The 62,545-nt window shown below is 48.9% G+C and overlaps 3 protein-coding genes across 5 annotated transcripts in view; all 3 read left to right on the top strand.

The window, feature by feature from the left end:
* Positions 1–14,820: 14,820 nt before the first annotated feature.
* On the top strand, positions 14,821–22,442 carry TUBA1C (tubulin alpha 1c). Its single transcript, XM_045829764.1, has 4 exons — positions 14,821–14,974; positions 18,245–18,467; positions 18,611–18,759; positions 21,353–22,442. The coding sequence occupies exons 1-4, from the start codon at positions 14,972–14,974 to the stop codon at positions 22,325–22,327; spliced, it is 1,350 nt and encodes a 449-aa protein (XP_045685720.1). The 5' UTR covers positions 14,821–14,971; the 3' UTR covers positions 22,328–22,442.
* Positions 22,443–36,959: 14,517 nt separating this feature from the next.
* PRPH (peripherin) lies at positions 36,960–40,391 on the top strand. The gene is made up of 9 exons (XM_045829552.1): positions 36,960–37,530; positions 37,877–37,937; positions 38,123–38,218; positions 38,614–38,781; positions 38,870–38,995; positions 39,082–39,302; positions 39,396–39,445; positions 39,686–39,765; positions 40,022–40,391. Exons 1-9 carry the CDS (start codon positions 36,989–36,991, stop codon positions 40,085–40,087), a joined length of 1,410 nt encoding a protein of 469 aa, XP_045685508.1. The 5' UTR covers positions 36,960–36,988; the 3' UTR covers positions 40,088–40,391.
* Positions 40,392–57,484: 17,093 nt separating this feature from the next.
* The window catches only part of LOC123812803 (trophinin associated protein), a 6,538-nt gene continuing 1,477 nt past the window's right edge, over positions 57,485–62,545 (top strand). Inside the window, exons 1-11 of one of the 3 annotated variants that reach the window (XM_045829679.1) lie at positions 57,485–57,577; positions 57,829–57,977; positions 58,075–58,261; positions 58,793–58,950; positions 59,035–59,172; positions 59,364–59,446; positions 59,937–59,989; positions 60,670–60,788; positions 61,693–61,809; positions 61,911–62,138; positions 62,399–62,533. In XM_045829679.1, the coding sequence (XP_045685635.1) occupies positions 57,834–57,977; positions 58,075–58,261; positions 58,793–58,950; positions 59,035–59,172; positions 59,364–59,446; positions 59,937–59,989; positions 60,670–60,788; positions 61,693–61,809; positions 61,911–62,138; positions 62,399–62,533 (1,362 nt within the window). In that variant the 5' untranslated portion in view covers positions 57,485–57,577; positions 57,829–57,833. Of the gene's footprint in view, positions 57,578–57,810; positions 57,978–58,074; positions 58,262–58,792; positions 58,951–59,034; positions 59,173–59,363; positions 59,447–59,936; positions 59,990–60,669; positions 60,789–61,692; positions 61,810–61,910; positions 62,139–62,398; positions 62,534–62,545 lie in introns of those variants that run through there. The other 2 variants (XM_045829678.1, XM_045829677.1) reach the window with 2 other exon arrangements.

Below are 62,545 nucleotides of genomic sequence, written 5' to 3'. Positions count from 1 at the left end.
ACGCAATTGATCAATGTTTCTCTCCCTCTCTTCCTCCCTCTCTTCCCCTCTCTCTGAAGAAATAAATAAATAACATCTTTTTTAAAAAGGAAGAAATACTACCAATACTCAAAAACCATTTCAGAAAATGGAAGAGGGGATATTTCCCAATTCATTCTGTAACAGCAGCATAATTACACTGATACGAAAGCCAGAGAAAGACACTACAAGAAGAGAAAACTACAGATCTTCACGAATATCGATGCAAGTATCCTCAACAAAACACTAGCAAGCTAAATCCAGCAACATATAAAAAGGATTACACACCATTACCAGGTAGGACTTATCCCAGGAATTCACAGTTGATTTAACATCCTAAAATCAATTAATGCAATATACCATATTACTAGGATGAAGAACAAAACCTGCATGATCATCTCAATACATGTAGAAAAAACATTTGACAAAATCTCAACAAACTGGGAATAGAAGAGAACTTCCTTATCCTGATAAAGGATATCTATGAAAAACCCACAGCTAATATCTTATGCCCATCAACTGATGAATGGATAAACAAAACATGCAATGTCCATAGTAATGGGATACCATTCAGCAATAAGAAGGAATAAAATACCAATATATGCCACACCATGAGTTAATCTAAAAAAACATGCTAAGTGAAAGAGGTCAAATGAAAGACTATATATTACATGGTTGACATGATAGGAACACTTACAGAGACTTAAAGCGGATCAGTGGTAGCATAGGGCAGAGAGCAGACTTAATTGGGTTCCATGTCCACAATGGAATCGATGACAGCCCTCTTGGAGACAAGCCACCACGGACAGTAAGCCACTGGGGGCTCTAAGTACAAAAGTGATAAGATCTGACATTTTAACAGGATCAGTCTGGCTGCTGTGCCAGGAGTAGATGTAGGTAGGAACAGGAGTAGAAAAAGCAGGGACAGTGGCACTGGTGCAACAGGGCTGCAGTGAAACTAATGAAAAGTGCTCAAACTACAGGCAGGATTTGCTGATGGATTGATAGGAGTGACAGAAACAGAAGAGCCAATGATGACTCCAAAGTTTTGGGCTCAAGATGCCAGAAGAATGGAATCGTCATCATCAACTAAGACAGGAAGGGGGAGGAACATGTTAAGGCAGAACATTAGGAGCTTAGGTTTAGGAACCTACTAGATATCCAAGCAGAGAAGTCCCACAGGCACTGGGTATATGAGTCTGGAATTCTGGAAAGCATTCCAAATTGGAGACATGTGTACATGTATATATTAGTGTATGGAGACTATATAGAGCAAGAGACTGGACGAAATCACCAAAGGAATTGGTGTAGATAGGAATGAGAGGAGACCTTTTTTTTTTTTTAACATTTTTGCTTATTGTAGACAGAGGGGAAAGGAGGGAGAAAGAGTGAGAAAGTTTAATGTGTTGTTGCCTCTCTCAACCCAGGCACGTGCCCTGACTGGAAATTGAACTAATGACCCTTTGGTTCGCACACCAGTGCTCAATCCACTGAGCCACACCAACCAGGGTTAGAATGAGACGAGACAATGAGCCCTTGACAGTAACCGTTTAGGAGACCAAGGAAGAAACAACAGTGAAGACTGAGAAAGAGCAGCCAGGAAGAAAACCAAGAGTCCCATGTGCGTTAAAATCAGTAGTCTTGTCAACAAAACAAACAAGCAAGCAAAATATAACCAGAGACATTGAAATTAAGAACAATCTAACAGTAACCAGAGGGGAGGTGGGAGGGGATAATGGGGGGAAGGGTTTTCAGGAACAACTATAAAGGACACATGGACAAAACCAAGAAGGGGTGGAAGCAGGGGAGGGAGATGGGAATGGCTGGGGTGGAGGGGGAAAGGTGGGGGGGTAAATGCAGACAACTGTACTTGAACAACAATAAATTAAAAAAAAAGAAATTATATATGTCAAAAAAATAACATTAAGTCAGTAGTCTTATTGCTGTACCGGCCTAGATGAATTCCAGCTCTCAGGCTTCTACAATCTCTGTTGCATATGTAGAAAAATAACAATGGAAAGCATAATTAGGAGGCTGAGGGTGGAGCTAGGGGTGCAGAGGAGTCACTGAGGCGTGATCAGAAGAATCTGGAATCGGGTTCTGTCTGCCTCCTGGAAGCTAAGTTAGGATAAGGCATTTAAGCCTACCAGCTTTTAGTTTCTTCCTCTGCACAAGGGTTAGGCTGTTAATTTTTTTTTAAGTCTCATTAGACTGTGAACACCTTAAGGATAGAAACTCTGTTATTTATCTTCATACCTCTAGTATTAAAACAATGTCTGCCAGAATATTCATGAATAAAAGTTTCTTGAAGAAAAATAAAGAAAAGGGTTAATTTATAAAACAAGATTCCAGAGATTGAACAGGAAGAAAAATGAGGGAGCAAGTGTATTAATCGGATTGGAGGGGACCCTAATAAGACAAGAGGGAGGATATTAGGAACGTGAAAGAGGGAAATTTCGTTGAGGATAGAATGGAAGCTGTTAGAGTCCAGGTTAGATCTTTAATTTAGGTTATCTGCTGACAGTGAACAGGTAAGTGTAGATTAGGAGCAAGAAAGATATCAGAGAGTTGGGAGAAGCTGTTATGAAGAGTAAGCAATAGATAGAGGCATCCTCAGTAGTGTGGGTGGAGAGGGATGAGAGCAGTTGAAGTCTCTGAGGAAAGTGAGAGGTTATCTTAACTTCCTGTGTCTCTGAAAATGTGGAAAACTCAATGAGCTACTTATATGGCTTAGTTTTTATCATTTACATAGGTCTCAAGATTGATCCCGTAGATGTTTACTAGTGTTCCCACGATCCACCCTACAACAGCCGCCGTGTCTTTCAGTTTCTCCTGGGCTCCAGATCCAGATCCCCGCACCTGCTTACAGCTACCTCTGTGCTCTGAAGGATTCCGAAACTCTCTACTGGATGGCCCCAAGATATCTCACTTCAGCCTCACATCAAAAACAAACAAACAAACAAACAAACAAACAAACAAACAGAAGTGACCTCACATACACATGCCCCAACACACGCACACCTCCCCTGGTATTTCCTATTGTGATTAGCAGCCCAGGCTCCAGAGATAGAAAATTCAGAGCCTTTTCATGTCCCTTATTCTCCAATCCAATTAGACACTGATTTCTACACTGTGAACACTTCTCAAAGCTTGCCCCTCCTCCTAGTAGGAAAACTCACAAACTGGCCAACATTTTGGGAGGTTTACACATTCCAAAATGGGGCAGGGGGAGTTGGTGGTATTCCAGCTCAGGCAGAGAGGAACTAGCTCTCCCAGGTCAAATTTACACACACACACTCAGAAGCTAGGCTCTAAAGGGCTTGTGGCCTGTGGTTGTTTGTGCAGACAGACAAATTGTGCTCCCACATCAGTACCTGCAGGTCTCAAACCTAACAGCATCACTAGCCTAGACCTCCCCTTTCCTTGGGGTGATTCTACTGTGGGTCTCGGCGTCCTTTTCTGCCACTGGGCTGTTGTCAGGCACTCATAGCCCACCCAGACGGGATTGCCTCATTTAGAAACTTGAGGCTCTGGGTGGAAGTTCTGGTCCCTTCCCACCCTGGGATCCATATGCATATTGATTCACTTCCCACTTCAGTTCTCCACTTGGAGGCCTAATCGGCATCTCATACATCGGCATCTTAATATGCCCAGAGCAAATTCCGTCCAGCTCGCTCTGCACCACCCTACACCTGTTTCTCCCAAAGTGCTCCTCATCTTAACATCAACTCCGTTTGCCCACTTGTTCAGGCCGAAACTCTCGGAGTCATTCTTAATTCTTTTTCTCACAATTTACATCCAATCCACCAAAAACTCCTTTCTAGAATCTGGCCACGTCTCAGTGTCTCCTCTGCTACCGTCCCAGGCTCCTGCCCGGATTATTATACTAGCGGCTTAACTGAGTTGTCTGCTTTCATTCTTGCCTCCCTATAGTCTATTCAAATCACAGAGGTCAGAGTGACCCTGTTAAAACAAAAGTCTAATCATGTCATGACTTTGCTTAGAGCCCTCTAACAACTTCCAATCTCACTCAGAGAAAAAGCTAGGTTTCTTACCGAGGCCTCTGATGACCCACACAGACCGGGTCCCACTTCCTTTCTCTCTCTCTCTCTCTCTCTCTCTCTCTCTCTCTCTGACCTCATCTCCTATTGCTTTTCCCTCCCTCACCCTGCTCCAGCCATTCCGTCTGCCTGGCCTGCTCTTCCCCCAGACACCCACAGGGCTCAGTTCTTCCTTCAAATCAGAGAGGCCTTCTCTGCCATATTAGGTAAAATAGAGCTCCTTATTACTCACTAAAGCCTTCTCACTCGGCTTTATTTTTCTTCCTACATTGTGTCTCTTCCCCAAACACAATTTAAACTCCTGGAAGGGCTTCACCCTGTCCTCAGTTCCTAATACAGTGCTGAGTATACACTAGGAGTCAAGGAAACATTTACTGAATAATAGAAAGAAGAGTGTAATTTTGCATTTCTAGAAAATCTTTACATTTTCAGGGAGTTATATAAAATGACTGAATTATATAAGAAAACTTAGAGACTATATTTTATTTCACAAATGACAAAACTAAGACCCACTCAGTCAGTTATGCTATAACTAGAATCCAATCTCCTAAATCCCAACCCAGTGGTCTATTTGCAAAGCTGTTTTACAGCAGCTACTACCCTCACAGCAGATTGGGAAACTCAGACACAGCTCAGATGGGGGCTTTGCCAAAGGTTGTGCTATTTAATCAAGTCAGAAACGAGACTTCCCAGTTCCTGATAGTTATTATGGCTCTGAGAGTGTACATTCTTGTCCCTGAGGAGTCCTTACTTCAATGTTTTGTCATTCTGATCTTCACTTCCCCTACCCCCAGGATCTTTCCCTTTGCCTTTCATTCCGTCCTTTCTCCAGAGGTCAGAATGATTCTGTTGCTTACTAAGTATCCGCCACTTTCCCTTATCAGCACCTGGGCTTGTCTTCCTCTGCTGCCATAACAATGTGCTTGGAATCAGGCTGTCTTTCCTCAGGCTGCTTGACAAAATACTGTAAACTGGGTGGCTTATATACCACAGAAACTTCTTTCTCACAGTTCTGGAGGCCAGAAGTTTGAGTTTAGGGTGCCAGCATGGCAGAGTTCTGATCGCCATTTTATTGTATTTCATATGGCAAGAGTCCCTTTTTATAAGGACATTAATCCCACTCATGGGGGCTCCAGCTCCCAACATCCTCGCCTCCTAACATCACAGTGGAGGTTAGGATGTCAACATGAATGTGGGGGTGACAAGCTGTCTGGTCCTGACCAGAGGCCCTTAAACCCACCGATGTCCTCAAGCAAACCAGGGTCAGGGAAACAGGTTTCATAGCTTGTTAGGTGACCTATATTCCAGGCTAATTTTTCTTTCCTCCAAAACAACTCTGGTTTACTATCAGTCATTTCAGACAGAGCAAAAGAGTATAGCAGCCAAACATAAAATTTGTTTCTTTGTTTTGAACACAAAGAATTCTTTCCTTCTCTCTCCCTTTTTTCTCACAGTTTGTGAACCGAGCTTTGTCCCTTGGGTTGGGTACAAATAAACGGAGAGGGGTAAGCAAGTAGATTTTTGTCATCCCAGGCCTTTCCACAAACCCATTTATGAGGTCAGTGGGGAACACAACTTACCAAAACAAATAAGTATGTGATTGAAAATGAGGAACTCTTGATCTCTCAGAAACAAGCAAAGACATTTCAGGGTTTCTAAAACACTTATATTCCTGGCTCCATCAGAACAAAAAAAGCTGGAGGGTAAGGGCGCAAAGTACGTGGACGAGGGGATGAAAATAGCAGGCGCTATAAAAATAGAGGCCTGTGAGGACGGGCCCACATCTGCCAGAACTCCGCGCCAGCCTCCTTCCTGCACCGGGTCTTTTAACGGAAGAGTTTGGGGATCATTCCAGGTTTGGATGACTTGGAGAACCAAACATGTAATTAAAGTTGTTGATATAAAAGTGGCTTCATATTAGTGCTTTCAGAGAGAAGACAGTGGTTTGAAACTGAAAGCATTAAAGCAGAGCTCCCAAGGAAAGGGGTGGGGATCCCCTAGGAAAAGGCTGGACCTGACACAGCCTGGGCCAGTGTGTCTTTAGGGAAATTGCTTAACCCCATGAGCCTCAGTTTCCTTTTCAGTAAGATGGAGGTGACAGTAGTTTCTACCTCATAGGGTTATTGTGGAGAATAAATAACTTAGAGCATGTAAACTCCTCAGTCTGTGGATGAAAGCCCAGGGTCGGGACACTGGTGGAGGTGGAGGCAGGGAGGAATGGAGGGAGAGGCAGTAGAGGAGTTTGGGGGCTTTTAGGACCCAGGAGATAAAAGGGCTGGGAAAGAACCGTTAGTGAGTTGACTGGATTGGAGGGGCTAGGAGGTAACCTGTTCTTAGTCCTGAAACCCGGAACTGGGAGAAGCCCACTGGGCTTTTGGGCTTTGGTTGGCTCTGAGGAGAGGGTTAAGCCAGAAGCCAGGGAGTTAGCTAAGCTCTAGGACAAAAGAACAAAACAAACAAACAAACAAAAAACCTACTATTTCTGCCAGGACTGAAAGAACCAAGAGAGATGTCCTGACTTGGTTAGCGTGGAAGGAGGGGCAGTGGCGTGCTGGTAAATGTGTAACAAGCAGCGGGGAGTGGAGGTGAGAGCCTAATTCGTAACATTCACTAACTTCCATGGTGTAAATACATCCCCCATTACTGGTTTCAAGCTACCAACACGATGTCCAACTGGTTCACAAAACTCCTGAAAATCTAGCAATTGGCTCTAGCAGCTCTAGCACACCAGTGACAGGGAGTCAGCACAGGGCCTCAGCTAGGGAGACTCCCACCGACTTGAAGTGGGAAGAAACAGGCACTGGAAGAGGCCACATGCTTTCGTCCAAATTCAACGAACTGCCTGAGTAACACGAGACTGTTTCGCCTGCAAGTTTCCTAACTGTGTATAATTCGTGCGCTGATATTCCTTTGTCCTGAGGTACTATTGTACCCATAAGGTAGGAAAAAGCAAATACTTAGTGTACTTGACAATGGCTGGTTCTGTGTCCCGGGAGGAAGGAGGGGGACGGCAGGTAGAGAGAGAGCTGGGAAAGTGACAAGGGGACGATTATCCTGATAGTCAAAGGCTCTAAGTCAATCCCCCCCATGTCTCACCTGCTGACCGGAAGTTAGAGTTACAGGAAAGAAGAGCCTCAGGGTCTGCTGTGGACTGCCTGGGTGCTTTTTAGGTATATAAAAAAATAAAGCTATTTTTGCCATAAACAGAAAAGACTTTAAGACTCTAGGATACGGTCCACTTACTGGATAAACAATGTCAATAATGGAAAAATATGAATAGTTCCTTTTAATTTTCTGCAAGAGAATTTTATCTGTTTATCTTAAAGGGGTTGGGGAGGGGATTCCTCACAGAAGAGATCGGAAAGAGCTTGGGTGAGAAGGTTTGGCTGTCGTCTGCAGGGCGGAAGTATGAGAGAAACGCAACCTGCTCAGTATTTCGGTCAGACACTGTGAGGAAACGGTTCAAAGTATTATATTTTTAAGGAATATAAAGCAGATTAGAACAAGTCAAATGATATCTCAGTGGGAATAAAATGTGGAATTTCAGAGATGAAAGCCAATCTTTGGTAACCCCCCAAAATGGAGCTAGTGGCATTTCATGTCCAGAGTCCTGAGGAAAGGGAAGCAGTCCAGAACACCGCTCCTGCCACGGGGGCGGCGGGCTCGGAAAGAATGTGTGAGAAAGTCGTAAAGCCTGCAGATATTTGCAGGCTAAAGAGAGCAGTGAGTAGAAGTTAAAGGATCTAAGGGTTATTTTTCCCCAAGAAGAAAATAATGCATTATCTAGAAGATGATACCCCGCTGTTCTGTATTCACAAGGGGTAGAAAGAAGGAAAAACCAACTGCCTGAAAATACATAGATTTTTTAGATGCTTATCATAAAGAAGGTGGTTGAACTTAACTGCAAGGACTCCTAGCTGTCCTTTGGAGGTCTTAAAAGTTGGACAATTGTCTTTTTTCTTATTAAATTAGTAGCCTTGGCCCTGGCTGGTATAGCTCAGTGGATAGAGCACTGGCCTGTGAACTCAGAGGTTGCTGGTTTCACTCCCTGTCAGGGCATGTGCCTGGGTTGCTGGCCAGGTCCCGGGTTGAGCATGAACAAGAGGCAACCAATCAATGTTTCTCTTCCTCTCTTTCTCCCTCCCTTCTCCTCTCTGTAAAAATAAATAAAATATTGTAAATAAACAAACAAACAGATAAATAAATAAATAAAATTAGTAGCCTTGCCTTAAGACAACAAATTCAATAGATGACTTTTCTGGCACTTCCTTTCCCTGTGAACTAGTGCTGCATCTGAGGAAGGGACTAGAAGTAAAAGAGGCAACTGTCACTTTAGGGATTGATTCTGGGTTTTACCTCTTGTGGTTTAGGTTAATTATTTCAAATCTCAGGGCCTTATTTCCCACATTTCCATAATAAATACCTTTGTTAAAAACATTTTTGAAAACTCCAGGCACTATTGGAGTAGAGAATATTTTGTTATAAATTGCCATATGAGCACAGAATATCCCCATACCATTATTATCTGTAACATGTAATTAGTAACTGAACACAAATAAAATTTCCTGTATTACTGGTATTCTTGCATAGAAAATAGGAGTTAGACCGAAAAAACATAAGGTTCAGTTTTATGTGAATTATTTTCTCTTTACTAAGGTTTTGTGGACATGCTATAGGTCCAATTTAAAGGCCAAACTTCCTCAAGCCAGAGTAGGTATGCAACACTTCTTTCCCTAAAGCATTGTAAGACTCCAGCAAAAGCCCCATCTGTAAGTATTTATCTGATATACTTGTGATTCCTAGAAGACGCTGACTGAATGAAACATATTTTTAACTTTGCTCATTTTTGTACAGCTCTCATGTACAACAGAAGCCTCAAGTCACAGCATCACAAAAAATTAGGGCTGGACAAGGCCTTAGAGATAATCCTGTCCAATCCCCTCATATTAAGCATGCAAAACCTGGGCCGCAAGGAGGAGAAACGCCTGTTCAAAGTTGTATCGCCAAAAATGGCAGAGCACTGGCTCTGTTAATAACTGACATGTTTGTGGTGTCTTCTGGAAAATATCAGCTTCTGGAAAGTGAGATTAGTTTCTGCATCTCCCCATTCAGTGATTTTTAGACCCATAAATACCTGTTCATTTTAATAAAGGTTAAATTTTTAACTGTCTGCCCAGGAGATTCCCCACCTCCTCAAAAAAAAAAAAAAAAAAAAAAGTCCAGCAGAGGGCAGCAAACTTAAATATAGATCCCAATGCTTGAAATGATTTTAAATGCCAGAGGAAGCATCTTCACCTCTAATTTTGTCCACCACCAACCACCTCCAACAGTAGCAGCTACCTATTTTACATACTGCCTTACATGTGTATGTGCTGTGTTTTACCTCATTATTTATCTCATTTAATCCTCATAACAATGTATCCACCTACCAGTTACATACTACCCCATTTTATAGAGGAGATGTAAAGAGATTAGGAAAGGTACTCACCCTGGCCTGGTAGCTCAGTTGGTTGGAGTCTTGTCCCATACACCAAAAGGTTGTGTGTTTGATCCCTGGTCGGGGCACATACCTAGGTTTCAAGTTCGCTGCCCAGTCTGGCACATACAGGAAGCAGTTGATTGATGTTTCTCTCTCCCTCTTCTCTCTCTAAAATCAGTAAACATATCCTCAGATGAAGATTTAAAAAAGAAAGAAAGAAAAAAAGAAATATGCACAATGACCCACAGCTAGAAAACAAAACAGCCAGAATCCAAACCAAGGTGATCAGGAATGCAACCCTTAGACACATGATTGTTCAAGGGCATCTGTCTGAATGTGAGGTAGTAGGTAGAGAGAAGAAGAAAAAAAAGGTATTTTGTTAATGAATCATATGAAATCAGAATCTAAAAATAAAACGCCTATTATTTTAAAATTGCCACACCGAACTCTTCTTATCAAGGTTCCTAGTGACATCTACATGGCTAAACTCAGGGGTCATTTCTGAGTTCTCATCTTCCTTCACCTGTTGGCAGCCTTTCATCCTGTTGATCACTCCCCCCTTGGTTTCCAGGGCCTCACACTCTGATTTTCCAACACATTGGCTGTTCCCTCTTGCTGGCCTTTAGCCGGTTCTCCCAGAGCCAGTCCTTGGTCCTCTGCTGTTTCTACATCCACTCCCTCAGTGATCTCACCCAATGTCACAACTTTAGGGTGGCATCTAGATGTATATCTCCACCCAGATCCCTCTCCCTTGAAATTCATACTCTCATATCCTGCTGGGTATTGGGCATCACCACTTCCACATGAACATCAACATGTCGACCAAAAACAAACCCTTGATGTCATCCCCCTCTAAGCCTGCACCATTCATAGCCTTTTGCATCTGTTGATGGCAAATCCACCTCTCAATCATTCAGGCAAAAAACTCTGGAGTAATCCTTGCCTAGTCTTTCCCTCACATATGAGCCTCTGGGAAATCATTTTGGCCCCATCTTCAGAAAGTAGCCAACTCTAAACTTTTCACCACCTCCTCTGCTACTGCTCTAGTCTGAGTCCTCATGATCTCTCAGAAGGATTACTGCATGAGTTATCATCTCAAAATGGATTCCTACTTCTACCCGTGCCTTCCGATTATCTATTCTCACACAACCAGCGTGATCTTTAAAAAAAGGTAATCAGGTCAAGTCACTTCTATGTTTTGAGCCCTACATTGGCTCTCCATGTCAGAGTAAAAGCCACAGGACTCGCAGTGGCTTACAAGAAGCTACTAGATCTGGCTCTCTCATCTACTCTTCATCTTTTCCAGCCAAACTGGCCTCCCTGCTCTTCCTTCTAAGAACACTCTTGCCTTTGCTCCAGCTTCTGACTGTTCTGGGATCACTCCTCTCCCACACAGCCACCTGGCCAACCCCTCATGACCTTCAAGTCTTTGTTCAGATTTCACTTCCCATTAAGGCTCACCCTGACCATCTCGTTTATATCGCAACTGTTGGTGCTCCAAAATATCCCACAATGGTATATTGATTATTTTGGATTAAAGTCACTTTAGAAGCAGCAGGAGCAGGAGGAGCTCTCAGACTCTCTAAATGCAGGAAATAAGTCTCCCTGTGACAAGTACCTTCCCTGCTATAGACTGGGCTAAGGAGCAATCAGACTAACAAAGAAACAGCCTTATCGCCAGATGTGAGAATCCAGACTGAGTCTCTATAATCAAAGCCTCGTTAATTTTACTAGTTTACTGCCCTAGCTTACATTCTACTGAAATTCCTTACCAGCTCAGCTGCAAGAACTCATGAGGTGTAGAAGGTGGAAGGAATTCCCTCTCCAGGACAGAACCTTCCTCTCCACGCCTCCTCCCCTTCTCATTCCACTTTACTTTGCTCTATATGTTCCTGTAGCACTCTACACCTTCTAATAAATTACATAAGTTACTTAACATTTTTTGACAGGGCAGTTATAACTTTATTGAGGTTCTTTTTAATTAAAATCTTCCACAATAGAGGCTACAGCCTGCAGGAGAAGCAGCCTTCTAAATGCTTCCTGCTCAACAACCCATACATTGAAGTCAAATTTAGTTTATTCCCTATTCCTTCAGTCTCGGTGGCTAAGGGATAATGGATGGAAGTAGAGAGAAGAGGCGAGGATGAGGTCAGCTTTAAAAGAAAAATCCTGAAGGGCTTCAACTTAAACCAGCTGAAGCCTGTTTTCACAGCTGTTCTTCACCCAGTTCCAGCCAACCAGGAATAAGTTAAATACTGTATAGTTCTGCTACCTCAGCTGATGACAACAGTAGCAGCTTTCCAGACTTGGGCCTAGTTTGCTAGTTGCCAATGTTGCAGCTGCCAAAATTACCAAAGGAGACTTCAGGCCAGCTCCTACACCCTCTCACTCCTCTCAATGGGAGGGTTGGCTGGACCCTCGGAGACCAGTCCATCGGGCAGCCTCATTTACCCTTCTCCTGTGTACCCGTGACTGAGTCTAGGACCTTCTCGATATAGCATAACTTAATTTGTTTTATTATGCTCATTGTATTCCCCCCCCCCCCGAACATTAGCTTCATGAGGCAGAGATCTGTCAGTGTTGTTCCCATACCTATTCCTGTTACTGGAAAGGGACCAGGCCTGGAGACAGTGAAACAGGGCCGGCTTAGGGTAGAAGCAACAGGAGAGGACAGGCTGAGCTGCCTCGGTTCTACAGAAAAGTTATAGGATAGAAGTGAGCCCAGGCAGGACTGCTTTGGCTCACTGGGAAATCAGAGAAAAGGGGCCTCAGAGACAGGTTCATGGGGTGAGCCTAAGATGGGCTGCTGATGCCCATTGCTCCCCTGAGTGAAGTCTTGCTGGAGTTCCTTCGAGTTCAGGAGATGGGTGCCTGTGGGGGAGGGAGATGGGGAGGGAGAGAAAGGCCTGGACCTACGCTGGGCCCTTTGTTTTGAGTGTTTTAAAGGCTGGGGATTCAGGGGAGGTCTTAGGAAAGGATCTCAATAGAACATTCACCAGCTTTCCCAGGTGTGCCCTTTCAGGGTTGTGGTCTCTACCGAGTGGTCAGTGCCACAGGACAGGGTCATTAGTCCCTGCAGCTGGTGCTGGCGCTGCCCACCTGGGTATGCTGCTTTGCTGGGCCTGGGGCTGAAATGCAACAGGAGCCTCGATGTTACCTCCAGGGAGGACTGCATGAGCAGTGATGTGCCAGGGGAGGAAAGGCCATGAGGGGGGTGAGGCCCAGCGCCAGTTTTGCCCATTGCCAGGTACCCAGGGCTTTCCACCCTGGTGACCCTCTGCACCTGGCTATAAACTGCTCAGCCAGTTTATTCAGCTGCCTCAGTTTCCCCATTCTACTTACCAAGGAATTTCTTTAGCTTCTTATCTTACTATGCTGCCTCATTCCTAAGCACCTAGAAACTGTGCTAAATGTATTTATGGAATGAATCCAAAAAAGTGTAAAGCTCTACTAATTAAGACTAAAATTTTAACAACAGACTAAAATGCTAGTTACTCCAAATTGCAGAATACCTTGCCACGCACTAGGAATTCAGTCAACGCTGGATGAATGAACTACATGCTGTAACATGAAGAAAAGTAGCCTACATATTCTCACAGCATCTGTTCTGTGTGTACATGTTGGAGTGGACCTCAAGTTCTGCCTATTCAGTATCCAAAACCCATTTTTGCTTTCATTTAGCCTTTTCCTACTTCTGGAAAATGCCCTGTAACTTACACTCTGTATAGCAGTCACTATTGTTCTCTGGATATTTCCATAAACTCTGTCACCCAGAGCTGGTGCAGGAATTTAAGAGCTAACATAACGAAGTTGCAGAGAGAGAAAAACAACTAAAATAAAGGACGCTGAAGTCAGGGCAGGGGAAGCTTTCCGCTTACCTGTTAGTCCTTATGCCTGGTGGAATAATCCAAGTGGCATACAACAGAGTAACAGGAGAAAATCAGATATTAATATGAGTTCTCAAGGAATTCACAGAAGCATGAAAAGTCCAAAGACAGCGAGGCAAAGTTAGGTAAATATGCATCTTGGACTGAGGGGGAGGTGGGCAATCCACGGGCAGATGAGATGAGGAGGAGCACACATTTGTTAAAGATCCTTGCAGAAACAATGGGACACAAAGGGAAGCCAGGGAACAGGTTTTTGCTTTTTGATCCAGTTTGCCACACTGAATGTTTATGTGCTATGGTGAATATTCTAAGATTCACTTTCAAAGGTTTTTCTATCTGAATCTCTTTAGGCAGGTAAGGGGTAGGTAAAAAACTCCTGAGTTCAAAATAATCTGCATGCCAGGGTGCACAATATGGGTAAGACTCCCTCCCGACGCCACGCGTCTGAGAAATAAAGAGTACATTTGGAGCACCTAGTCAGGGGAGCGGCGGCCGGAGGAGCATAAGGCAGTGAGGACTGAGGGTGCTCCACTGCCAGACCAGCTGTGTGACCGTCGACTGGTTTAATTCCACTGAGTCTAGTTTTCTCATCTGTAAAATGGGGATAACTCACAGGGTTTGTTGCGGGTGTAATGTGATTAATACACTGTAAAAAACCAGCTCTTCTGCATAGTAAGCAGTCAATAAATGAACTAAAAAAAAAAAAAAGCTTTTGCACCAAGTGCAAAGAGATTGTTGTTAGTAACCAAAAGTTTCCTGTTTTAAAGGAAGCAGGAAAACTAGCAAGGAAAAGCACCCATCAAAGTGAGGCTTCAGAACGGATGGTAGTAATTGAGACCTGGAAAGACCAACAAGGGACCCGCGCGCCTGGGGAGAGACTGAAGCTGCAGCGGACGCGGCGGAGGCGGCTCGCGGGCGGGGCCTTTGTAGAAAGGAGAGCCTCTGCGACTGGTTGGAGGCCACGTGGGGCGTCCTCCCACGCCCGGGACAGGGTGTGGCGCGCGGCGGGAGGGTCCGCCCTTCGGGGCTCCGGCCGCCGCTCCCCTTGCTGGGCGCCAGGCCTAGGTTAGGCTTGGCGCACCGGTCGCCACCCACCCATTGAGGGCGCGGCGCAGGCTTCACCACCCGGCCCCTCTGAGACGCGGTCTCCATCCTCTTTCCCACTCCAGCAGCCCACTCATGGGCCTCCGGCCTGTCTCCTCCCCTTCTTGGTTCTTCTAGCTGCTTCCAAAGAGTTTGGTTTGAACTTTTGAACCCACCAATCAGCGCCACGTACTCATCCTCTCTTTCTCCCAGCTACGTAGAGGGGGCGACCGGCCAAGGGCCACGCAGCTGGAGGCGGGGCCGGGGGTGGGCCCGGGCGGGGTTCAGTGCCCGCCCTCCCTGCTAGGGGCGGGTATATAGGGTCCCGCGCGCTGGTAGCCAGACCATTTCTCCCCCGGATTCCTTGGAAATCTGTTAGTGGGAGGTTTTTCTCGCCTTCCCTTCGCCTTCTCCAGCCCCGCGGAGCCCTACAAGTCTCAGTTATGGTATGTTACGGGGAGGGGGTGGTTGGGATTGTCTCCCTGTCCCAGTCCCCGTCCCCGTCCTTGTCCCTGGGCGGGGAGAATGAGTAGTCTTCATGGGCGCGGGACCGGGGTTGCACGTGGGACAGCATCCGGGACGCCTCCAGTGACTTCTAGTGACCCGGTTGGGGAAGCTGAATTCACCCGGCACCTCCTTGAGTTAAGAGACTCAGCTCGAACACTGCCCTCAGTGGAAGTGGAAAACTTTCTAAAGATCCTGGTGAGAGAGTATCGTCCTAGGGCCAGCCACCGCCTTGGGAAGGCCAGGAAGTCTTCACAGTGACTTCCAAGGGCTGATGAGAACTAAAAATTTCCCCCATCCCATTTCCCCAAATGACCTCACCGTCCCTTACGAATTGGAAGTACCTGGAGCACTTGGTGCGCTTCCGCACGGAAAGCGCAAGCACTTACTGGCTCGCCCTCCCCACCGCCCTGTGACTCGCTGCTGACTCACCTGTGGCCAGGCTCTGGAGAGGTTTCCATTGTACCAATCCACCTGAAGGCGGATCCCATCACTAACAACCCCAGGCATGAGGAGTCTAGGCAGATTCCTCATGTTGTCTAATCCTGCATTTCTGGTGTTCATTTAGAGGGCTGTTTATAGCTGAAACTTTCTACTGCAGCCAGGTTAAAAAAACCACAGGGTAAACCAGTACTGACAATGTGTTCTTCGTTTCAAAGAAACGTGAAAGTACACACAACTTGAGTATTTTCTACGTAACTGCCAGAGGTATTGAAAACAACTAAGAGCCTCTGCCGGTTTACCTGAGTAAAATAAGCCATGTTTTAAAACCAGTATGTGTTCCAAAATAGTATTTCTTTTTTTAAAAAAAAAAAGGGATACAGTGAATAGTAGCAAGTTGCATTCTTCAGAGACAGACTGCCACAGTTACCGAAAGTGTGTCTAATGGTAACAACTTGCTTGCGTGCTTTTCACTAAGCAAAACCAAAAATACTGGTTTAAAAAAAAGGTTGAGAAAGTAGTGTGATGGTTTAAAGAAGCAATTTTCAACTGGTGAGCTGCAAGACTTTTTAAAGCATGAGATACCTGACTGTTGAGTCAGGGGCACTGACCTCTTTTCCCTTAGCTTGTCTAATAGAACTAGCTGTCTGGTGTGGATCAAATTTATACTGACTTTTTGTTGTTGTTCAGGTCAGCAAAAGTATGTATTTTTAGTATGCCACAGAATTTTAGTAATTTGTGTATGCCATGAGATGAAAAAGGTTGAAAGTCACTGGTTTAAATGCAGGGAGAGCAGCAGCAGCAGGCCTGTTCCACAGTCACAGGTTAGATGGAGAGACAGTGACTGCTCAGCCGCTTAAAGCTAAACTAATGGACTTCCGTCACCTGTTGTTTCTCCAGCTCCCCTGCAGCCAGGGGGCAGTGGAGGGCACAATCTGCACAGGAATTGGCTTAGACTGTTGGACAAGGGAAGGAAATCTTGGGGCTCAAAAGGCTTTATTATTATTATTATTATTATTATTATTATTATTATTATTATTTTAAAAATTTTATTTTTTGGAGGGAGAAAGAGGGAGAGAAACATCGATGAGTGAGAGAGACACTGATCACACGCCCTCCCAGCTGGGGACCTGGCCGGCAACCCAGGCGCCTGCCCTGACTGGGGATCCAGCCAGCGACCTTTTTACCAGCGCTCAGTCCCCTGAGCCACATCAGCCAGGGCTCAGAGGGCTTTGATGGGAGAAGCACCTTCTTAGATTGAGAGTATTTTATCAGATACTTTAGCTCCGTGGGTGTGGGTCTGGATCTGTCACAGACGAGTCCCTGGTTCTCTCCAACTTTCTTGAGCTGTGGAATTTCAAAGTCCAGTGAAAGGTAAACATGATGCAATGGCTAAATCGTCATGGGTCCATGGGAACAAACAGCCCTTTTCTCCCACAGCCCTAGAAGTTGGGCTAGTGGGTGCAGGTGATCCTGGACTTGTGATGTGGTCATGAGACCGTGAGTGTTTCATGGGCAGTGTAGGTGGGAAGGAGCGGGACCACAATCAAAGGTGAGTGATTAGAGTTTTATGATCTCAGGTTATGAAACCAGACTCTGAGACCTTAGCTGGTGTTGAATTTTCTTTAAAAGTCCTCTGCAAATCTCCAAAGTAGTTAATTTGACTTATGATGAAATACAATAAACACTTCTTTTGTTTCTGTCTTAAGTCTGTGGGTGTAGAGGTTCATTGCTATTTTTTAAATCCTTACTAGAGGATGTACTTGTTGTCGTTGTTGTCGTTTTAAGAGGGAGGGGAAGGGAGGGAAAGAAACATCAACGGTTGCCCCTCACAGGCGCCCCGACTTGGGACTGAGCCTACAGCCCGGGCATGTGCCCCGACCAGGAGTCAAACCCAGGACCTCTCCCTCCAACTCACTGAGCCGTACTGGCCAGGGCTTGCCTTCTCTTACGAAACAGGAATGAGTTTGGTAGCATTATTTTGTTCAGCAAATGAAGGAAAACAAACCTTTTCTCAATAGTATTGTTAAATTCTTAACTGCAGGCTTTCTCCACAGTACCAAAAATATCTACATTTTACTAGGAAACCACTGAAGTCTTGGTGACACTTGTAGCTTTTATTGTTCTGTGTCTCCACACCCAGCCCCATCACTCAGGCATGTTGGTAGTGAAGGAAAATGTTCTTCCTTAAGATTAAATTCTCCCACAATGTTAAAAAGCTGCCTCTGGCCAGTTTTTAAAATACAGCTAACTGCTGCTTATCTGGCGTTTTCTCCATGAGTCATATGGCTACAGTTTTCTGGTTTAAGCTGGTTTTAAAGGGAGAAGCTCTTGTCTTTTAAAGAATAGGATTAAAGAGGGACCAGAATGAGCTCAGTAGTTACAGGCACACAGAATGAATCACAGCTGAAAGGCAGAATCCTGCGAGCCTAAGAGGACTCAGGAGCTGGGGGGAAATGTATTGCTACAGAGCAGCCTGGTCTTTCTGAAGTGGTAGGAGCCTGACCTTGAATATCTAATGTGGCTACAAAGGAAAGGTCTTGTCTCTAGTCTGTCTAGTAGTTCATTAACATATCTTTGGTTTTCCCAAGCATTTTCTCTGAATTAGTCTTCAACAAAGACTAGGTGGTGGTGCAATAGTCTGGGCAGGAGTGGCCTTCAGGAAGGTGATTATCTATCCTGAAGATTAATTAGTCATTTAGGTGTGAATCATTCCTAAATGTCCCATCCAGTATGTTATATTCTGGCATTTTCCTTTCTTCCTCACACAGCGTGAGTGCATCTCCATCCACGTTGGGCAGGCTGGTGTCCAGATCGGCAATGCCTGCTGGGAGCTCTACTGCCTGGAACATGGCATCCAGCCCGATGGCCAGATGCCAAGTGACAAGACCATTGGTGGGGGAGATGACTCCTTCAACACCTTCTTCAGTGAGACAGGCGCTGGCAAGCATGTGCCCAGGGCAGTGTTTGTAGACCTGGAACCCACAGTCATTGGTGAGTTGCCCTCAGTGACCCAAGTGAGATCCCAGGGGTCTGGGGCAGGAGGTGTGTCCTGGGACCTCTGTGGATGCCCTGGGCTCGAGGGGGCTTGTGGGGGGTTGTTAGTGATGGGTGGCTGCTTTGTTTCCCTCCTCCAGATGAAGTTCGCACTGGTACCTACCGCCAGCTCTTCCACCCTGAGCAGCTGATCACAGGCAAGGAAGATGCTGCCAATAACTATGCCCGTGGGCACTACACCATTGGCAAGGAGATCATTGACCTCGTCCTGGACCGAATTCGGAAACTGGTAAATGCAGTACTTAGGGTGGGGTGAGAGTTTTCTGAGTTTTAAGAGACCAAACTATAGGAATCATTCTGTGCACAGGCTGTAACTGCTCACTAAATATAACTGGAATTTAAACCAGACAGTCCCAGTTGATGGGACAGCTATTTGGGGTAGGGATACGTGCTCTTTTGCCTATTTCTATGTCTTACAAGGCAGATTTGGGCCACTGGACAATTGCTCATTCAGTGAGCCCAAGTTTACCAAAAGTCAAGGACAGAACCAGGGGGCCTAACCAGTTTGCCTGACAGATCATTAAACATCCTTATTCATGTTGATGAGTCAGCTTCCCTGCTTCACGCTGAGACATCCCTTTGTAGGTTATCTTAGTCACAGTGAGTAGGTGGCTGGATTAGACATGTAACCAACTGATCAAATTGTTAAAAAGAAAAGCCTGGCCTGGTGCCTGGTTAGTACAAAAAGTTCAGAGCTCAGGAAGCCAGTATAACACCGATTAGAAAAGGCCAACACTGGAGATGCTCAATGTTGAAGTGGAGGCAGGGCAGCTCCCTTATTATAGAACTGAGTGTCGATCGCTGAAACTGGGAAGGCCTCGAGGTAGAGACACACAAAGCAGGTGGCTTGCTGTTCTGCTAGAGTTCGGGGCAGTGTGGGGCAGCCCTGTAGAGGACGAACCTCAGGCAACTGTGTCCACTTCGGTGAAGTTCGTAAGTGTTCTGTGTGGGTCACTCTTAATTAAGAGTCTGGCCGTCACCTGACTCTTTGCCCCTTAGACATGTGGGCAGCTTGTGAGTAATTAACCCAAAATTGAGACTGAGCACTTGGGCAGAGCAGCTTGTTAGGAAAGTCACATTGTATTGGCTGACCAGAAAGTCCATTTACTATTCTCTGTAAAATAAAAGATGCATTTTTCGTTTTCACCAATAACTTTATTGATTTGGATATTTTGAGTATGTCAGCTAGCTCCCACTATTGGCTTCTAGTGGGTAGAGAGGCCAGGGGTGCTGCTAAACATCTTCCAATGCACAAGGCAGCCCCACAGCAAAGAGTTATTTGGCCAAAATGTCAATAGTACCAAGAAATTTGCAAATCAATCACTTTTGACACGTTCAGTCAGTCACAGCACCTTCTCTGTACACTAAACAAATCATTTTTGCATTTTAGTTGCATTTTTTCTTTCTTGAAATAATGCATACTATGCCAAAAATGTTGCATATCTTCCATCTTCAATATTAAAATGGCTGCACAAAAATCTACCAATTTTGATAAGTTTTTTTAACACACGCTGATAGGACATCTGTCACTATACAATCTAACAATTGTTTTCAATGAGGTTAAAGACCACTAGGCACTACTAGAGCCATTGCACTGAAAAAACTGTAACGGACTTTTTGGCCACCCCAGTACTAAGCCCAGCCACAACTGGTCTATTCTGAAAAGAATGGCCTTTGCATCATTTATGGCTTCATACTTTTCCAGATGTTTATCAGTGTCCCAAGCAAAATTTGGGTTAATGGTTCCTACATTTGCAAGTCAAGTTTCAGCAATTAGCACTGACTTGGCAAATCATGACCTGTGTGTAGGAGCAAATAAGTCTAGTAAAAGCCATTGAGACTTTAGGAGTGAAGTTCATTGACTACCAAAACAATTGTATTTGCCCTTGGTGTTGTCATTGTGTCCATATGAGGTGTAGCGGATGTAATTGGTGGCCAGGGTCTGCCCTGTGCGTTGATCTCATTGTAGGCCCCATTGGAGAGGAGAACTGGAAGGGGTGGTTAGAGTATGTCCACAAATCTGTGTACACCTTTTGAGAAGTGAGGGTTAACGGAATACTTTGCTTACAAGGTCAAAATCATCTTTTCATAGAGTTGCAGTCTGCTAACCAGAATAGCCTAGTTGAGCAGCAGAAAGCCCCAAAGGTCTTAGGGAATTGTGACAGTAAGTCACCTTTCCCAGGATGACCGGGCTTTCAGATAGCTAGTACTTACTGTGCCAAGCACTGTTCCAAGTACTCATTTAATTCTCAGCCACCTGGAGTAGATTAGTGTTCTCATTTACTGAATGAGAAAACTGAGACTGAGAAATGAATTTGGCCACACAGCAAGGAACTGGTGGAGCCAGATGACCCAACCTGACTCCAATACCAGGGCATTCAACTTGGCTCTTCCGCTGTATTTCAGCTCAGAGTGCAGCTGCCAGATCTTTCTGTAAGACATCCATTGTATGGAGCTGGTGGTCCAGCCTGCCCTTGGTAGCTCTCCAGCTGATAAGAAGCTGCCCTTGGTCTGTGGTCACAGCAAGGGCACCAGAGTCGCTCTCCCAGTCGCTAATACTCGGGCCCTGCATCCACTTCTGGAGTCCTCCATCTTCAGAGACAAAAATGGTTTACTTTTAAATACACTTTTAGCAGGTCCCCCCACCCCAGGAATTGTGAAAAGTTTCTCTGAATCACTTAGCACTTTAGAAGCTTTTTATGATAGCTTTTTTAGCAAATATTCAAAAGACTTTTAAAAATCTTGATTAATGTAGTAATTATGGATTCAAAGAAGTCATTGTAGTTTTCATCAAGGCTTAAATTAAAACTTTTCTTTTCCAGGCTGACCAGTGCACAGGTCTTCAGGGCTTCTTGGTTTTCCACAGCTTTGGTGGGGGAACCGGCTCTGGGTTCACCTCCCTGCTGATGGAGCGTCTCTCTGTCGATTATGGCAAGAAGTCCAAGCTGGAGTTCTCCATTTACCCAGCCCCCCAGGTTTCCACAGCTGTAGTGGAGCCCTACAACTCCATTCTCACCACCCACACCACCCTGGAGCACTCTGATTGTGCCTTCATGGTTGACAACGAGGCCATCTATGACATCTGTCGTAGAAACCTCGATATTGAGCGCCCAACCTACACTAACCTGAATAGGTTGATAGGTCAGATTGTGTCCTCCATCACTGCTTCCCTCAGGTTTGATGGAGCCCTGAATGTGGATCTGACCGAATTCCAGACCAACCTGGTGCCCTATCCCCGCATCCACTTCCCTCTGGCCACATATGCCCCTGTCATCTCTGCTGAGAAAGCCTACCATGAACAGCTTACCGTAGCAGAGATCACCAATGCATGCTTTGAGCCAGCAAACCAGATGGTGAAATGTGACCCTCGCCATGGTAAATACATGGCTTGCTGCCTGTTGTACCGTGGTGACGTGGTTCCCAAAGATGTCAATGCTGCCATTGCCACCATCAAGACCAAGCGCAGCATCCAGTTTGTGGACTGGTGCCCCACTGGCTTCAAAGTCGGCATTAACTACCAGCCTCCCACTGTGGTGCCTGGTGGAGACCTGGCCAAAGTACAGCGAGCTGTGTGCATGCTGAGCAACACCACAGCTATTGCTGAGGCCTGGGCTCGCCTGGACCACAAATTTGACCTGATGTACGCCAAGCGTGCCTTTGTCCACTGGTACGTGGGTGAGGGCATGGAGGAAGGAGAGTTTTCTGAGGCCCGTGAGGACATGGCTGCCCTAGAGAAGGATTACGAGGAGGTTGGAGCGGATAGTGCTGAGGGAGAGGATGAGGGTGAAGAGTATTAACCTGTCTGCTGCAGTGTTACACTCCAGTGTCTTGATACTGTCTTATTTCTGTCCTGTGAAGTCCTTCGTATCCCAAATCTACCAATAAAGGTGATGTTTATATTTTAATGTGAAACTGGCTTCTGTATCACAGTAAATACCCCACATATTCAAGGCCAGTTAGGGGGTGGAGGCTGGCAGCTGATCCACATGGTCATTGGATCAACACTTCAGGTGGCCTCCGGGTGCCTTATGTGGTGCCGCGATTTGTTTCACTCAGACCTGAACTGGTGAATGGTGATAATCACTTATGTGAAGGCAACAGGCTCAGGCAGACAGGGCCTGTGTTCCTCAGACTACAGTGGGGGATGTGTCGTGTTAAAATGCAGGTCCAAATCTGTGGGCTGAGGTAAAGCTTCCCGCTGGGTTCTCGTGGCCCACTGTGACCACATGTGGGATAGCAAGGGGGTGGGTAGAACAGGTAGTGATGGGTGGAGCCAAAATTCAAGTAACCAGTTAGGCTGACATGAGTACTGTCAGGATTTAGTAAAACAAGTCACATTGAGGCAGGATAGTATGCTAGGAAAATTTCTTGGTGAGTGGAATGAGGAAACAGGCAGCCAAATAAACTGGCTGAGCAGTTTATAGCCAGGTGCAGGGGGTCACCAGGGTGGAAAGCTCTGGGTGCCTGGCAATGGGCAAAACTGGCCCTGGGCCTCACCCCCCTCATGGCCTTTCCTCCCCTGGCACATCACTGCTCATGCAGTCCTCCCTGGAGGTAACATCGAGGCTCCTGTTGCATTTCAGCCCCAGGCCCAGCAAAGCAGCATACCCAGGTGGGCAGCGCCAGCACCAGCTGCAGGGACTAATGACCCTGTGCTGTGGCACTGACCACTCGGTAGAGACCACAACCCTGAAAGGGCACACCTGGGAAAGCTGGTGAATATCCTACTATTGAGATCCTTTCCTAAGACCTCCCCTGAATCCCCAGCCTTTAAAACACTTGAAACAAAAGGGCCATGTAGTGAGCTTGTGCCTTTCCCTTCCCTTCTTCCTCCCCCACCACCATGCAGCTGCTAAACTTCAAGGGACCCCTGGGGACCTGCAACCAGGGAACAATAAGGGCCAGCAGCTTGTCCAGGGCTCACCCCCTGAACCTGTCCCCAAGGCCCCTTTTCTCTGACTCCCCAGTGAGCTAAGGCAGCCCCGCCTAGGCTCTCCTGTTGCTCCTGTGCTAAGCCCTTTCTTGTTCCACTGCCCCAGCCTTAATAAAGACAGTCTCATAACCACCTGGACTCATGCTGTGGAATCCGTCCTGCCCGAAGTCAAGAACCTACATGCTACAGGCCGGCCTGAGGCCACCCTGCCCCAGCCTTGTCCACTTTCTGGTAACAACATGGGAAGGGCTTCAGAACTGTGCTGATATATTCCAGGCTTAGCCAAAACCTACAACAGCAAATAAAGTTGCACTTTTCAAGAAATTACTACTTGGAGAAAGTGAAGTTGGCTGAGACACAAAGCTACATGTCACGTGGTTGTAGTATTGGTAGTTGACCCAACGGATGGTAGGAATATTTGAAGCAGGGGAATAATAAGGAAAACTGAAGAATGGTGTGTTCGTAGGAGAGCTTGGGGAGGGGAGAGCTCCCTAATCTGGATCCTCTTCCAAGCACCCGTTGGGAGCAGCACAGTTCTGGGGACGGCCAGGAGAGGAGGGGCTTCAGCATTGGTGACGGGAGAGCTTGGTGGCTGGTGCTCTGGTACCGGTGGCATGGCCTGTAAGACAGAGCTGAGCAATGGAAAAGGATGAAGATGACCAAAAAGGGCCAGGCCTCGTGCAGAAGGGAGGAACCAGTTTTGGTGCTTGGGTGCTGGCCTGAGTGGAAATGCCACATGAGTGGCAGGAACGAGGGCAGGCGCAGCGAGGCAGCTCCTTGGGCTAATTACCCCTGGCCAGGAGCAGCTCCTCTAATTACTTCAGTACATTTACCTTACAGGTAAATTCTTTTCTACGTGTGCTGAGTGTGAAAACATTGGAAACTTGAAAGCAGATGCCATGGTGTCGGGGTAAAAGAAGGTGAAGAATTTAGTTGAGAGAAAATATTCCAGTAGTAAGAACCCCGGGGGAATAGCACAGTGCCAGTGGTGGGGGCGTGGGGGAAAAAGGGTTGGGGAGGGGTTTCTCCTTGCAGTGATGATTTTGCCCTCCTGCGTTGGCGAGAGAGTGAATAGAAGTTAGCCTGCAGCTAAGAACAAATAGACCCCAAGGTCTAGGTCACCGCTTTGTGGCTGACAATCATCTGATTTGCCCTTGAGCACAAATGGAAAGTCGGGACTCAGAACTGCAGCCTTTGGGGATGCCTCTGAGGCTCGGTGGGGGCAATGGAGAAAGCCTGAGAAGGTGCAGGCTCGGAGGCTGGCTGCAGCCCCAGATTCTTGCTGTGTGACATGGGGCACAGGCTGCCCTCACCTGACCTGACCAGAGGGGCAATATGCTTCCATCCCATGGAGGCCGCTGGCCCCTGAGGGCCCAGCGGGCCCAGGCATCACTGCTTTGAGCTGGGGCGAGGAGGAGACAATGGCTGTGCGGGGCAGTGTGCTGGCCTGTCTCCCTGTCATCCTCGGTGTTTGGGAAGCAGCTGGCAAGTGCTTCTGCTCCGGTGGAATTTGTCAAGCTCCCCACTGTCAGGGCAGAGGGAGCCTGGGGGCTGGAGCTTTGAGAGAGCCTGTCTCCAGGCCTCAGACTCCGGAGGGTGTGCAGCAGTCCCAAGGGGGCTTGTGGGAGGAAGGGGAGACCCTGTCAGAGTGGAAGGGTTCCACGCCCTTCACAACGCCCTGTGTGGGGATGTCAGACCTATTCCCACAGCTGGAGTCAGGGTACAGAGAGAGTGGGCATTTACCCTCAGGCCCCAGAGCAAATGGAAGAACTGAAGTTGACCCCAGAACTCTGCTCGGCAGCCTCCAAGCAGGACCAAGGGAAGCGGTCACGGAGCTTGGCCGACTTTCCAGGCCTGGGTGAGATGGGCCACACGTGGGGCGAGTCAGATGTGAGGCCCCCGAGGCCAGCTCTTGTGTGGGGAGCCCCCGAACGGAGCCCCAGCCACAGAAGGGAGGTCTCGTTATGCTATTGACCGCTAGACCGCCTGCCAGGAGCGCCATTCCATGGCCAGGCGACAGCATACTAGTCCAGGGGATCAGAGCCAGGCGGTCCCCACTAGCCAGACTGGGGACTTCCTAGTGAGGGGGCTTTTGGTCCGGGCCTCGCTCTGAACTCTGTGAACCAATTCTCAGGTCATGGAGATGCTGGTGACCATGTAGGGCACCTCTCAGCACCTCCCTGCCTCCCACTGACCAGACCACAGCCTTGGAGCAGACAGGACAGCTCCCGCCGGGAACATCGCTACCCTAAGTGCAGCGGCCACAATGGTCACCTCCTGTCAGCCAAGGCCACAAGGGGAAGCTGGCAGAGATGACCCAGCAGATGGCTCCTGAAGTCCAATGGCAGGGCAGCTGTCTAGGGGACCCAGGGCAGCATAAGGTGAGGAAAACAGACCCAGTGTGTCAGGGAGGGAAGGTCCCCACCTTCAGCCCCGTGGGAAAGGTGCCCCTGTGCTGACATCTCATTAACCTGTGTCTGCCCCGTTCATTCCCAGAGCCTCTGTCTCTGAGTCTGTTCGTCCTGAGAGCAGGTTCTGGGACACGGCTCTTTCCTCCTCTAGCGCTTCTCGGAGTCTGCAGCAGGGAGAAACACTCGGCTGCACAAGCCTGATGGAATGAGGGGCGTGTCTTCTTTGGTCCTAAAATAGAGAGTGCTCTTCAAACACATGCCTTACCACTAGAAGACTTACTTTTTAAACATGAGCATAGCCCCAGCTGGTGTGGCTCAGTGGATTAAGTATCGGCCTGCAAACCAAAGGGTCACCAGTTCAATTCCCAGTTGGGGCACATGCCTGGGCTGTGGACCAGGTCTCTAGCTGCGGGCGTGTGAGAGGCAACCACACATCGATGTTTCTTTCCCTCTCTTTCTCCCTCTCCTCCCCTCCCCTCTGTCTAAAAATAAATAAATAAATAAAATCTTGTAAAAAATAATAAAATAAAATAAAACATGAGAACAAAATATCAAGCTTTCCTAATTACACAAGAGTTTTGTCCACATTAACAAATTAATTTAGTTCATTGGGGTAGATATCAGATCAGTCTCACTGCTGTCACCCCTCGCTCCCCACACTCTGTTTCTATCACATTTCATTAGGCTCATAGGTGTCTAGCTTGACAGTAAACTAACACTGAAACGCCCCTGGCAAAAGTGATCATGTCCAATTATACTATTATGACAAGCATTTCAGTTTTTAAGTTTCATTCATTCATTATTTGGTGTGAGTCACTGTGCCAGGTACTACAGGGAATACATTCAGTTTCTTTGTCCCCCTCAGGCTATAGAGACAGATCGTATGGGCACAACCCTAATTCAAGGCAGTGTATGCCCCCTGTCAGGAGAGGTGGTCACATGGGGCAGCCACTATTGCGTATCAGCTCCAAAGCCATCTCCACTATTTGTTTGTTTTTGTTTTTGTTTTTTTTTCCCCCGCCCCGTTTTTGTTTTTGTTTTTAAGATTTTATTTATTTTTAGAGAGAGGGGAAGGGAGGGAGAAAGAGGAGAGGAACATCAATGTGCAGTTGCCCCTCACATGCCCCCTGCTGGGGACTTGGCCTGCAACCCAGGCATGTGCCCTGCCTGGGAATCGAACCATCTGCTGGTTGTTTTATCTGCCAGCACAACCCGGTTGTGTTCAGGTGTCTCGACTTTGTGCATCAGGGGAGGCTGGGCCCCGGCACCCCCAGGATGAATTGTAGTCTAAGCTGATCAAGGTAGTTCCCTGCCAGGGATTGGTTAAAGAACCAGCATATGACGCAGTTATGGAAATGAGAGGTGAGGTAATGTCTGCCGGCTGGAGGCTGGGGGGAAGGGGACAAACATGAGGACAAAAGCTAACTCTCTGAGCGTGACACAGCAGAAAGATGTAAAGAACTGGGTCCTCGCTGGGAGGGTGAGCCCCTGAACTGACCAGCCCTGAAAGTCCTCTGCCTCCGGGTTTTCCATTATGTGGAATTATACATCCCCTTGCTGTTTAGGACATTTTGAATTGGGTCTTCTATTGCTTCCTGCCAAAAGCATTTTAACTAGTATAAAAGCCTTAGGAGATAGGTCATAGAAACATTGAGTAAAACACTAATAAAAACACAAAGACCCTTGTAAGCCTGTATAACCCTTTTCGAGCACAGACACTGGGCCCAGAGACATCCCGCGCGCCCTTCCTTTGCTCCGTGTGTGGCCTTCCTCTGGCTGCAGTGTCTCCAGGAGTTCTGGCTGAACTTAAGCCATAAACTGAAAGCACACGGAGAACATCTGCCGGCCAAAAAGATGTCCCCCCTCCCCTTTCACAGCAACTATGGAGGGAGCCATAGCCCAGCCTGTGCAGCACAACAGGGCAAGGAGGCCCCTCGGAAAGAGTTGCCTCCTCCCAGAAGCCTGGCCCCAGCGGGGTGGTCTCAGATCTTCCAAAGCCTAAGGGGCTTTGAGCTGCCCTTGCAGACAAGGGGTTGGTGCCAGACGACTCTCAGAACATGAACCAGGCCAGCTTCAGGGGGCTCTCGGGTGTGAATAAGGGTCACTTGGCCGGCTGTGCCTCCGTGTGGAGGCACTTGGGTCCCCCAGAAGAGAAAGCCTGGGAGGCTTTTTCTCCTTTTCTGGCCCATTTGGTTTTCTCTCCTTTTCCTCCCACTCCCCCTCTCTACCCAGCCCCTCATCTTCTCCTCCCTCCACTTCCACTTCTCTCTCCCAACCTCTCTCACTCGTCTCCCCCTTTCCCCACCTCCATCACCCCCCACCCTCCAGCCAGGCGCCAGCACAGCGGCATGCTGCGGAGAGAAGTCACCTAGAGAGCGAGGGAAGGGCCAACGGAAACTGACAGTGGGCCCTCACGGCTGGGAGACCCGCTGGCCTTGGCCCGCCCAGGTGTCAGGCGAGGGCCTGTGTGGCCTTTGGGCAGAGGGCAGGCAGGGCAGTTTGCAGAGCATCAGCCTCTTTGAACTTGGCTGTTCGGCTGCGCCGCCCCCCCACCCCACTCTCCCCGCAGGAGGTGGGGTGGGATGGACAGCAGAGTGCTCTGACTGCAGGAAGGAGCCTCCTGGCAGCTGGCCATCCCTGTCCTGGCTCCCCTCAACGTGCTCAAGCCCCTGCCCACTGGGTAGGGAGGGTGACCAAGGCTCTGTTAACAGGGACCAAGGGTCCACGGAATTGGGAGAAGTGCCTCCCATCTTGGCAGCTTCGTTAGGAAAATGAGGGAGCAGTGCCCAGATGACCGCAGAGTTTCCCACCTGCTCTAACTTTCTGGGGTTCCAGCCTGAGGGGCTCTTGGCAGCTGTGGGGAGGGAGGGCGGGGGTCTGCCCTGTGGGCCGGCAAGAAGGCTGCCCCTCCTCTGGGCAGTCCCAGCAAGTGGAGCCGGGGAGGAAATTCCTGTCCTCCTTGGACTCCCTGAGCGTGGTCTGCTCTGAACACGGACCCTTCAGCTGGGGGCGGGCGAGATCACGTGGACGCTCCAGCTTGCAACATCCCAAGACTGGTTGTCCCACCCCACCCCACGGCTCATGCCCCCCTCGGGGGCCCGGGGCATCGCCCTGCGAAGGGAGAGCTTGCAGCTCCTGGGGTCAGTGCTCTGAGACGCTCTTTAATAAACGCCTCTCTCATCACCTAGACCACCGCTCAACAACCGGTATGCCTGGAGAGAGGGTCAGAGATCATTTCATCAAAGCCCTTTATTTCACCAATGAGGAAAGCAAGGCCCAGTGCCTGGCCCAGGCCAGCAACCAGGCTTCTTGTACACCCTGTGCCGGAGGTGAGGGAAAACCCTCATCATCCACGCTCTCTGATGAGAGCCCCACAGAATCAAGTGGAGACCAGGGTGAGAACCCTGGGTTCCGTTCCGATAAGTGGCATCACTGACTGTGCAACTGCTCCTTCTTGGTCTTGCTTACCCAGCAGCCGGAGCCATGGCCTTGTACCACATGACAGTGGAGACAATGGGCCTGACCCTCTAGAAAGGGGTCACAGACAGCATGACCCTTGACCCCTGCAGACACCTCCTAAGAACAAGAACATTCCCTTATATGCTACATTCCTACCTTCACACCTGTCCCATCGTATCACAGCATATCATAGGCAAATTTCTTTAGTGCCCTTTATTTTTCTTCAAATTCAGAGTCCAATCTAGGTTTGAACATTGCATTTAGTTGTTATATCTCTTAGTCTCTTTCTCATCTAGAACAATCCCCCAACTGTAGTGGGTTGAATGGTGGCCCCCCTAAAAAGATATGCCACATCCCAGAACCTGTTGATGTGGTCTTATTTGGGGAAGGGGGTCTTTGCAAGATGTGGTTAAGGACCTTGAGATCATCCTGGATTACCTGGGTCCCCAAATCCAAAGATAAGTGACTTTACAAGAAGGAGAATTCATACACAAGGAAGGAGGAGGGCAGAAGCAGAGAGAGAGATTACAGATGCGGCCGCAAGCCGAGGAGTGCCCCGGAGTCACCAAAGCTGGAAGAGGAGAGGAAGGGCCCTCCCCTGAGCATGAAGTCCTGCCCACGCCCTGATTCTGACGCCCAGCCTCCAGAACTGAGAGGGATAGAATTTCTGTTTGTGGTGATTCCTTAGACACCCCTCGGAAACAAATACACCCACCGTGTTTTAAAGAAAATGATAGACTTCTCAAAGAGTTTAGGTGTCTTTGTCTTACAGAATGTCCTAAATCTGAAACTGTCCTCACATTGACCTTTTTAAGTCACAAATCTCTGCCCAAACCCCCCCCCGCCCCCCCCCCGCCCCCAATATGCTGTAAACTCTTCGTTCAGCTTTGGAAAGTCCGGCCTGCTCTGACCCCTCCCCTCCTCTAACCTCGCCTTCCCTCTCTCCTCCTCTCCCCAGCACTCCACCTCGTGGCTCTTTCTTCCGTTCCTCAAACAGGACAAGCTCCTCCCAGGCGCCCCCTGTGCCCTGGCTCTCCCCTCTGCCCAGGTGACAACCAAATACAATTCTTGACCTTTGAGTCTGATGTGTGGGAGACTAGCCATGAAGGACCGCAGGGGACAATTGGGGGAATTTTAATGTGGAGGGGACATCGGGCTAATGAGTGGGTTAACAGGACCGTGGTTATGTAGGAACGCAGTACTGTCGGTGGTGAGAACAGCACCCGGCGTCAGACTGGTGGGGTCAGGCCAGTCCTTGGTTCAACAACCTCATACTCGAGTTCAGAGCCAAGACTCAAACCACAGAAAGTCACAGAGGCAGCAGAAGTGAGCTGCAGAAGAAGTGGGCTGAGGAAACAAGTTGCAGCAAAAGAAGGGAGGGCCCTTGGAGCCTAGGGGAGAGAGAGAGGCAAGGAAGCGGCTCTTGCGGGAGGCATGGGGAGAGGCACCGGGCCTTCCAACCTAAGGTTATTATCTGGAGGTCTCAGGGGAGGAACCCAACAGAATGTTCTTCAGCTTTCCAGGTGTGTCCTTTCAGGGTTGTGGTCCTCGCTGATTGGTTGGCACCAGGGAGGGGGTCATGTGTCAGGGCAGCTGGTCCTGAGGTCAGCCTTGGTGTCCCTGGTCTGGTTTTGCTGCTCTTCTGGGCCTGGAGCTGAAACACAGCAGAGGCCTAGATGTCATCCTTTAAGGGGTTAACACTTAAAGGAGTGGCCGTGCAAGGACCCAAGTGGGGGTCACATGAGGCCACTCTCCAGCCCCTTATTCTTCCTGGGAGGGGTCTACCCCGGGACCAGCCACGTGCCAGGGGAGGAAAGCTCAGGGGAGGGTCTGAACCGCCTGACTATCGACATGCTGGGGAGGAAAGGCTACCCTAGGGGCAAAGTCCTCGTCTTCCTGCCTTTGCTCCTTGCTAGGCAGCGGGGCTTTCTGCCCTGGGGACCTTCTGCAGCCGGCCCTCGGCCCTCGCCCTGCTCACGCCGTCCAACTGCCAACCACCGACCACCGTTCCATCCTCGTTCTTAAGGGCTCCATGCTGAGGGCGTGAAATATCATGACGTGTGAAACTTACTTTCAAATAAGTTGAGGTAAGATAAAATTGATAAATCTGGGACAAGGGTGTATTGGTGTTCATAACAGCATCCTTTCAACTCTTCTCTGGTTCGAAAAGCAAAATGAAATGTGGGGAAAGATGGACAATTTAAAGAAAAAAGGCTTAATCCAGGTAGGCTCAAATATTCATGGGCATTAAAAACCACCCAGGAAGTTGAAATGCAGATTCTGGGGATTCAGAAGATCTTCGGGAAGGAGTGGAAACTGCTTTCAGCAGGCCCCCGGGCCACGCCCAGACAAGGAAGTCTCCCTCAGCATTGAGAGGCTGAAAGCTGCTCTCCCGTGTCCAGCTGAGGGCTCCCTGGTTGGAAGGTTCAGACAGGCAGATGGAGACGCGATTGGGTGGGGATGACGGGCCTGGAGATTGTGTGTACAGCACAGGCCCCGGGGCAGTTGAGGACAGATTTTATTTTCCTTTCCCGGCTTTTGGCGTGGGGGGTAGAGAGGTGGGGGTGGATGGGCAGAAGAGGGTCCTAGAGCCCAGGGGAATCAAATCAGAGCTGTGAAATCCTAATATTAGTTCTGCTATTCTATTTTTACACACCCGTGGTTAATTCTCCTCATCTGTAAAAAGCAGGTCATAAGAATTTTGAAACCTCCTTCGAACTCCAGTGTTCCCTTAGCCTGGAGTCTTAAACAGAAGCCTGGAGGCAGACTGCAGACATGTCATTCTAACTTCTGGCCAGGAGGTGGCAGCAACACATCTCTCTTTATTTTCCAGACTGACGTGCAAGGGAAAGATTTCTTCAGGTGCCTCAGGGCTGCCCTTGAATTTAACCAACACTTATTAGACCAAGGTCTTGAGCTAGACTCCGTGGACACGAAGGCGAATAAAGCCTGATCGCTGCCCTCAAAGATCGTATTGTCAGGGAGGGAGGAGTCAGACATATGAACAGATTACTCGTTTACTAGATGGGCGACCTGGGTCAAGCTGCTTAACTTCTAAGTGCTTCAGTTTCTTCAACTGTAAAATAGAAACAGTAATAGTACCTACGTAATGGGTTATTGTGACAATTAAAAGTGGTAACACGAGTAAGATGCTTGGCACGTAGGAGACATCAGCCATTACATACCATACGAGGACAGTGAGAGAAGTAATGGGATACAAAAGGTACCCAGAGTGTTCCCTAACTGGGAGCAGTGGAACCCCAAAATACAGATTATGGGGAATGAATTCTAGTCTGATAGAGCCACTCTGCCAGTGGGGGCCCTGAAGCTGGACTGGCCTGGGAGAGCCCATCCTGAATGGAGCTGAACTCCAGCTGGCTGAAGCTTACTTTGGCTCCCATGGGCCCAGACTACAGAACAACAGTAGGGCCTGACCCCCCAGGACAAGCCTTCTTGAGAGGGGGCTGCCATTAGCTCAATGTGCAGCCTCATACAGGCAAGTTCCTCCCTCTGAGCTTCAGACCCCCCCAGATGGGGAGGGCATCACTAGAACCAAGGGAGGGTGCTGAGTTCCACAGCTGGGCCCCTGCGGAGAGGGAGCTCTAAAATCAGTCAATTCGGGAGCATTGAGGAGCTGAGGATGTAAAGAGGAAGCACTAGAAGGGCAAAGAGATCTTGGGGCGCACACTGAACTTTCCCCAAGATATGGAATGCATGTTGAGCCAATTTCACACCTCAAGGGGCAGGGAGACCCCAGCTAACCCTTAGTTACCAGTAATTAAGGTTATGTCCTTGCTCCTCTGTGTCTGTGTCCTCTTTGTCACAGGGGAGAGGAAGACAATGAGCAGTGCGGAGCACCTACTGGGAGGCTCACGACGTGCTGACTGTTCCGTATGCAATGTCTCGGGTCTCACCACAAGCCCGGGAGGAAGGTGTCATCCTCCCAGTTCTACAGATGAAAAGAACTGATGCTCAGAGAGGACAAGGAACGGGCCCAGGGCCACACAGCGGGTCAGCATCTGGGCCAGTGCCCGATTTTTTCTCCTCTGACCTCTCCCTCCAGCTCACCTTAGCTTCAGCTGCCTCCTCCCTTACAGCGCCTTGGGAATCTTCTTGTCCACTAGTACTGCAGCTCCAGAACCACAAACCCATACGCCCACTCTCTGAAAACAGCTTCCTACCCTCTCAGTGACTCTTTCCGTTTCCCTGTGCTATGACTGTTCCTTGGCCTTGACTGCAAGTCCTGCCCTGGGCCCCTTTGCTCTGCCAATCTCCCCCATGCCCCTCCTCACCCGGCTTGGAGCCCATGGCCCGTCATTCGGTAGCATTCTTGCTAATGACCTAAACTGTGTTTCTCACCTTCCTTGCAAACTCCTGAATGTATCCAATTGTCCTTTCTCTCCAAGCCTTCACCAGAGCGGCCCAGAGTGGCAGGAGGAAGAAGGGTAACAATAACACTGGCTAATACTTACACAGCATGTCCTGTGTGCCAGCCACTAAGTGCTTCACATATTGCAGCTCATTTCAGCCTCCAATACTATGAGGAAGGTACTATTTTAAGATTTTATTTATTTATTAGCAGAGGGAAAGGGAGGGAGAAAGAGAGGAAGAGAAACACTAATGTGTGGCTGCCTGTCATGTGCCCTCTACTGGGGACCTGACCCGCAACCCAGGTGTATGCCCTGACTGGGAATTGAACTGGAGATGCTTTGGTTCTCAGGCCGATGCTCAGTCCCCTGAGCCACACCAGCCAGGGCTGAGGGAGGTACTATTATTATTATCCCCACTTGTTGATGAACACAATGGGATGAATTAAGGTTAAATTACTCACCTGAACCCAAAGCACACAGCTAATTAAATGGTGGAATCTTGATCGAATCCAGGCAGTCTTAATCGAACTCAGCATCCATATCTTAATCAGTATACTATTTGTCCAGGACAGAGGAAGATAAGGCCACTGTCCCCTCTCTCCCTGAGGCAGCAAATGCATGGCTCCTTCAGCCCTGGGTCCAAACTGCTCACAGCCACTAGTGGGGACGATGTAAAAGAAGTCCAGCCCCTCACTGCACTAGGGGGCTGACAATGTCACTCTGTGGGTCAATAATAATAATAATAACAACAACAACTACTACTACTTACATTTTCAGCTGCTGTGTGTATTCTAAGTATTTTACACATATTGATTCATTTTAATCCTCCCAACAACACTACAAGGTAGAAACCTACAATTATCCTCATTTTACCAAAAACATGGAAGAACACAGTACTGAACCTAAATTCATACAACAGAGAGTATTGAGTCAGATGGGAAGCCCGGCAGCTGGACGCCAGAGCCCTGACTCTTCACGGAGACCACTCCCACGACGTTTCCTCCGGCCCCAGGGCCTCCTGGGCCTGGCTCTTTCTGAATAGGGGGTGAGTCTCCTCTGTCTTGCCAGCATGCCTGGTTCCCCGACACCCACCCCAGGCCCTCCAGCAGAGAAGGGGATGGGAACCCCACCTGGAACTCCCTTGGTGGCCCAAGGGGCCTCTGCTCTCAAAGACCCAGGTCTGCCTGCAGCTCCTTATAAAGATAGAACCTAAGCTGATCCTGCCAAGCCACGCCGCCCCTCTGCATGCAGCTCAGACCCCCAGTTTTCTCCCTGAGGACAGCAGGCAGGGTCAAGGCCTAGGCTGGAGTAGATGGGGCTCCAGACCAATGGCAGCTGGGACTCAGAGCCTAGGGCTGTGGCAGAAAGCACCAAGGTTTCCCCAGCCCCTCCTCACTCCTGCCAAGTGCCCTACCTCCAGCCCAGGCAGGATCCTACCCCTCCCCACTCCCAGGAGTTAGAGGGGACAGGCCCTGGGTTTTCCATCCCATCTCTCCCATCCTCCCTCTTCCCATCCCCCTGGCAACCAGACCAGACCCATCAAGGAGAAGGACCTGGCAGCTGTGCAGGGAGAGACTAATGGCCCGGAAGGAAGGAGGGGCCTGGAGAGAAGCGGTGGGCGGCAGGGAAGTGAGCCGCAGCGGGGCGTTGGCCCATCTCGGAGGATACACAAAGAGGAGGAGGCCCCTCTGCCCTGCAATGCTGAGGGAGCAGGCAGCCAGGGAGCTGCCCTCCTCACTGCCTCAGCCCGAGATCCAGCCCGGAGTCCCAGACCTGCTTCCCCAGCTGCCCAGCTCTTGTCCTCAGGGTCATTCCAAGGCAGACCTGTCTCTACTGGAGAGGCCTGGAATCCCCAGCAGCAGCAGCTCCACAGCTCCTGGCAAATGCCACAGGTCTCAGCGCCCTGGCTCCCACAGACCGTCCAGGCTGCCTGTGTCCACTCCTAGGCAGCCTGTGCCTGCGTTCCAGAAGCCATTTGACATGCAAAAGCCAGATATCCAGGGCTGGCTGCAGGGTGGGGCGGGGGGGTGTGCAGTGTGTGCTGTGTGCACGGAGGTGTACAGCGCAGTCACACACGTGCATCTGTCTGTGTGCAGCGGCTTGTGGATCTGTTCTGTGGCCTTCCTTCTCCTCTTTCAGCCCCTGAACTGTTGGGGATGGAAGCCCTCTCTTTCCCCATCTCTTCCCATCCAGCCTCATCTATTCTTGGGCACCTGCAACTCCCTAACACTGGAAACCGGTTCCTGCCAGCCCGTCCATCCATCTCTCAGCCTTGGCAGCAGCTACCACCCTTCAGCCCCCTCCCCTTCCTACCTCAGGAATAGCCCTGGTTCCCGTAAGGCCGTGACTGAGCAGCAGTTGGATGGGGGAAGGGAGATCCAGTAAAGACAGACAGCATCCACTGGCTCACTCAGCTCAGCTTCTGACAAGGCAGGGACCCTGCCTGGTGGGACACCAAGCTGGGCCCTGTCACCCTCAGCCCCGGCTTATGTGCCCATCCTCTTGGGATCTGGGGTAGGTCCAGGTTTGGGAGCTGTGTCTTTAAAGCTGAGATATCAGCAGGCACCCTCCTGGCCAAGTGTCCAGGGGCGGGGGAGGAGAAGTGGCCAGTCCATTAGCCGCAGAGCTGGCGCCAGGCAGCAGCTCTCCACAGGGCCCTGGGGATTACAGAGAGGCAGCCCCTCCCCAGCTCCCTCAGTCTCTTCTGCCCCCCTGTCCCCCATACCTCCCTGGACGTGGTGACAAAGGTGGTGACAGCAGGTAAAAGCAGAGTGTAGCCTCAAGGGGAAGAGTGGAGGCACAGGCTCTGGGGCCTAAACCAGGCCAGCTCTCCGTCTACCTGAGCCACTTCCTCCCCACTCACCTGCCGGCAGACTGTCCTTTAACCTCCAGTGCTCCTAACCCCGAGTTTTACCAGCTCTTTTCGGCAGGGACCCCAGGTCAGATCAGGCCCTCCCACTCTAGGCTGTAGCTCTGGATGCTACTGAAAGACGCTGACCTTCGACCCGCCTGTCTGTGGTCTGTAGTCGCCATCCCTGCCTGCTTCTCCACCAGCAATAGGGGGAACGGAATAGTAGGCCCGGCGCCAACAACCAGGGAGGGAGGGTGCGGCGCTCCCGCTGCGCAGCGGGGTGGGGCGTCCCCCTCCCCACTTAGCCGCCCAGTCAGGCCAGTGGGAGGAGCTGCCCGGGCCCCGCTGGGCCCGCTGGATTATAAAGCCGCCTTGCAGCGCTCTGCGGCTCCCGGACCAGCTCTGCCAGCGGTGACTGCCCATCCTCAGCCACCATGAGCCACCCGTCGGGCCTCCGGGCCACCGTCAGCTCTACCTCCTACCGCCGCACCTTCGGGCCGCCGCCTTCACTGTCCCCCGGGGCCTTCTCCTACTCATCCGGCTCCCGTTTCTCCGGCAGCCGCCTGCTGGGCTCGGCATCCTCCAGCTCCTCGGTGCGTCTGGGTAGCTTCCGCGGCCCCCGGGCCGGCGCGGGCGCCCTCCTGCGCCTGCCCTCTGAGCGCCTCGACTTCTCCATGGCCGAGGCCCTCAACCAGGAGTTTCTGGCCACGCGTAGCAACGAGAAGCAGGAGCTGCAGGAGCTCAACGACCGCTTCGCCAACTTCATTGAGAAGGTGCGCTTCCTGGAGCAGCAGAATGCCGCCTTGCGCGGGGAGCTGAACCAGGCCCGAGGCCAGGAGCCGGCGCGCGCCGACCAGCTGTGCCAGCAGGAGCTGCGCGAGCTGCGCAGGGAGCTGGAGCTGCTGGGCCGGGAGCGCGACCGGGTGCAGGTGGAGCGCGACGGGCTGGCGGAGGACCTGGCGGCGCTCAAGCAGAGGTCAGGGGGCAGGGCCGGGCGGCGGCCGTCGAGGTGGCTGTTTCTCGCTCCCCTTCCCTCTCCACCAGCCATCCGAGGGAGTTGCTTCCTCGGTCAACCCGGGAGGGCGTGTGCGGGCAGCGTCCTTGACCTCCCGCTACCTGAGTCTCTGGGAAAGCGAAGTGATTATGTTCCTTCGTGTATAAAGGGGCCCCAGCTCAGCTCCCAGCCCATTAGATAGAAAATGGGGCACGCGCATCAGGCAGCCTGAAGACCCCTCGTGCTAATCCTGGGCAGTACCCCAGACCCTGGAGGGTGGGGAGGACGGTGACCCCGCAGCTCAGTCTCTGCCCACTCTTCTTTCCAGGCTGGAAGACGAAACACGCAAGCGGGAGGACGCTGAGCACAACCTCGTGCTCTTTCGCAAGGTGAGCCCGGGCCCCGCGTGGATTTCCGTCTCCCTACTCCTACCCCTGGCCTGCGTGTCCAGGGTGGCATCTGTGGGTGTGGGGAGGCCACCAGAAGCCTTCAGAGGCTGGCAGGGAGGGTCTGGCTCTTCCTCCTGCTGATCAGCCCCTCCCTGCTCTTGAACCACCGCTGCCACTCCTTGAAGGACGTGGACGATGCTACCCTGGCCCGCCTGGAGCTAGAACGCAAGATTGAATCTCTGATGGATGAGATTGAGTTCCTCAAGAAGCTGCATGAGGAGGTGGGTGGACCTGGGTTTCAAGGGAGGCTTTGAAAGTTAGGGGTGGTCTCTTTGCAGCTGGGAAACAAGCTAAGAAGGAGATTGGCAGGTGGGGCGGAGGAATAGCCCCGGGGAAGCGAAGTGAGATTCTCTGGAGAGCGGCCGCCGCTCAACTTCGGTCTACAGGTGGTTTGCCTCCCGCCCCTGCGCCACCTGGTGGCAAGCAGCAGAGCTGCACCCTGTAACCTAACCGCGGGCTCCGTGCGGGCCAGGCGCAGGCCGCGCAGTGCTGTGCACTCTGCACTCCCTGGCGCCCCCTTTTGTTTACTCAAGTGTTTCTGCTTTTTTTCTGTGCGCAAACTGCACGACCCGCGTGGGATCTGCGCGCTGAACTCGACTTCTTGTCCTGGGGGCAGGAGTTGCGAGACCTGCAGGTGACCGTGGACAACCAGCAGGTGCAGCAGATCGAAGTGGAGGCGACCGTGAAGCCCGAGCTGACAGCAGCGCTGAGGGATATCCGCGCGCAGTACGAGAGCATCGCAGCCAAGAACCTGCAGGAGGCAGAGGAGTGGTACAAGTCCAAGGTGTGACAGCCCGGAAGGGTCTGGGACAGCCTGAGAGGGCAGGGCGCTGGGGCGAGGGCGGATCTCTAGGTTGCCTTCCATCCCACAGTATGCGGATCTGTCCGATGCCGCCAACCGGAACCACGAGGCCCTGCGCCAGGCCAAGCAGGAGATGAACGAGTCCCGACGCCAGATCCAGAGCCTGACCTGCGAGGTAGACGGACTGCGAGGCACAGTGAGTACCAGGCTGCGCCACCGGCTAGGAGTGGACAGTGCGGGCTATTCCCTCTCTGAACCATGCTTCCCGCCCCCCGACCCCAGAATGAGGCGCTGCTCAGACAGCTGCGGGAACTGGAGGAGCAGTTTGCCCTGGAGGCCGGTGGGTACCAGGCGGGCACTGCGCGCCTCGAGGAAGAGCTGCGGCAGCTTAAGGAGGAGATGGCGCGGCACTTGCGCGAGTACCAGGAGCTCCTCAACGTCAAGATGGCCCTGGACATCGAGATCGCCACCTATCGGAAGCTGCTGGAGGGCGAGGAAAACCGGTGGGGGCAGGGCTGCTGGAGAGTGGTGGTCAGGGCTGCTCAGGGAAGGGGCGCAGTCTGGGCAGAGTAGCTAACCACTTGCTTTGCCCCCAGGATCTCTGTGCCTGTCCATTCCTTTGCATCTTTAAGTATAAAGACGACTGGTGAGTCCCACATCTGGCCTCCAACTTGTCTGTCCCCTTGTCTTCTTCTGCCCTGACTGGACTCTTGCTGTGGCTCTGCTCAGGGATTGGTTCTCTCTGTGAACTATAGAGTCCTGGTCTGGTCTCTCCTCTCTCTCTAAGCCCTGCCCCTACCTACCCCTCCCCGCACAGGTGGTATGAGGGCTTAAAAGGAGATAAAGGCCAACCTCCTCTCTTGCACCCCTCACCTGCTTTTTCCAGTGCCTGAGGTGGAGCCTCCCCAGGACAGCCACAGCCGGAAGATGGTTTTGATCAAGACCATTGAGACCCGAGATGGGGAGGTGAGATGGGATGCTTAAAACCAGGGCCCTGTCGTTTCCAGTGTTGTTTCTGAGCCCCAGTTGGGCTGCAGCTGATGTTAGGGTGTTGTGGGTTAGTGGTTCTTGGGGTGGGAGGGAGACAAGGAGATAGAGAAGGTGGATGGGTAGATGGGAGCCTCAGCAGGTTATGCCAGAGGTGAGACATCACGACCTGAAGGAGCTGGAAGGGGGGTGGTGCTGAGTGGCTCATGCCCATCGCTCGCCTCACCCCCCGCAGGTGGTGACGGAGTCCCAGAAGGAGCAGCGCAGTGAGATGGACAAGTCCTCCATTCACAGCTATTGAGCCTGTTGGTCCAGAACTCCCTGGCCCTGCCCTCGGCCTGCTCTAAGCCTGCGCCCTGACACCGGTCCTGAATCAGTCCCCTTTCCTCCTGCATGTGTCTAGGAGATGGTACCAGTCATCCCTTCCTTGACCTGTAGCCTCTCCCTACCCAGCCAGTAGTAGCTGGGCCTCTCCTGCCCTGAAGTATAGATGTGACCCATATGCTCCTCTTTTCTGATCCCCAAGTCAGCTCTACTGCCGTGACCCCGTGACCAGTGGGGTGGGCCAAAGTCTGAGTTTAACTTTTGAATCCAATAAAACTGCTGTGAAGGGAGATGTCTCCAGTGCATTTGTGTCTGTGGGTGTGCTGGTGCCTGTGAGGGGGAGGAGGTTCAGCAGTATTTTCTCTTTGTCTCTAGTCATTTCTTTTTCTTTTTTTAAAGCTTTTTAAAAAGATTTTATTTATTGATTTTTAGAGAGGGAAGGGAAGGAGAGAGAGAGAGAGAGAGAAACATCAATGTGCAGTTGCTGGGGGCTGTGGCCTGCAACCTAGGCACATGCCCTGACTGAGAGTCAAACCTGCAATGCCTGGTTCGCAGCTCGTGCTCAATCCACTGAGCTATGCCAGCCAGGGCCATTTCTTTTTCTTTAAAAATATTATATATATATATATATATATTATTTTAGAGAGGAGGAAGGGGAGAGAGATAAAGAGGGAGAGAAACATCAATGTGGGAAAGAAACATTGATTGGCTGCCTTCCATACATGCCCCAACTGGAGACAGAAACTGCCACCTAGGCACATGCCCTGACTGGGAATCAAACCGGCAACCTTTTGGTTTACAGGACGATGTCCAACCACCTGAGCCACACTGGCCAGGGCTCTAGTCACTTCTATTCTGCATCCCACTATCTGTGTGTCTATGACCCCTATCTATCCTTCTGGCTTTTCTCCTACCTCTCTCTGTCCATTCTTCACTTCTGTTCCCCCTCTGCAGCCCTGAACATCCAGGTGCCTCTGGGTGTCCCATAGTCCCCTCAAATTCAGCATGTCCCTGAGTTCCTCATCTCCCTCTCCACCATCTGCAATGATGTTCTTTCTGCTGGATTCCCCCCACTAGAAGAGGGTACCACTGGGACCCTCTTTTAATCTGTTGCCCAAATTAGAACTCAACTCATCGTACACTCCTTCCTTTTCTTCACCTCCCCACCCCAGGCAATTTTGTTAATTTTACTTCTTAACTCGCTCAAGTCTGTCTGGTTCTCCCCTCCCCACTGCCACCACCCTAGTTCAGGCCACTGTTATCTCTTGTCTGGGTTACACCATCTGCCTCAGCATTTCTTTCCCCTGACCTGGTCCTGCCACCCCCTAAACCTAATCAACACTTCGCCAGCCAATCAGATTCTGCTGCCACCACCTCTCCCCTTACTCAGAAATGTCCACTTCCACTCTGTCCTCCAACTCCATTCCATTCTACCCTTGTTTTCAAGTCCAAATCCACTTCTGGATTTTAAATGATCTTCTTCACTCAATTACAGTGCTAGGTGCAGGAAACAAACTGGAGTCCCCTCTCAAGAAGCTCACAGTCTGGGGTGAGGGGAAAGACAGTTAAACAGACAATACCAGCCCGGTGACGAGCTCTGTGACTGGGATAAGGAGGTGGCACTGTGGGGCCTTGACGAGGAGCACCTAACCCAGCCTTGGGGTAAGGATGGCTCTTCCCAGAGGAGGCGCCACCACACTGAAGAACAAGCAGGAGTTATTCAGGTGAAGCGGGGAGAGGAGGCAGACTTTCTAGGCAGACGAGTCAGCCAAGAAGTAAGGGAGCACGTTGGAAATTAAAAATAGTTCTACAAAGCCGGAGTGAAGGATAAAAGGGAAGAAATGATGTTGAGTTTGGAAAGACAAGACAGGGGCCCCTCGGGGAGAGCCTTCTGTGCCATGCTAAGGCATTCAGAATTTATCCTGAGGAAAAGAGAAAGGAAAGGATTGAATCGGGAGGATGGAATATTTAGATTTGTGTTTTAGAAAGATCAGTTTAGGTGTTGTGTGCAGAAAAAAATTAGAAGGAGATAGAGGAGGGTTCCAGGCTGTTGTGGTCAAACATGCAAAAGATGGTGGTGGGCTAAGAAGTGGATGGATTTGAGGCCCGGCCAGTGTGGCTCAGTTGGGTGGGTATCATCCCGCAAACCTAAAGGTTGCCAGTCAGGGCACACGCCCAGGTTGCAGGTTCAATCCCCGCATCAGGGCATGTGCAGAAGCCAACCAATCAATGTTTCTCTTCTTCCCTTTCCCTTTCTCTAAAATTAAAAAAAAAGTTTTAATTAAAAAAAAAGAAGTGGATGGATCTGAGAAATATCCAGAGAGTAGGTTGGCAGGTGAAGGAAAGGGAAAGAGCAGAGATGACCCAGGCTTTTGAGTTGAACAACCGGCAAATGGTGGACCTTGCACAGGAACAGGAAGGTTAGGGTAAGGGCAGGAGGGGCCCACGGCTGTAACAAAGGTGGTTGGAGACTCACTGAGTGTGAGACACTGTGAAGCAATCAAGAGAAAGCACAGGCAGGCAGTTGGACCCACAGGTCTGGGGTCCAGGTGTGATGGGGTATTTGTGATACTGAATCTGATCAGTACCTTTTTGCTTTGATGCTTTCTGCTACAAGTAGCATATAACCCCCATTTAATAAAAAGAAAAAGGAAAAGAGAGTAAAGAAATATCTCATGTAACAACAGCTAGAGGCAGGCAGACAGGCTGGTTGATTCGGCAGCCCAATGACGTCATCAAGGACCCAGGCTGCACCCAAGGTTCCCCTCGGCCTTCCTCCTTGGAGGGGAGCTTTGTCCTTGGATGGTTCTCCTCACAGTCTCAATGGCCACCAGAAGCTTCGGGCTGGTGCTTCCATCTTCACACCCAGTGGAGGAAAGAGAAACACCTCCCCCCAGGTATGAGATATAAGTCCTTCCCTTTGGGCTGCTTGGCTAGGGTCACGGGTGTAGCCACTCCTAGAGCACTAACAGTGGCCAGGAGAAAGGCACCAGCTGTCTTGAGGTAATTGTCTGTCAGGGAACAGAGGCAGGAACCAACCACAATGTCCATTGCGAATGCTGCTCAGGGTCCCCACCACACACAGGCACACACATACTCACATTCCTACTTCCTTTTTTGTTTAATTAAATGTATGGGGGTATTAAGCCACCATGAGATATCAGCTCACACAGGTCAGAAAGGCCATCATCAATAAATCAGGAAATAACGAATGCTGGCGAGGATATGGAGAAAGAGAAACACTTTTGCACTATTGGTGGGAATGCAGACCAGTGCAGCCACTGTGGAAAACTGTATGTGATTACCTCAGAAAATACAAAATAAACTGCATTATGACCCAGCAATTCCATTTCTAGGAATTTATCTGGAAAAAAACCAACAATGAAACATTTGCTCAAAGGAATATGTGTACCCCTATGTTCATTGCAGCATTATTTACAATCGCCAAGATTTGGAAGCAGAGTGTCCATCAGCCGATAGATGAGTAGGTGAAACAACGGTGGTACATTTGTTAGGCAGCAGCTAGGAATGAGCAGCCAGAGGGGAAATGAAGCCATTGCACTCTGACAAAGAACCAAACACAGGAGGCTACGAGCAAAAGGAAGATACATCTTACCCGGTGACCCAGCAGTCTTACGCCCCGTCCAGGAACATTGCCAGGCATTCCAGACATCACAAGCAGAGCTATAATAGCACAGGAGGAGGGGAACCCTTGAGATTCTGTGTGAATCATCTTCACTAGCAGGAAAGAAAGCCTTCATAACTGTCCCAAGGTCGGAAGGGGAGAAGGGGAGGGGGAACCTAGAAACTGACTGAAGAATGTAACCCCTGAAGGCCAGTAGTCGGTGCATTCAGATTAGCTGAGTGCCCACTTGTAGCCTGGTGCTCAAGTGAATTTAACAAACTTACTAACAACTTTATTTCCTCTATACAAGGGCACGCGGATTGGCTGGGCACCCGCTTGCAGCTTTTGCTCAAGCGTATAGACAAACTTGCAGCTTCATTTTCCAGTATACAGGAGACACGGATTAGCTGAGCGCCCATTTGTAGCCAGGTGCTCAAACAAACTTAGTAGCAAATTTACTAACAATGTTATTTTTTCTATTCTTGAGGCATTCAGACTAGATGGGTGCCTGCTTGTGGCTTTGTGCTCAACTGTATTTCATAAATTAACTTGCTATCTCATTTCCACTAGTGTTCGTCTCTCATCTGAATTCTTCTCTTGCAAGCAAAGCAGGAACTGAGAAAGGAAAACCCCTGACTCAGGTCTCCCTGGTAACACATTTACACAGTGGAATACTACTTGGCCATAAAAAGGAAAACCTTACCCTCTGTGACAGCGTGGACCTGAAGAACATTATGCTGAGTGAAATAAGTCAGTCAGAGAAAGACAAATACCATATGATTTCACTCATATGTGGAATCTAATGAAAAACTGAACTAAGAAGCAAAATAAAGACAGACTCATAGCAAGCAGGCTGACAGCTCTGGGGGCTGGGGGTGGTGAGTTTGGGGGGTGGAAGGATCGAGCAAAAAAGAAAAAGGACTCATGGACCTGGACAGCAGTGTGGTGATTGTGGAGGGAGGGGTATGGATGGAGCTGGAAGAGGGTATAGGGGGAATAAATGGCGATGGAAAAATATACTAAAAAATAAACTATTAAAATAATAATAAAATAAAACATGATCCCCCAAAATTTATTGGGGTAAACTGATTAATAGCATTATATAAGGTTCGGGTCTACAACTTTATAATACATTGCCTGCATATCCCACTGTGCGCTCACCACCCAAAGTCTAGCCTCCTTTCGCAGCCATAGGTTGATCCTCTTTACCTTCTTCTCCTCTCCCACCCCACCCCCTCCGGTAACCTCCACACAGGTGTCTCTATGCGTTTGTTTGCTCATTTGTGTTGTTTGCTCATCTGTTGCTTTTCGTTTAATATGCAACATACGAGTAAAACCACATGGTTCTTGTCCTTTTTCCATCTGAACAATTTCACTTAGCATGATACTCTCGAGATCCATCCATGTTGCTGCAAATGGCAGTATCTCATCATTTTTTACGGCTGTGGACTCACACTCTTTATAACACGTGCCTTCTCTCCCTTTCATTCAGTGCTCGCCTACCTGAGGACAAATATCACTACCCAAAAGCAGACAAAAACTTTTATGTTTCAAATGTTTAGGTTTTCAAGTGAGCAAAATTTCAAGTCGAGAAGCTTCCATATAGGAGTGTGCAGCCTGTGATTCGTACTGCGCAGGAGAACCGGAGGCGGTCTAGCGCCCTCGCCCTGGCGTGTGGGTGACTGCGGAGAACAGTGTTCCCACAGCCTGGAGGCTGGGTCCAGTGACCTGATCCCATGACATGACATGACATGAGCTCCCGTGCGCAGAGTTATGTTGTGTAATGTTCTGGCAGTTTTCTGCTTTGTTCCCCTCTAGTACTTAGGCAGGTAGGGACTCCCTGCTGGGGCAATGATGATGAGAGAGACATGCAAGGGGACAGGCACCACAATGGGTGCCACGAGGGGTGCCACGCTGGGGAGTGGGGGCCACGACATGAGACAGTAGGTAGACACGCAGCTTGCAGCATGTGTGGCTTGCCCACCCATGAATAAAGGCATACCAGACATCCCAGTGGCTCCGTGAATAAATATTATTCCGTCTGCGCGAATACCATGGACCTGCCTGGCCTTGAAGGGTCACAACACAGACTGAACACGAGGAAGAGGTTGAACTGAAGGGAGTGTTGGGAACCACCCTGCCGGGTTTCAGGAGCTGTAACCGCCTCCATGGCTAAGACTGAGTGCAAGACCTCCAGACAAGGAGACACTAAGGGGACAAGCTTATCTCCCTGGCAGGAGCACCGCTTCTGCTCCTTTTACTTCACCCTGCCGGGCCCCCATTGCTTGGTCGGTTAGCCAATGATGGGTAAGATTCCTCAGAGAAGGATGGACCTAAGACAGGCACCATCACGTGGGAAGGCCCTCAGGGAAAGACTCAGGGGGCTGTGGAAAATGGGGATGATCGCCCCTCGCCCCTCAGCTTTGACAAAGCTGAGTCCTCATTCTGTCTGTGTGAAGCCTCCTAATCTCTTGGCTGCCTTGTCTCCTCTGCCTGACTTAAGCCTGTAACAATGACAGAGGGCGGTGCAGCCCTGTGCTGGAGTTGGCGGGATTCCCCAGGTAATCAGGCCTGAGAAAGAAAATGTAAAATCTTGTGAAACCTGCTTTGCTGAGGATGCTCTTAATTAGATTATGAAGGCCCCGGCAGGAAATGAATTTAGCCCCTTAAGTTCTATAGTTTTTTAGGTGATGAGACCCCAACTCAGCATGAGCCCTTTTTAGCTTTTTGAACATTATCTATTCATTTGATCCTCACTGCCAGACAATGGTTAATAAGCTGTATCTGTATTCCTACTCAAAACTACCTAATAAAAGCCTGCTCAGGCAGCGGCACCTGGCACTCTCCTTTGAGAGAGTGGCCAGGCCACTCCGAGGACCCTCCCCTTGAGAGGGTAGCCCTGCCGTCCCTATTCCTCCACGGGACTCAGGACTCGGTAGTCCGTGTGAATGTCTCTCGTATCTCTACCACCCACAGCACCGCGGGGACTGCAGGCCGGTATCCCCGACAGGGAAGGGCGTGGGGCCTCTCAGGGCTGCGCAGGAGAAGAAATGAAACCGCCTAAGAACGGTGTAGAGAGTGAGGAAAGAGGAGGGCCTTGGGACACTCCTAGAGAAGCAGCAGGATATAACCTTGAGAATTAACCAGCAGAGATGGAGGAGGAGACTCAGCAGAGCGTGGCCTCAAAAAACCTCTGCGGGGGCGCAGGGGCGGGGGCGGGGAGCTCTCAGGAAGGGGAGCGGCTGGAAGCCCGTCAGACTGCAGCGGGGAAGTCGGGGGTGATCCACGAGGAAGGGGTTCGACACCTCAGCGAGGGCAGCTTCCAGACAGGCTGAGGTCAGAGACAAAACCTGCTCCGCCGAGGAGCAAGGAAGAGATGAGGAAGGGGAGAACAGGCCACTCTTTGGAGATGTTTGATTGTAAGGGAGACAGCCAGAGCGAAGAAACACCTGTGTCTGCGAAGTGACACTTTGAAGAAAGGAAAAACTAGACCAATAATTTTCAAGCTGTGAGTCAGGAAACATTGTTATAAAATTATGGTGTCAAGATCAACATTTTTTAAGAAAAATGAATAGAAAACTTTAGAGTGTAGTAAAACTTATTTTTCAATGTATTTTATAAACATGTGTACTGGGTTGCCATAGAAAATTCATTTTTTATCTTGGATTTTGGTTTATAAAAAAAGAATGACTGAAAATGACCAGACTTGAACATGTTTAAACGCTGGGGAAAATTAGAAAGAATTGAGGTGTCACAGAGGGGCCCAGACACCTACAGAAATGGCGCCCGCAGGCCTGGCTGTGAGCGAAGAGGCCGTGTTGGAAACTCACAGTCCGATTCTCACAAGGAGGATCTGGTGTTAACGTCAGGAGACAAGGCTGGGATTTGCCTGTAATTAAGGAAGCTTACACCACATTGATTTTATTGTACTCTGCTTGTTAGAAGAAAGGAGATGGTTTCCAGGGCATCCATGAGAAGGTCACCTCTTAGTATCTCACATCATTCCTGCAGAGACCGGAGTGCGGCAGGCACCTGGATCCCGGACCCCAGGGAGGGGCCCACTGTGGCAGCTGGGGTAGTTCTTTTTTAAAAAAAATATTTATTTTTAGAGAGAGGGGGAAGGAAGGAGAAAGAGAGGGAGAGAAACATCAGTGTGTGGTTGCCTCTCACACGCCCCCCACTGGGGACCTGGCCTGCAACCCAGGCATGCGCCCTAACTGGGAATCAAACCAGCAACCTTTTGGGTTTCAGGCCAGCACTCAGTCCACTGAGCCACAGCAGACAGGGCGGGGGGTAGTTCTTCAGGGACCGCCTGCAGTAGATGGAAGGAGTTCAGTTATCTGGGTTGCAAAGACCAGAGACTAATCAACTCTCTCAGGCAAGGGAGAGTTCATGGTGAGGTTACACACAGAAGGAAGGGGGGCAAGAACGGTAGCTGCCTGGGGTGGGACGGGCACTGCTTCACAGAAACCTGGAAACACCTGTGTGACCTGGTCTCACAGGAAGAAGGGGCTCTGCAGCCCTGTCCAGCCTCACATGGGCTCACAGAGGACAGGCAGCCCCCTCAGCGGCCCCAGGAGCACGCACACCACTCCCAGGCCCGGGGCCCACTGCTCCTATTGCTCCTGCCGCAGTGAGCAAATGAGCTCACACCCTGCCCTGGTTTTGCTCACTCCTAGTTCCTTCTTTGTAACGGCTTCATTTGTCTTTGACTTCCATGCTTGATAGCAACTGCATACAACTTCTAGGGCTTTCTTTGGTTCTGCTCTCACCTCCTATCACTGAAGACGCCCACTTTGCTAGCCTTGGCAGATTCGATGACACTCTCCACTCCTTCTCTGAGACACGCCAACAGATATCCAAAGCACTGGGCTCTTACCGGGGCTGTCAGGCTGCTTCGTCTCCTGTGCACTCCAGCTCCCGTCAGTTAACAAATGTTGTTGAACGCACAACTTATGTTGGCTGTATTTGTTCCTAAAACTGTTTTTGACACTGGTTATAAAAATCTCATAGTTCAAGAAAATATTTTTAAACTAATGAAGAGTGTGAAAAGTACAATCTTTATTTAACACATGGCATAATGGTTAAAATCTGTATGGAAATCTTGGGATCTACTTACTAGACTTCGGGAAAGGTACTTCACCTCTCTTTGCCTCAGTTTCCTCATCGGCAAAGTGGAAACAACAATAGCAGCTATTCCATAGGAGTGTTATGAAGATTAAATGAGAGTTGAGTGGACTCGGCTACCCTGTAGGCAGGAGAATGGGGTGACACAGCCGATACACTTCCCCGCCCCCGCCCCGGCCCCCGCCTGCAGGGTAACAAGGGAGCTTATAAATTCCAGTTATTCTTTAACAGTGTGAGGGAGCATCAAAGGGTATTTCTGTTTCAAGGGGAAAGCTTGAGTATGTGCTGTAGCTTTTTTTTCATGCTGTTTAAATTTCCTATTGCTGTTGTAACAAATTATCACAAATTTAGTGGCTTAAAACAACAAACATATTACTGTGCTGGAGGTCGGGAGTCTAAAATGGGACAACAGATCTACGTTCCCGCTGGAGGCTCTGGGGGAGACGCCTCCGGCTTCTGCCCACACCCTGTGGCCACAGCCCTTTCTGTCTGCAAAGCCAGCAGTCACGTCACTGACCTCTGCTTCAGTTATCATGTCCTCTGTGAGTCTGATTCTGCTGCTTCCCTCCTACAAAGATCATTGTAACTACTTTGGGTGCTGCAGATAATCCGGGATAATCTCCCCCATCTCAAAATCCTTAACGTAATTGCAGCAACTATAAAATGGACAAAAAACTTAATAGATGTTTTTCCAAAGATGATATACAAATGACCAACAAGTACAGGTAAAGATGCCCAACATCATTAGCTATTAAATGAAAATCATTTCACACCTACTAGAACACTATTAAAAAGGGGGGGGGGAAGCAGAAAATAGCAAGTGTTGGAGAGAACGTAGAGAAATTGGGAGTCCCATACAGTGCTGGTGGAGATGTAAAATCATTCAGTCGCTGTGGAAAACAGTTTGGCAGTTTCCCCTGAAGTGAAACATAGAGTTACCTTATGACCCAGCAGCTGCACTCCTGGATTCACCAAAAGAATTAAAACAAGTAGTCAAACAAATGCTCCTGCATGCACGGAAGCAACCCAAATGTTCATTAAAGGATGCGTGGATAAACAAGATGTGGTACGTACACACAGTGAAGTGTTACTGAGCTACGGAAAGGAATGGGATGCTTGTACGTGCTACAGCATGGGTGGTCCTTAAAAACATTCTGCTGGGTGGAAGACAGGCACCAGAGGCCACATACATATGATTGCATTTATGTGGAACAGTTGGGATAGGGAGACAACAAGGCAGATTGGAGGTTTCCAGGGTTGGAGGGGAGGGGAAAATGAGGAGTGACTGATTTACGGATATGAGGTTTCCTTCTGAGGTGGTGAAAATGCTTCGGAACTGGACAGAGGTGGTGACTGTATGACACTGTGAGTGCACTAAATATCACTGATGCTTGCTTTTAAATGTGCAATTTTATGTTATGTGAATTTTATGCAAATTAAAAAAACCTAGTCTTATATCTAAGAACCAGTATTTCAAGTGAATATAATTAACATTGTTAGAGAGATAAGGAATAATCTAATCTCCCCAAAAATAGTTACAAAAAAGAGAACAATTAGAGATCTTGGAAACAAAATATGTAATTGCTGAAATGTTAAATTCAGCTTTTGTATTGTTCATGTGGTGGTCAGTCAGGTTCAGCTCCAAGAGGAGACACAGGAAAGGCACAGGAAAACAAAGGTTATTATATTCACAGGTCCTAGAGAGGGCGTCACCATGTGCCCATGCCACACAGGGTCTCAGGGAAAGCTGTGGGTTTGTTTGGTTCAGGGGCAGAAGACAGGAGGGAGAGAAGCACTTCAGCCACCATGTTTATTGGAGTTTCCTAGGGAAAGGCAGGGCAGGGTGAACATGTTTGGATGGCTAAATGAGTAATTTCTGCTCTAAAATATAGTATAGACTCTAAACTATACACGTGGTCCCTAGTGGCCTGATACTGGGTCCTGGAATGATTAAGGCAGAGAAATACTGTCTCCTGGGGTGCACCAGACAGAGGAGATGTGGCCCTAGACTGGGTAATGTGCGTACCAAAGGAATGCTCCGGGCTGAGTCCTCTGCTATCTTTAAGAATGAGTTACCTTTGCTGAGGCAGCCTCTCCCCAGTTTGAAAGGGTTTTTAAGATGTCAAAACATTACAATATGCAAGAAATTATATATATAATATATATACATTATATATACATTATATATAATTGTGTGTGTGTATACACACACAATATATATACATTATATATTATTATATAATATATTATACTGTATATTATATATACATTATATATAATTGTGTGTGTGTGTGTGTGTGTGTATACACACACAATATATATATAATGTATGTATATATATAAATCATGATGATGGATGAGACCGCCATCAGTGCATCGCCCTGGAGTGTGAGTAATGAACACACGTCCACATCTCCGGGTCCTCCAGTGGGTTTTTCTAGAATATCACAGACACAACTACAGCTCCCTGGCTTGGAGCTGCTGTGTTATAATACTGGATTAAGGTCTGTCTAGTTTCAGAGATAATTTATACATTTTACAACATACAACAAAATTCTTACAACTCTTTGCCCAGACTGGTATGCTCACTAATTTTAAAGATTTCTGTTCCAGGATGGAAAGTGCTGGCTCCTTAATACCTCTGCACTAGTAAGACTATAACAGGGGAACACTGACACCCTTCTTCTAGGAAACACCAGGCCTCTTCCGAAGAACTTGACCATAAGTGAGCATGTCTTTGCTACCCCTCTTAAGACAAAAGAGCCTTAAATATTTGAAATGAAAGAAAATAAGCCTCACCAGCAGAGGGCTAAGAAATCACGGCAAGTTATGTCTGATGCTTACCTGACATTTTGGTATATTAACTTTAAAACATAACAACTATAGAAAAACCCTTTTGGGGGCTGACCTCTGCCTCTTTTTATTGCAAAAAAAAATTTTTATCTCAGTTCCTTAATTGGAGCAAAGAGAAGAGAGCCTACCTTATTTTAACAAGTTCCTAGGTGAGATATTTATAAAGACAATAGAAAACCTTTGAAGTATTTTAAAGCAGATAACATGATTTTAAAAGCCTAGCCTTGCACTCATGGTTTTCAATAGATTTAGATACAGAGACAGATTCCAATGGGAATGTGGCATGGGTGTGTGCACGCACGTGTGCACAGGCGTGCGTGTGGAGTGTATCTCTTCACCCTGTCCACTGAGAGAGCCGGGAGCAGCACTACCCTAACAGCAGTGAGCAGAGCGAGTGTCTAGCTCTTGGTTTCAAATAACATTTCCTGTTAAAAGGAACCACAGACCCTTGGAGAAATGGCTGATTCCAGAGCTGATGCAAGGAAAGTACAAATGGAGCCCGAAATGTGTTGCTCTGCCAGGAAGAAAACTACAAGTGCTAAACGGAAGTTGAAGGGAACCAAAATGTTGTCATCCTGAAGCCACCTTTTTGGGATATTGATTTTAAACTGTTTATTAATAAACACACCCTGGCCCTGGCTGGTGCAGCTTGGTGGATTGAGTGCCAGCCTGCAGACTGGAAGGTCGCTGGTTTGATTCCCAGTCAGGGCACATGCCTGCATTGCAGACCAGGTCCCCACTTGGAGGCATGTGAGAGGCAACTGGTCTCTGTTTCTCTCGAACATGTTTCTCTCCCTCTCTTTCTCCTTTCTTTCCTCTCTCTCTAAAATAAATAAATAAAATCTTTTCTTAAAGAAAAAAAAAAGAACCTTTAACCCACCCTGGCTGGTGTAGCTCAGTGGACTGAGTATGGGCCTGCGAACCAAACGGTCATTCGTTCAATTCCCAGTCAAGGCACATGCCTGGGTTGTTGGGCAGGTCCCCGGTATGGGGTGTGCCAAAGGCAATGGACAGTGTTTCTCTCCCTCTTTTTCTCCCTCCTTTCCCCTCTCTAAAAATAAACAAATAGCTTTTTCTTTTAAAAAAGGACCTTTGACCCTCTTCTCCTTTCCCGCTCAAGAGATTCAGACAGAAAAACATGCTTCAAGAGGAAATTTTAGGATGTTGGACTTAGCCTGAATACCCTAATTTGAATTAGTATGGTAAATGAAAGGGCTTCAAACAGGGGCCAGTTAGACTAGATAGCTTGTGTCTCATTGTTTCTGAGTTGCCTAGCAAGAATTTGCCTGCCCTGAATGTTCTGTTTTTACTCAAAATCTGTAAATCACCCATTCTCACTTCATTTTGGTGAGTCTTTCAAGACTCACTTTCATTTAAGTCTTGAAATTTAAGACTTTATTTTCCCTCCTTTTCTCCTTTCTCCGAAATGTCACATACCCAATGTTGCTTCACTGTCTGGAATGTTCATGCTTATGTGAATTCTTTATTCTCATGTATTAAACATTTTTTAGAAGATTTTATTTATTTATTTATTTATTTTTGGAGAGCGGGGAGGGAAGGAAAAAGAGAGGGAGAGAAACATCAGTGTGCAGTTGTCTCTCACGTGGCCCCCACCGGGGACCTGGCCTGCAACCGAGGCATGTGCCCAGACTGGGAATTGAACCGGCAATACTTTGGTTTACAGCCCGCACTAAATCCACTGAGCTATGCCAGCCAGGGCCAGTGTATTAAACACTTTTTTTTCTCCTGTTAAATCTCTCTCTCTGTTAATTTGACTATTAGCCCAGCTGGGAGTACTTGGAAGGTGGGAGGAAAAGTATTAACTTTTTTTGTCCCCACATAGTCGTGCTGAAGGCAACTTGAAAGGAAGGGCCCCCACTGACCAAATCAGACAACTTGAGCATCACAATAAACAATACTAGTCATTAAATAATAACCCTCTCAATAGGAGTGTATAAGCCAATGCTGATATAATTAAGTAAATAAAGTGAAAGTGTGATGAGGAATGGAATATTTATATAATCTGAAAGCCTTTCCCCCCAATACAAAGGGGAAAGAATAATTTGCAGTAGAGACACCTGGCAGATACCACCTCAACCAAGTAACCCAAGGAAAGGCACAGATGGAAACAGGCCCCATCCGACAGGGTGCAGTGGGAAGGAAGCAGCATCGGTTCTGTGACAGTCCTGTCAAAGACGCACACCCTGAGTCTAACTGTGAGGAAATATGACAAGTCCAAATGAGGGACATTCTAAAAAAGAAAAAAAAAACTGGCCTGTAATCCTCAAAAGTGTCAAGGTCATGAGAGTCAAGATTGAAGAACTGTTCTAGATTAAAGGAAACTAAAGAGATATGATAACTAAATGCAACACATTTTTGTGGCCTGGGTCTTTGTGCTATAAATGGCATTGCTTTGAAAACTGGTGATACTCGAGTGGGGTCTGAGATTCAGAAACGGTAGGGATGCACCAGTGTTCTTTTCTGGGTTTTGACCATTGTGTGGGGGTGATGGAGGAAAATGTCCTTGTTAGCAGGACATGCGCACTGAAGCACAGGGGTGGGAAGGCAGCAGGGCAATATATTGGCAACTCACTGTCTAATGACTGAGATAAAAAGTTCTTTGTACTATTCATGTCAGTTTTCTGTTTGATATAGTTTTGCAAAAACAGGTTTTAAAAAAATGGTTATTCTTAGGAAAAACTATATGATTCCCCACACATCATGTTGTCCCTAGTACTGCTACTGTTTAATATAATATTGGAAGTTCGGTACAATGATGTAAGAAAAAAACAACAAAACAAAAATAAGAAACCCATATAAACTGAAAGAGGACATATAAAATTGTTTTTATTTGGAGAAGACATAATTATCTCTATAGAAAACTCAGAAGAATCAATAGACAAATTAGGAAAACCAAGAAAAGGTTTATTAAGGTTGCCAGCTACAAAATCAATTATCTTCCTCTAGAGACCTAAAGGAAATATTTGCCAAGTAGACATGAGGTTAATGTATGAATATACAGTGAAATCTTATAAATCAACAAGAATAAAGACAGGAAATCCAATAATAAAAAATGTGCAAAGCATGTGAATAGGCATTTCAAAGATGGTGAAGCTCTTCTACTGGCTAACAAGAATAAGAAATAACACCCAACCTTACTAATAATCAGAGCAATGCAATTTAAAATAGCCAAAAGTCCACTTAATACCCACTAGAACTATAAAAATTAGAAAGGTGTATAATACCAAGTGTTGGGGAGAAGAACTTCCAAGTAATATTAAGAGTTTAAACAAATACAGACATTCTGAAAAAAGGATCTGGTGGTGCATGGCGAGGTTAAAGGTGTGCAAGCCTCTTGACCCTGAAACTCCACTCCTTGATATATATCCCAGGGAAATTCTTGAGTGGGTTCACAGGGGACCGGGTAAGAAGATAATTCTTTGGAATTCCTTGTAGAAGTGCAGGATGGATAAAGAAACTATGATGGATGCCTACTATGGAATTCCACGTAGCGGTCATAAGCATCGAACTAGATTGTATATAGCAGTAAGGATGAATCCTAGATATGGAATTAACTGGAAAAAAATTAAACAAAAGAAAATATAAACAAAATCAAATGAAAATGCCGTTCATGCAAATTTAAAGCTCATACACTAAACAACCTGTAATAGGTTGAATAATGCCCCCCAAATATGTCTACGCCTTAATCCCTATATCTGTGAGTCCCCTGAATATGGCAGGAGGGATTTTGCAGCTATGATTAAACTCAGGACCTTGAGATGGGCATATGATTCTGGATTAGACGTCAGGCCTGATGTAATGACAGGGTGTTTGTAAGAGAGGGGCAACATTGAGTAGTATGATGATGGAACAAGAAATTACAGAGAAGGAAGAAGGGGTCACAAACCGAGGAAGCTGGCAGCCTCTAGAAGCTGGAAAAGGCAAGCAAACAGACTCTCCCCTGAAGCCCCTAGAAGGAATGGAGCCCTGCCAATACTTAATTCTAGGTTTCTAGCCTCCCGATCTGAAATAGAATAAATGTGTAATGTTTTAAGGTACTAAATATGGCAACTTTTATAGCAGTGATAGGAAACTGATACACAATGCTACACATTAGGCAACATACACACATAGGAACACATACCAGGCACATATGAGTGGTGTCTATGGGGGAGAGAAATAGGAGAGCAGAATGAAAGGGGATGATATAATAAAACAAGGGAGGCGGCTTGTACACCCATGAAAACACTATGTTATGACCTGATGAAGATTGACTCAAGTCTCCATAGGAAAAGTCCAGCAAAGAATAACAGAAGCAGGTCACCCTGGCTGCTGTGTAGAAAACAGGTTGGATGCTCTGACCAGCATGGCAGATATTCTGAGCACTGGCTCCTTGAAAGACTTTTCTGATATAATATCAGTCTCCTTTGTACCTTGATTCTGTGAAGCTGGTGCCCTGAGGAATAGGCATAAATATTAGAGTTATTGAAAGGTATTCCACTCATGATAAATCACTCAGTTCCTCTTACAGATTTTATTAGTGTGAATCAGTCCAAGATCTAGCATGTGAAGCCTGACAAATTCAAGTTTCCAAGTTTGTGAGGATAAGGACGAACCTGCCCTGCGCTGACTACCTTAAAATCATGTAAAGCCACGGTACAGCCAGCCTCCATCCTGGCACCTCCTCATTCTTCAAACTTAAGGCTCATTCCTCCTATATCCCAAATGCCTAGCAAAGGGCCTTACACAAGGGTAGGTACAGGGTGCTTGTTAGTAACCATCCCTGCTGGCCTAGTCGTTAGTATTTGGCACATTCACAGTACCCGTTAGTGGAATAAGGTGACCCTCACTCTCCCTCAACTCAGCCCTTCTTTCTAGTTTTATTTCCTATGTTGCATCTACCCCTGAGGACTCAGTATTCTCTGAACACTCCACATTCTTTCATGTCCTCTTGCCTCTAGTACTGTTCCCAGTGACTAGAATAATGTTCTCTTTTTAAAGAGGAAGTTCAAACAGTACCTCTCCCTGGTCTTTCCATGCATTCATTTGATGAATGTTGAGCATCTTTACAACCTGGGCACAATGCAAGGCATTGAAAATATGATAGTAAGCCAAGCATAAAGCATCACCACCTTCCAGGAGGCTTAGCGGGGGAGATTGAGTTTAACAAACATAATTTATTATGTTCACTTGGATGAATACACAATTACAAATTGGCATGGCATGCTTGGAGGAAACGCACTGCTCTTTGACAGCACTTAAAACCAAGGAATCTTTTTAGATTAGGGTGGGTTACGAGTAGAGGGGTTCAATTAAGGCCTCTCTGAGCAAATGTTTTCTTTAAGTGTCTGAAATGGCGTCCCTAAAGCTTGACGCCACACTCCGACTAGAGTCGGCTTCGGGTCTCCCCAACCAGCCACGAACATAGGCTGACCCAATTAGGACGACCAGCCCTTCCCTCGATACTGCCCGAATGGTCTTTCCCTCTCCAATCCCGAGACCTCGCGAGAGTACGACGGCACCCGTTATTGCCCAGACCTGGGGCGCCACGCCTTCCCGGCTTCAGACAGGCCACCTTTTTGCTCTTTCCTCGCCTTCCATCCCGCGCTCAGCTCTCGGATTGGCTGATTGAGTCCCGTCAGTTTTTTCCTGGCTAGGAAGTGGTTCGGTAACCAGTCCTATTTCGGCCCAGCCCCCGAAGCCTATGGATTGGACAGCTGAGTCAGGGGTCACGCGCCTCGGAGCGCGGACGAGCCAATCAGGGGCTTGGCGTATTTTACAAACTGGGGAAGTAGCTGCAGCAGAAGCCGAGTCAGGGAGAAAGCGAAATAGTGGGGGAGACCCTGAGAGGTTCCGGGGAAGGTGCGGCATGGGGATCTTGGAGGGAATGAGGGCCGTGGAGGTTCATAAGGAGAGGCAGCTCGGGGTCCTGGGGCGAAAGACTAGGCTCAGGGTGTCCGGAAGTGGCACCCAGAAGAACGGGCCTTGCAGGCGCCAGGTCTTGGCGCATGGATTTGAGCGAAGGTGGAGGTATCAGGGATGTGAGGACAGCACCAATGCCCAAACTGGCTGACCTTTGATCCCTGATCCTGCCTTCCCCGTTTCTGTTATAGCCATCATGACCACCCTCCAAACCAAGAAGAATCCTCTCCTCCGGGGTGTGTCACCCACCCCTAGCAAGATTCCGGTACCTTCAAAGAGATGCCCATCTCTCCCCGCTGTCAAGCCCTGCGCCCTGGACCAGGAGAACCAAGATCCAAAGGTAAGAGAGGCTTGGTGGTGACAGCAGTAGCCACAAGAAGGCAGCACACACCTCCAATGTACCCCAACGCTGAATTTTTTGTCTTCCTGTCCCCCAGAGATTGGAGCAGAAGACCAGTATTCAACGTCCCCTTCTTGACTCAGCATGCCCCAGGCCAAAAGCCACTCATCAAGAAGAGAAATCAGAGAGACTGGCGGGGAGCACTCTGCTTCGGAACCCCTTGGAGGAGCTCAGGCCTAGCCCTAGGGCACAAAATGTGGGGCCTGGGCCCCCTCCCCAGACAGGTATTTGTTGGAGGCCTAGAACACAGTCTCCTTGGCCAGTTGGTAGAATGGGTTGGGGATCGTGGAGTTCGGGGGCTTTGACTCCTCCAGCCTCCTGCTGACTATAAGAGTCAGTCCTTGGTCCTTGCTCCTGGAAAGCTCTTTGCTCTTAAAAGCCCTCTCCTTCCTTAAGCAAAATGTCATCTCTTCCAAAGCCCTTTCCAGCCCTCCAATCACAGACCAATCAATTGCTCTGTCTTTTAATATTTTGCTACAGTCTTTTATAACATGTACATACTTTGGCTTGAGTCTGTTACCTCTCTACAGTTTGATGATAGCTTCTTGAGACAGGGCACTTTGTCTTATTTATCTCAGGGCCCCAGGCCCTAGAATAGTGCCTTATGTAATGTTCTGTGAACATTTGGTGAGTTGAGTCCTATTATATGCATCTCTGGCTCACTATTGTATGTTAAGGTGACTACACTAGGGTACCTGGCCCCTCAGCTTTCCCTCTTCCTGCTCCATCTCACCCTTCCTTTTCTTCCTTTGCAGAGGTTCCAGGGGTCATAGAGTTTGTGGCTGACCCTGAGGCCCTGGCTACCATCCTGTCAGGTGAGGGGGTGAAGAGCTGTCGCCTGGGGCGCCAGCCCAGTCTAGCTCAGAGAGTACTGGTTCGAGGGAGCCAGGGAGGCACCATCCGGAGGGGCCAGGTAATGAGACAGGATATGAGGAGATCAGGCTGGTGTGGACTGAGGAGGGAATCCTGAGCTGATAGCATCTTTTGGGGGTCCCAGGGTGCCCGGGCCTCTGCATATTTGGCCCCCAGAACCCCCCAAAATCGACTGGACCCTGCCAGGGCTTCCTGCTTTTCAAGGCTGGAGGGACCAGGACCCCGAAGCCGGACCTTGTGTGCCCAGAGGCTAGAGGCTGTGGTGAGTAAAGGGCCTGCAGGGGGGCTGACAATACACGGTGCTTCTGGGAGCTCCTTTCATGGACAAAGCCCGGCCTTGGGAGGTACCTCATGATGAGCCAGAGGGCTTCTGTGGAGGCAAATGGGGTTGGAGGCCTGAAGTTTTGGGGCCCACCTCTGACTCTTCTTTTTTCTTTTGCTTTTACGGGTCAGATTCCACCTTCAGGACCTTCCTTTCACTCCTCTGCTCGCCCCAGCTTCCAGAAGCTAAAAAGAGAAACAGGTGGCAACAGCAGGTGAGGAGAGGGCCATTTGGAAAAGAATGAGCCAATGTCCCATACAGGGTCCCTCAGAGTTGGGGCCTGCCAGTAGCTTCAGGACTTTCCACCAGCCCGAGAAGGGAAGGGAGGAAGCTGTGACCGCCGGGGTGAGCTCTTGGAATAGGATTCAGGGCTTACTAGCCAGGCCTCAATAGGACGTCAGCTTCTTCAGGTTTTGGGGAGGGAGGGTACAAAAATAAGAGGTTCTGCCTCTATTGTTTAGTGGCTAGATCACAGACTGGAATCTGGGTTTGATTCCCAACCCTCAGCAAACTTACTAGTCATGTGAGCTTGCCTTAACCTCCCTGCTTCAATTTCTTTAATCTGTTAAATGAGGATAATGTTTGTGTCATCATGGAGGTGGTTGTGAGAATTGAATGAGATGATGTTTGCAAAGCGGTTAGCACAGTGCCCAGCTCCTACTTGATATTCAGTGACTGCTAGCTGCTGCCCTTGTTGTCGTCAGGACTTCAGTGAGCCAGGCCTTGGGATTGCTCCTGGAGACCCCAGCCCAGCCTGGTGAGTGTGTCTGGCCATGCAGAGAGAACAGTGGTGGGCTGCCTGCAGTGGGGGTCAAGAGGAAAAAGCTTAACGGGGGGGTGGGGTGGGGGGAGGCCAGATCAGAAGGAGCTGGAGAGGAAGAGACCTTCTTGATAGGCCAGAGCTTGGCCCAGTTGCACTTGTGTCAAAGGAGGTGGTCCCCATTCCTACCCTCTCCTTGCCACTTCCAACAAGAATTGCCTTCCCAGCCCTGGCTGGCGTAGCTCAGTGGATTGAGCGTGGGCTGCGAGCCAAAGTGTTGTAGGTTCAATTCCTAGTCAGGGTACATGCCTGGGTTGCAGGCCATGACCCCCAGCAACTGCACATTGATGTTTCTTTCTCTCTTTCTCCCTCCCTTCCCTCTCTAAAAATAAATAAAAAATAAAATCTAAAAAAAAAAAAGAATTGCCTTCCCCTCACTATTTTATTCTCAGCCCCTAAGAGCCATCAGCACACCTGGAAACATCAGGGTATTCAGATTAACAAGTGATTACTGAGTAGTTCTGGGCTCCAAGGGGATGCTGGACGGCTCCCCACCTACCCCTGATGGGGCCATGGGGGCTGTCAAACTGATGCACTCTCTGCAGAGGCTGCAAAGCCCTGTGCCAAACTTTGGTGGGTATTCCAGATACTATGGCACATTTCCTGTCTCCTCCTAGCTTCTGTCCCAGAAGGAGAACATGAAGTTGCCACTCACTCAGATGAAGAAGGAAAGGGCCCTCTCGGTCTGACCCAGTGGGTTCCATTGAGAGAAACCCAAGAGATAACACACACCAAGGTGAGATGGGACCCTCCTGGGGTAGGAAAGGCAGGGAGTAGAGATGGGGAGGAGAGACCCTTGGGGAAATTCTCCAGCAGCAGCCAGCACTGAGGATTGTGGGTGGAGCCAGGCAGTCCTAGGCCTCAGACAATAATCCGATCTGGGTTTGCCCCCCATGGGCCCAAGCCCTCTCCAGAGTAGGACTGGCCTCTCTTTACCAGGTGTCTAGGCTCTGGAGGTGAGAGGTCACAGTCTGATACGTACTTGTATCACCATCACATCAGTGCTGAGAGATCTAACACGTGTCAGCCAAAGCTTTCATTCATTCACTCCATGAGTATTTATTGATCAGCTATTGTTTGTCAAGCACAGTTCTGGGTTCTGGATATACAGTAGCAAATAAGTTCACATTCTAGAAAAGGGAAGCAAAAAGTAGGCACACATTATAAAATATATGGCATGTCAGTGGAAGTGGGGAGGTGGTATTGTAATTTCAAATAGATTGGTGAGGGGGGTCTTGAGAAGGTGTCGTCCAAGTGAAGACCAGAAGGGGTTGAGGGAGTAAGCCCCCCGGATATCTGGGGGAAGAACATGCCAGGAGAACTGCAGATACAAAGGCCCCGAGGAGGGAAAGTACCTACTGTGTGTAAGGATCAGCCAAAAGCAGATGGCAGCAAGACTGGAGGAAGGGGAATGACAGGAAGTGAGGTTAGAGCAATGACAGGATTCGACTGGGTGAGGATTTACAAACCAGTGTTAGATCTTGGGTTTTACTTGGAATAAGTGGAAAGCCACGGGGAGAAGGAACAAACACGGGAGTGACATCATATGATTAGGAGGGTCACACTGGCAGCTGTAGTAGGAACAAGACCTAGGAAGGGAAGCGGGAGGGATCAATCTTCCACCTTGTTCCTCTCCACAGGACCGCCGGGACTGCCACTCAGTGCCTTCCCCTGGCCATGTGCTGTTACCGTCTATCACTCGCCCGTCCCCCTTTGGACTGGCTCAGCGTGTGCCCTCGCCGGGCCCCTCGTCTCTGGTTTGTATCCATAGGGGTTGGGCCGCAGCAGAGCAGTCTGGCTGGGATCCCTGCTAGGTCCTAGGTTTTGTCACCACTTAGCCAACCCCATCTCTCCCCAGACCTCACATTCAGTGTTGCGGCGTCATGCCATTCGCCCCAAAACCCAGTTCACACCCACCCCATTGGCTCCCAGAGCTCAGCAGGTAAGAGAGGGCAGGGGAGGTAGCTGGCATAGGAAGGGAATGAATGGGTGCAGGAGGGGTTATGACATCTCACTTCTGTCCCAGGTCCGATGTTTGAGTGGCCTCTCTCCTCAGTCTTGCCCTGAAGAGCCCGCCCTGTCCTGGGTAAGTGCCCAAGGCTTTCCGTTGCTGAAATCCCTCACTTTCTCCTGTTGGCCTGAGGCCCAGCAGTTTGAGGTCCATGCGCTCTTTAGAAAAGCTACCTAACTCTCCAGCTCTCCCTGCTTCTCTGCTGTCTCTCCTAATCTCAGTCTAGGGCCTGCAGTTAGGCACCTGGTCCCTTCCTCATGAGGGTGGGACTCAGCCTGATCTTCCCGCCCCAGCCAGGCTTCCTCACATAGTCCGCCTCTCTTCCCTTGTGGCAGGAGCAGATTGCAGTCCGGTTATTTGACCAGGAGAGTTGTAAAAGGTGGCAGGAGGGGCCCGGGAAACCACCTGTGGCAGCTCCTCATGGACCCCACCCCACTAGAACCCCCAGCTTCCAGGAGCTAAAGATGCAGGTGAGTCTGAGT

This window comes from Phyllostomus hastatus, unplaced genomic scaffold, assembly GCF_019186645.2.
Source record: "Phyllostomus hastatus isolate PE091 unplaced genomic scaffold, TTU_PhHast_1.1 phas_scaffold_93, whole genome shotgun sequence".
Classification (NCBI taxonomy): Eukaryota; Metazoa; Chordata; class Mammalia; order Chiroptera; family Phyllostomidae; genus Phyllostomus; species Phyllostomus hastatus.
The sequence above is the reverse complement of the archived record's forward strand: the minus strand, read 5'-3'. Positions and strand labels throughout refer to the sequence as shown.

Bases quoted from the DNA above. Each gene is read 5' to 3' on its own strand.
- TUBA1C (XM_045829764.1), top strand. The intron at 18,468-18,610 runs GTGAGTTGCCCT...TCCCTCCTCCAG, and splicing joins CCTGGAACCCACAGTCATTG to ATGAAGTTCGCACTGGTACC. The intron at 18,760-21,352 runs GTAAATGCAGTA...TTTCTTTTCCAG, and splicing joins TGGACCGAATTCGGAAACTG to GCTGACCAGTGCACAGGTCT.
- PRPH (XM_045829552.1), top strand. From the start codon at position 36,989: ATGAGCCACCCGTCGGGCCTCCGGGCCACCGTCAGCTCTACCTCCTAC. The intron at 37,531-37,876 runs GTCAGGGGGCAG...TCTTCTTTCCAG, and splicing joins CTGGCGGCGCTCAAGCAGAG to GCTGGAAGACGAAACACGCA. The intron at 38,996-39,081 runs GTGAGTACCAGG...CCCCGACCCCAG, and splicing joins TAGACGGACTGCGAGGCACA to AATGAGGCGCTGCTCAGACA.